This window comes from Opisthocomus hoazin, chromosome 5, assembly GCF_030867145.1.
Source record: "Opisthocomus hoazin isolate bOpiHoa1 chromosome 5, bOpiHoa1.hap1, whole genome shotgun sequence".
Classification (NCBI taxonomy): domain Eukaryota; kingdom Metazoa; phylum Chordata; class Aves; order Opisthocomiformes; family Opisthocomidae; genus Opisthocomus; species Opisthocomus hoazin.
In genome coordinates this window covers 84,355,178-84,425,819 of record NC_134418.1, presented here as the reverse complement: position 1 = coordinate 84,425,819, position 70,642 = coordinate 84,355,178, and the positions used below count along the sequence as shown (strand labels likewise).

The 70,642-nt window shown below is 48.0% G+C and overlaps 1 protein-coding gene across 5 annotated transcripts; it reads left to right on the top strand.

Annotated features, from left to right (window-relative positions):
- Positions 1–22,962: 22,962 nt before the first annotated feature.
- On the top strand, positions 22,963–62,348 carry PDGFRA (platelet derived growth factor receptor alpha). Of its 5 annotated transcripts, none has more exons than XM_075421989.1 (23): positions 22,963–23,029; positions 32,609–32,669; positions 34,324–34,638; positions 37,669–37,932; positions 38,668–38,798; positions 40,579–40,750; positions 40,854–41,043; positions 41,563–41,678; positions 42,161–42,287; positions 43,281–43,474; positions 43,934–44,028; positions 44,139–44,271; positions 48,640–48,744; positions 49,463–49,573; positions 49,856–50,009; positions 51,682–51,848; positions 52,984–53,102; positions 53,664–53,786; positions 54,395–54,506; positions 56,721–56,820; positions 56,944–57,049; positions 57,757–57,992; positions 59,031–62,348. In XM_075421989.1, exons 2-23 carry the CDS (start codon positions 32,621–32,623, stop codon positions 59,176–59,178), a joined length of 3,267 nt encoding a protein of 1,088 aa, XP_075278104.1. In that variant the 5' UTR covers positions 22,963–23,029; positions 32,609–32,620; the 3' UTR covers positions 59,179–62,348. The 5 variants fall into 5 exon arrangements, with proteins under 5 accessions (XP_075278104.1, XP_075278100.1, XP_075278103.1 ...); XM_075421985.1 differs by having other exon boundaries at positions 23,008–23,024; XM_075421988.1 differs by lacking the exon at positions 22,963–23,029 and adding an exon at positions 25,368–25,510 and having other exon boundaries at positions 52,987–53,102.
- The last annotated feature ends 8,294 nt before the right edge of the window (positions 62,349–70,642 follow it).

Sequence of the window (70,642 nt, the reverse complement as noted above, 5' to 3'; positions counted from 1 at the left end):
TTAGCTAACGGCACTGCAGGCATGTGCTCCGAAGAGAAATCTCGCAGATGGTTTGTAACGGGAGAGAACAGAAGGTTGGTGCTCCTGGTATTTCACGTCCGTTGAGTTGTCTCTCACCACTATGGCTAGACACTGGAAACCTACCCAGGCTTTTAATTACAGAATTCAATATCGGTTTAAGCACACTTCAAAGGTTAAGTATGTGATTAAGTGTTTTCCCGAATCGCTCTCCGGAGACACTGCTCTCTTCCCATTGAACACAGAGGCGGTCTGTTCAGCCTGGGTACCTGCGTGTAGCTGGCTGCAGCTGCCTGCTCCAAATTCCTTCTCGGTGGACGTAGCTCTAAAACAAGCTTGGGCAGTTTCCCACTTCCAGATCCCACACGTAAAGCTCCACCAGCCGGTGTCTTCCTCTCCAGGTCTGACTCGCAGCATAAAGAAACTCATTCAAACCGGCGTTAAGCTCCTTTGGGCAAGTTCTGCTGCTCTTCGTGTCACAGCTCTGAAGGCTGCAGCGGGCTTCTTCAGCAGGTCCCTTCTGCTCGTGAGTTTGTTTGGGCGCTGTCTGTTTTCTTGCTAGTAAACATTAAACCCTAATATCTGGGAGAAAAGGAATCATGGATGTATCCCCTGCCAGTTCAGAAAATTTCCTGTCTTTGACATGGACACGCAAAGGTGTAGATGAGATTTTCCGACATGGGTGCTCCTGCTTCGCTTGGGCAGGGGGTGGTGGTGCAGTGAGAGGTGGGAGGATTTTCAGGTGGGTTTTTTTGATGTGGGTGGGAGGTTCAATTTCCAGTCCTGCCCTCTTCTCACTCCGTAGCTTCATCTTCACCTCTGCTTGTGAATCTTTTATGGTTCTTCCCGGGGAAGACAATACCTCAACGTGCCTTTCAGAGAAGCTGTATTTTGAATCAGGGGATCTAACAGAGGAAATCTGAAATACCTTTGACTGAAGAATAGCAGTTATGGGCAGATGCATAGGCAGTCTGGGCTACTAACTTGACTTTAGCCCTTCAACAAGCGAGAAACGAAACCCACTGGTGAGCAAGTGTGGGAGAAAAAGGGTCAAGCCCCTTGCTCCTCCCAGCTCCTCCATCCCCATCCAACCCGTACTGTGGTTGTCAGAGCGTGGGACGAGCTTAGGAGCGAGCTCACAGAGCAGCTCACGCGTGGTTGCTGTACGGGAGATACGTGATGGAAGAGCAGCGGACGGGGGTTTCTGCTCTCCCCATCAAGGAGTCCAGAGCTGCTGAGGGAACGCTGCTCGTGCAGCCTTGGCAAAGAGGCAAAGGCTGGGCCAGAACCAAGGACATCTGATTTCTATTTACTGTATTATTATGGCTGCTTTGTAAGAAAAAAAGAGGGGGAAGAACTGGAATAATATAATATTGATAAATACACATTAACTTATTTGAATTTTTATCTAGAAACACCTTCGCCCATCATATAGAGCAGTTCTAGATGGAGGTAGCACACACAGCATAAAATGTTAAATATGCTTTTATTAACGACCTTATTTCTTTATATTCATCCTGACCTCAGTTTCGGGTCATCTTTATAAGTTTCCGTGTTGGACTCCAGACCTACTCTGCTGGTACATTTTCCAAACCGAGAGAATTTCTTGGCATTCTGTGCTTTGTCTTCCTAAATGTGGCTAGTTTACGGAGCACCTCTGCAGTTCCACGAGGTTGGGAAATCCGTGCTGTACGTCAGAAATCAAGGCTGGGATGATGAAAGAACCTTTCTTGTGATGGGTGAGCAAGGCTGCTGCCTTTTTAAATGTAAAAGAAACTGTCTTTTGTAATGCCAAACACATACGTATGTACACAGATTTTTTTTCAACTGTATAGAATAGAGCTGAATAAAATTAACGTGAAGAGATGTTTAGTTTGAGAAGTCCATCGGGTAAACTGAAATTTCCTGGAGCAGTTTATACGAAATGGGAGGTAGAATACACTTGCTTCTTTCTCTTACCTGATTCTCCTCTCGTATGTAGAGGTGTGCAGTGATGTGGTGTTAGCGCAATGGGCCTCCTCCTGATTTGGACCTACGTAGGCAAGAGTGGGACCTCTTTATGCTGAGCTGATGAATATTTTGTTAAATTGCTCAGGAAAATATTTTGACTGGTGAGAGAAAATGTCTACAATACCACACTCAATACATTCAGTTGGCGTTGCTGTCATTTAAAACAGTGGGGTGAAATCTGGCAACATAAATTCCTTGTATCTTTCCCCAGGAAAGCCAAAATCTTGCTTGATCTCAGGGGTGCAGAAGCTGACCTATCAAGAAAGTATTGTCGTTCTCGGAGGGCTTAGCCCATTTTCAGATTTATGGGGTTAACTCCCTTATGGTTTGATTTAAAATATTGTTATAATGGGCTGTGTGAAGGTTTAAAATGATTCATTATTAGGGTAACACTGCTTTTTGCAGTCAAATGACCAACTGTTTTTTCCATTTCTCCAGAGTTCTCAAGAGTTATAGCCTCTTCCTGGCATAATTTGGAAAGCAGCGCTGATTTGCTCCACTTTAAAAGCAGCTTTAAAGCATGATGGGAAAATGTTAAGTACCACATCCCCCTTCAGCAAAATTTCCACTGCTGCCTTAGAAATGTTAGAAAGCACAACACTAGCGAGAATCCTGCAATCATGGTCTTTCTTCTTGCATAGAAATATAATCAGTTGTCTCAAGAGGCAAGAAGACTCAGCAAAACCAAAATTGGGGAAAAATGTTATGCTACCATGTCGGTGTTTGTTTGTTAATCATGATAGGAAAGTTTTTCTGCTTTGAAACCAACAGCAGGTAGAACAATACCGTTCTCCTTCTACATTTGCTTCATCTCCTGGAAGAATTAAAGTGCGACAAAAGAAATAAGTAAAGGTTTTTTTCTGGTTTTCTTTGAATTTCTTCTACGTGCACTTTGTGCCTGTTTAACAATATTATGCAGAATCCCAGGCTCCTGACTGCGAGCAGAGCTGCAGCTCTGCTCAAGAGCAAGACAGTTGTGTCGCTGTCTACCGAAGGCTGTGAGCTTGGCTGGAATAAGACATTCAGGACTCGGTGACTGTTATTGAGAGAAAAAGGCACAGGCATTTTTAGATGACAGACCATGGTAACACTACTGCGGTAAATTCTTTGGTGGCAACTGGGTGGTGGAAGATGTAGTGGTGCTGCCGTTTTTCCTTACCCTCCCACCAGCTCCCTACCACTTGCATCTGCCCACGGCACTGCTCCCACAAAGCTTTTCCTTTTTTATAGTCAACTGTTATTTATTGTCCTGGTGGACGACAGGTTGACCATGAGCCAGCAGTGTGCCCTGGGTGCCAAGAAGGCCAATGGCATCCTGGGGTGCATCAAGAGGAGTGTGGCCAGCAGCTCGAGGGAGGTTCTCCTTCCCCTCTGCTCTGCCCTGGGGAGGCCCCATCTGGAGTACTGTGTTCAGTGCTGGGCTCCCCAGTTCAAGAAAGATGAAGAGCTACTGGAGAGAGTCCAGCGGAGGGCTGCGAGGATGATGAGGGGACTGGAGCATCTCTCCTGGGAGGAAAGGCTGAGGGAGCTGGGCTTGTTCAGCCTGGAGAAGAGAAGGCTGAGAGGGGACCTTATCAATGCTTATAAGTATCTCAAAGGTGGGTGTCAGGAGGATGGGCCCAGACTCTTTCCAGTGGTGCCCAGCGACAGGACAAGGGGCAACGGGCACAAACTGAAGCAGAGGAAGTTCCAGCTGAACAGGAGGAAGAACTTCTTCCCTCTGAGGGTGACGGAGCCCTGGCCCAGGCTGCCCAGAGAGGCTGTGGAGTCTCCTTCTCTGGAGATATTCAAGCCCCGCCTGGACGCGGTGCTGTGCAGCCTGCTGTGGGTGACCCTGCTTGGGCAGGAGGGTTGGGCTGGGTGATCCCCAGAGGTCACTTCCAACCCCGACCATTCTATGATTCTGTGAACAGAGACAGACCAGGTTAATTTAATTGGTTTAAAGAGGAGATTTTTTCTAACTGGACCCATTTAGTAAGAAACATCTGGGAGCAACCCTGTGAGCAGCTGGGCGGATAGGACAAGAAGCTGTTGGAGTCTCCACGCGGGGATGGGCGCAAGGAGCAGAGGGGATGAGAAGCTCTAAAAGCCGAGCTGCTGTGATGCTAACAAACTCTGTCGCTCAGCAGGTCTTATTAGCCTGGGCACGGTGCCACGCAGCTGAGGGGACAACGTGCAGCCAGCAGTGGCTCTGGGATCTCTGTAACATGCCCCGCTGTGTAGCGTAGACGTCTACTTTGTGTTTTCTTCAGACCATTCGTGCTACAACTGTTTTTAAGAGGCTAAAAAAGCCTCAGACTTGACAAGATGCGCAGAGCTGAAGTCCAAAATGAATTTATTAGCTCATCTGATGTGGGCTCCTGTATATCTCAGAGTATTAAATATCACCTATTTATTTTTTGCAGGCTGGAACTGATCCAAGTCCTACTGCAGCGTCTGGACTTCTTCCAGCAAATTCAATGGGTTCTGCTTCAGGCTTTGAATCAAGTCTTAACTTTACACATTTTTTGGTTATTGAAAGGGCTCTAATCCCCTCCTGCCTCCATGTGTGCTGATACAGAGACCTCGCTTTCCATTGGCTAATGCTGGAATTTGTCACTCTGCGGGAAACATGCAACATTTCAAATCGACGCAGTCAACCAGCCTTTCTCTAAAAGATTTCGTGGATATGTTGGTGGTGACATGCGGCACAGGATGCAGTTGACACAAATGATTTCTAAAACTCTGTGAGCGTAGAAAGAGAAGTAGCGTCCTTCAGCTTCCAAATACAGGTCTCCACCAGCTTAGTTGCAGGCGATGTCCCCAGAGGTGGAGGGTGTCACACACCCGCAGAGATGAACCAGCATCCCTGTCCAGGTGCCTTCTCCCAAAGCTTTGAGGGGAAAACAATATCTGGCTGATCGCTAGAGTAAAAAAAAGCAGGCGTTTCCCTTGCAGCAGTCACAAAAATAACAGTGAAAAGCAAAAAGTTTGGTCCAAGGCAAAAAGTTTTTATTTCTGGAAGCAGCGGAGGGGAACGGGGGAAGGAGAGGCGACGAGGTAAACTCGCAAAGCGAGGGTGGCATTTGCCCTGTGAGCCTGGGCAAGCGGAGGGAAATATTTCCCTCTGCCATCTCTGCTCTGTTTCTCTCAGCAATCAAGAGGTGACAAGAATACACAAGCGAGAGGATGCTGGCACGGTACCAGCCCCTATACACAATTCTTTGAAGAAACTTAGATGTGAGTGCTGAAGAGAGAGAACCCCCCTGAGAGCACACACTGATGGTGGCTATGTACAGAGTTACCTAAGAAACACCCTCAAACTCCGCTCCCTGTGTTGTTTCAAAAAGAAAACAGAACCGAGGTGTCGAAAGGAGAGTGCAAGGGTCAATCGTTTTACAGATAAAAATGACACGAGGTCCAGATCGCTCTGCAAATGCAGCTTCCAGCTATGCCTGACTCCGTCGCGCTCCTTCACTGGTGGTAGTGTCAGAAGATGATCCAGCCCATCGCCAAAGTATTTCGCCATGTGCTGTCACAGAATCACAGAATGGTAGGGGTTGGAAGGGACCTCTGTGGGTCATCTAGTCCAACCCCCCTGCCAAAGCAGGGTCACCTACAGTAGGCTGTAGAGGACCTTGTCCAGGCGGGTCTTGAATATCTCCAAAGAAGGAGACTCCACAACCTCTCTAGGCAGCCTGTTCCAGGGCTCCGTCACCCTCAGAGGGAAGAAGTTCTTCCTCATGTTCAGCTGGAACTTCCTCTGCTTCAGTTTGTGCCCATTGCCCCTTGTCCTGTCGCTGGGCACCACTGAAAAGAGTTTGGCCCCATCCTCCTGACACCCACCCTGCAGATATTTGTAAGTATATATTAGGTCCCCTCTCAGCCTTCTCTTCTCCAGGCTGAACAAGTCCAGCTCCCTCAGCCTCTCCTCGTAGGAGAGATGTTCCAGTCCCCTCACCATCCTCATAGCCCTCCGCTGGACTCTCTCCAGTAGCTCCTCATCTTTCTTGAACTGGGGAGCCCAGCACTGGACACAGGACTGCAGATGGGGCCTCACCAGGGCAGAGCAGAGGGGAAGGAGAACCTCCCTCGACCTGCTAGCCACACTCCTCTTGATGCACCCCAGGATCCCATTGGCCTTCTTGGCAGCCAGGGCACACTGCTGGCTCATGGTCAACCTGTCGTCCCCCAGGACACCCAGGTCTGTCTCCGCAGAGCTGCTCTCCAGCAGGTCATCTCCAGCCAACTTCTGCAGGGTTCTGTGGTGGGAAGGGAGGCTTCGTGAACTGACGCACCGACAGCGTGTGGAGCTGCGCTCGGGGGAGCGGGCCAGGTCTCGGTGAAGTTAACAGGTTGCAGTCTTCATTCCAGTCCCAGCCTTTTTTCTGTCTCCTCCCCCAGCATTTTAATTCAGTACTGGGGAGAAACCGGAGCTACCGGCTAATTACTGCACGCTTCAGCAAAGAGTAATCTTTCTGATGACCTGCCCAGTAACCTAGGAAATCCTGAGCAAACACTGGGCTTCCAACAAGCCAATTAATGAACTATCAGTGCAATTAATGATTTCCTTTTACATAGGATCTTTAAACATCGTAATAAAGAGATTTATTCCTCTCTGCACTGCAGTGGTTTGGGTATTGTCATAATTCAGCGCTAATTCTCAGCGTAGGCAAACCTCTGCCTCTTCTACATATCTCAAAGCTCTGGAAAACTGGATTGCAGCTACTGCAGCCAGCAGCAAGGGAAGGACCAGTGTGTGTATAGTGGAGGTTACTGGTGAGGGAGATGTCTCCTCCCTGTAAGAGGAGCCATTGCCTCACAGCCTGGTTCCCCAAGCTGGGGATGGGATACAACAGTTTCGATGCCCACTTGCCTTTGCTGTCCCATCCTTCTGGCAAAATAAATGCTCTTCAGGGTTATATGGAGCCCGGTCCTCTGAAACTAGGGCCAGAAGTCTTTCACCTCCCAGGTGAAGCTGAGCACAGCTCTGCCGTCACGGCTCTCAGGCTGCTGCAGGGCTCCTGGTGACCAGCCCACAGTTTCAGAAGGCCATCCCTAATCTCATCCCCCTGGTGCTTGGAAACCTTTTGATTACCAGCCTAAATATGTGCCTGATCAATATTGACTTTTTGCTGTTTTTTTATTTGCCAGTATCTGTTAACCCGTTTATTCCTTTGCTTTTTCTTAAACAAGCCTTCTCCCTGCTGGTGTTCACTCTGTTGCTACGTTTACAGGACAGTCACACCTCTTCAGTTTGCCAGGCAGACACAGCCAAGACCTTTAGTTGTCCTTTTATTGTCCCACTTTCGAGGTCACCCTGCTCCTGTACGTAGGATTTACCTTTTCTGGGTATGCTTGACTACAGCTGCACATGCTACTGCAGTTGAGATCTCACCCAGTGCCTTGTACAACGGCGTTTATTCTTCCATCTCTCTGCCGTAAATTCCTGTGCTGGTACATTCTATTACCTGTTTGCTTTTTTGTTTTGTTTTATTTTGGCAGTTATAGATCTCAGAGCTCAAAATCATCCCATCAGTCTACAGCCCTTCTTTGTCCACAGCAAAACCTGTCCATAGTGCACTGGTACATGGTCATGCGCTTTCTCACACTGGATTTCGTTTAAATTCACTTCATCCCTTAACTCCTGCTGTCCTGGTCCTCTTGGCTACCGGTGATTCTTCCCAACCTGATGTCAGTAGACTTTATTGGCAGACCCTTCCTCGCTGCGCTGCTCTGGAGAGGTTGTTGGAGAGTCCTTCAGCCTCCAGGGATAGCCTCTGTGAGACTGCGTGTCATCACTGACTGCTCTGCTCCTCCGACCTTGAGCTTGGGCACAGCCTGTAGACCCACAACATCTGAAACTGGCAGCTTACTGGAGGGTAAACTCTGGTCTCTTCTGACTTCTTCATCTGCAAGGTGGCCTCATGTTTCTTAAACGAAGTCACCAAGTTCAGGGCAGGTATCTTTCTGTATTCCTGATGACAAACACAGATGAAGGGAAATCACTTAGCTTCTTAGCGATGTGCTTATTTTGAGTTTTTCTTTTTGTCCTTAGTGACCCAGTGAGCCCCTAGGTTCTTTCCATGAGACCCTCTTTCTGATACAGCTAAAAAATCCCTTACCTTTTGTTTTAAACTTTTTGTACTTTTCTGTATGAAATCTGTGATGACCCTTTGTCCTGGTTTCCTCCCTATTCTTTGCCTGCTGTAATTTATATTTTTGTTTATTGGCATCCCCAGAATCTTATTTCCCCATTTTGACTATGTCTTGGAGTCTCTCTGACCTAGCCGGTGGCCGTACTGTTGTCAGTGGTACTCACCCCTGCCAAGGCTCTGCTGACGCTTCTTGCTGAGGAGATCCTTGATGCTGGATGAGCAGAGGTTAAAAATCTGCTGGGGCACAAAGTGCAACTGGAAAAATTGGTGGATATTAAACACGAAGAAACTACCTCTGAGATGCAAATGGTTGCGGGTTAGATTGATACACTGAGAAATCATCATTACGTATTTGCCTCTATGTGTTAGTGTTGGCCATGGTCAGGAACAAGACGGGACTATGGTCTGGCCTGGTACAGCTGTTCTGACAGTCTCATCTTGGCCACAAATCCTGGATTTTGGGTTTTGTGATATATTTTTTACCTTAACATTTTGAGTAGCTTCTCGTTTATCTGAGATCTCCCCTTGTGAAACCCGGCGTGAGTGCCTGGGGTGTTCCCTGGTGCAGAACCAGCATCACATTGTGCATGGAGTCCATCGGTGCTCACGGTCCAGAGGCACTCGCTGCTCAATGGCTCCTCCATCTCGGCTGGGGCCACAGCAGCATCACCTCCGCGCGGCAGCTGAGCCGGAGCTGAGCTCTGCTGCCTGCCCCTGTGACCGAGCTCGGGGACGGGAGCTGGGGACAAGGGCTTGGTGTTATCACACTTGTGTGACCACAGGCTCTGGGACAGGCCATATATGTATTTGTACACATCCATGTATATGTATTTATACACATCCATATATATCTACATGTATGTATACAAAGCATCCATCACGGCAGAGCTTTGATCCTGACTGGCACTTGCTGCGATGAAAAATAAACGACGAAATACAAAAGGGCAAACAGTTGTGGTACACAAAACCAAGTGTGAAGGGAAAACACAGAGAAGTTAAGAAAGCTGCTGGAAAAATGTATGCTTGCACACCTAACAACAATAAATTGCTAGGTCTGTAGCTTAATTATATGTTTCCCTGTGTTTTATTTTTCCATCATTTATTCTAGGCAGTAAATCAAGCTGCTTTTGATGCTTCCTGGATTAGCTAGAGGAGGAAATAATAGACTATGGTAACCTTTCTCTGGACAAGGTGTCTTGTAAAGTTATCTACGTCGCTCCAGAAAAGCTGCAACGCACTTCTCTTCCGAGAAGAAAAGAAATGTGCCAAGGGATGGAAACACGCGAGAAGCATTGCACAACTCTGCCGGTTTATGGGAATCTGTCGGGTCAGGTTAATGAAACGGTGTTCTTGAAATCGAAGTTAAAGGTGACACTGCCAACTTGAAATTACGCCCATGCCTGCAAAATAGGTAATTACCAAAGTGGCAACTAACATATGATATGCGAAACAAACTTGGCATATGTTTTCTCTCTTATGAGGGAGCTATTCAGATTTTTTTTCCTGCTAGAAAGACCCTTGTGAAAACACAAAACTGAAAGATTAAGACAAGAATCTAGTAAGAACAAATAATGTGACAAAAGTATTTCAAAGGCATTTCAAAAGAAACGCTAGAGATAACATTTCAAAACTGCTATCCGGACTTGATTTTTTCAAAGATTTTCTCCAACTGGAATCATAACAACCTGATAATGATCAAAGTTTGTAATGAAGCAAATTTAATGCTGTGATACAACTTTTTGATCTACGTCACCACACCCTTTAGAAAAATGAGTGACCTTTGCACCTCAAAACCCTTTTGATATGAGTATAGGGAATGGAAATAATTTTAAAATGCTATTTTCTGTTCATAGCAGTTGTCAGACAAAGTAAAAATCAGGCTGAACATTGTGGGTAGTCACATTCTCCGAAGTTTTTCTTTCATGAATGTTATCCACTTTACAGAAAATACCACATATTTCATTTTCTTGAGGCAGCATACCATAAACCTCTCAATATTTCCATAAAATTGTGCCTTCTTTTCAAACTCTCTCATCTTTTGATGCACCATAGGAAGATTTCAGATTACAGTCGCTCTGCCTGTTGAACCCACACCCAGCCCCAACCCATACATCAGCTCTGACCAGATGATACTGGTGGCAGAAGGAGAAGGCGCTGGAAAGGAGCCGTTTGCATTTCTTCAGTCTCATCCCTGTTTTTCACCACTCTCTGCTCTCAAAATTGTTTAGAGAAGTCTTGGATCCCTAGATTGACCAAACCCATCACAATCTCCTTCTCTCTCGGGGGACGTATCTCCTGCCCCACCCCAGAACTGCACCAAGCATTTGCTCTGCCAGTGCCACCAGCACAGCTCAAAGCCTCAGTGCTGGTTTTACCGCAAAGGAGCAAGCACTGACCTGTCTTTCTCCTGATCCGGTTTTTCCTCTGTCCTCGGTCCAATAAATGGGAACGTGCTTCAGTCTGAAGACAGACAGACGGCGGAAGAGTCTCAGGATGGGGCTGGCTGTTGCAATAGCTTGAAGGCGAGCCAGCACGGCTGCATCGTTGCACAAAGTAGTAAACAAGCCCGAGCGGAGTCCGGAGTTGAGATAACCCGGGTGTTCGGTGTCAGCTCTCAAGCTGTGGAGAGTCACCACCCAGCAGAGACGTTTGCCACTCTTCTCTCTTGTCTTTGTTTCTTTTTGTTTTCTTTTCTTTTTCCTATATGGTCTGGGGAAAAAAGGGAAAAAGTAAATCCATAAATCAATGAGGAAGACGAGAACCTGACACTGTTTTGAATGGATTTTTGTAGTTTACAATTTGGGTCTTCTAAATTTTGTCAAAAAAGAAGAGAGTTAGTGGAGAAAAATTGAAAAAGCTCCCACAATCATCTGTTGAAATTATCCAGCAAAAAGTAGTGACCTGTTCTGGCTAGTTGAAGCTCTTTTATTTGTGTTAGAAGCTGCTGGAAGCCTATTTGGAGCTGGGATTTTGCACTGCTAGCCACAGAGGGATTTTGGATGGAAGACGCTCTATTGAGCTGCATGCACTGGCCCAAGCTTTGTCCACAGTGATGCTGAAAGAGAACCTCCAACTTGAGGTGATGGACATATGGGTATAGTTGAAGTATAGAACAGAATCGTAGAATCATAGAATAATAGAATCATAGAATCATGGTCAGGCACTGGACCAGGCTGCCCAGGGCAGTGGTGGAGTCCCCACCCCTGGAGGGGTTCAAAAAACGTGTAGAGGTGGCACTTCAGGCCATGGTTTAGCAGGCATGGGGGTGTTGGGTTGACGGCTGAACTTGATGATCTTAGAGGTCTTTTCCAACCTTAATGATTCTGTGATTCTGTGATTCTATTCTGTATTTTAACCACTGTACAGTGAGGTTTGGGAACACTGGTCTTCACCCAGGCTCCAGGTAGCATGGCTAAACAGGAAGACTTTTTATATATGATATGCAGAGGTACAGATTTTGACCAAATGCTTGTGGAGTCTCTGAGTAATTAATTAATTATCTACACTACTACATTAATTAATTATTACATTAGTTAGTGTAGTTAGCACAATGATGAGGGTTTTTTTTACGTCTGGGAAAGAGCAATGCTTGCCCAAATATGGTATTATGTCTAATTACTTTTCTTTTTCAAGATTAAAAACTACTATGCCACCTCTGGGCAGTGTTGATCACTACTTCAATCCCTCAGAAACTTCAGAAAATATTTAGTAAAATATTTAATATGTTGCAGCTTTTTTGTGAGGGGCTTTTAAAATTTTTTTACACCAGGATAAACCAGGAGAAAACCAGTGTGCTTTTCTATTTGTTCTGCTGTACAAGTCCTGTGCTGCTGGGATGCCACCGTCAGCAGAATTTGGTGAGAGGAGGGGGGAAGCAGGCAGGGTGGTGGTTTACCAGCCTATAGCAAGCATAGGGATCCTGACAAGATTAAAGATTTCAATTCACTCGATTGTTCCCAGGATGAGAATGTCTAAACTCGAGCAGCTGCCTGGGGACTGCAGAAGCCTCTTTATCTGCATCCTTCCTCTACGCGATAGCAGCAAATCCAGCGTCTCCACCAGATGTGGGCTAGAACCTCTTTGAAGAGTGTCAGATGTTGCTGGCACGATGCACTTCGCACTCGGGGAGCATCAGCCCGGTGCTCTGCAGGGAGCGAGGGACCAGCTCCGTAATATCCGCCGGTTCAGCAGCCGGGGCCAGAGAATTTCTGCACATTTTTGGGGGCATGAGTGCTAGACGGGGTAGGATGCCCACTGCCTGTAGGATGCCCACCAGCCCTGTCCCACCAGCTCCATGGGCAGTGGAATCCCATCTATGTTTCTTCTGGAGGCGCCTCTAAACCCCCCGGGACAGGAGCCGGTTTTGGACGGCGTGCAAGAGTCCTTGAAACGCCTGCGTCCAGCCCGTTGCTCTGTTGTGAGAGGTTGAGGAATCCAAGCAAACGGTCAGTTTCTTGAGATTTAGGAAACAGTCTGGTATTTAGGCTAGAGTAAAAACAAATGTTCCCTGCAAGAGCAGATGAGGATGCTGTGTTTCACTTCCTGGAATTCCGAGCTGGCAAAAGACAGAATCCTTTTAGTACATGTCATATCAAGGTCTTCTGCACATTCCTTCTGAATGGGAGATGCTGGAAGTGGAAAGTTGGCTCTGGTTTTTCTGTGTTTCCAAAACAGAGTCCTTTCGGTGGTATTTTTAAGGTAGATTTAATGAGTGAAATAAAAACTCTAGAAACTTTTCTTGGAACCCCACCTGTAGGACTCTGAGACCTCTAACAGACCCCTGTAGATAAAGCTTGTTACATACGATGTTGTCCTCATAGATTTTCTGTTTTACCATTTCAGTTTTCCAAAAGTGAGGAACACTTTTGATCACTGTGATCACTGTGACCCCGAAGTAAAGAGGCCACTCCTCTTGGTTTGGTCCTGTTCTCACTAACACAATGCTGTAACACTGTGGATTTCAACAGTTCTCCCTCATTTGCACTCGTGAAGTCACTCCATCTGTGAAGAGGCTGGGTTTTTTTTTCCTATACAACCAACACCAAACACGAGCTGATCCATTTAATTTACTTGGTCAAACCCAGTCTCCAGGACTGTAACTCTGACCACTATTCCATGTGTGGTATACACAGCCCTAAAGGTTTCCAAGCTAACAGGAACAGGAATGATAGGCAGTCTCAACTTCCATCTCTGCAGCCTTGTAGCTGCTTTAGCAAATTGCTAAATTAATTAACTTGAATCCCAGCACGAGGACACAAGCCTCCACCTATGCTTTCTCCACAGGGTTAGCTGTTCCTTCTACCCAGAATTTTCCCTGCCCCAGACAGCCTCGTGCTCCTGAGGTGGACCTAATCACTGTGTCTGCTCTAATAATCAGCAAAACCACCCCTCATCTGAACGGAGAATTTAATGACTGGCACCAACGCATTTCAATCAGCCTGGAGACCTCTCACCACCACTGTAAAGACCGGGAGGATGCGAGCTCTGCCTCTGCCCTCTGTGTGTGGCATTTCTCTCCCTGTGGTCCACTTCAGGTTCCAGGTCTCAGCGTAATCTCTGGATTTGGGAGACCGCAGACCACGCTCCGATATTCCCTGACAGAGCTGGGCTTTGGAGATGCCTGTCAGGCCGCAGGACACCTCTGGTGTCAGGGGCACTCTACCAGGTTTTGGGAGCTGGTAAGGAACACAGGAGCAAGGGAGGGTGGTTTTTTACCTTTTTATCATTAGTGCTCCCATTTCACTTCACCACACTGAGGAAACTCAGTCCCTCTTCCTGCAAGAGAAGTGAAAGTGGCGTTGCAGCCTGCCGTGGGAGGGTCATACACGTGTAACACCACCCAGTCTTACCCCATCTCAGCTCTGCCTCTACCCGAAGAATGAAACAAAGCATAAATATAAAATTGCTTCTTGGCTATTTTAGAGCTTCTGTACAATCTGTCTTCCTTCCTCCCTCCTTCCTGTGGTCCCCAGAGCTGAACTCTCCTGATGCTCCTGGGCTGAAGCCACGGGGATACTCCTTTCCAGGCTCCAAAGCCACAAAGACATGACGAGGAAAGAGTGGCCTCACGAGAAACCCATGACCCGCCTGGTTGGTGGCTACACACTTGCTACCATCTGCCTTCTGCCTCAAGGACTGCTAGGTTGCTGCCAGGGCACCCCAGCAAGCGTGTCCTCAAGCGTGGTGCTGCCCTGACCCTCTGGCCACATCTGCAGGCTCGTGTGGTGGGACTGGCCCAACAAATGGCAGAGACCCAAGCCCATATGGGTTAGTCATTGTTTTGCCGTATCAGTTACGTTCAAGCTCTGATGTCAAGATGACATCAGATCTCTCAGCACTGACTCCACCATAGACGGTGCCAGGATATTTTGGATTCACCACCTGCTTTCAGAACCCAAACTGGGTCAAAACAGTCACTCCTGGCACGTCTTAACTTCTTTCCTCCCTGAAGGACACCTCACCTCAGCCTACTTTGGGTTTGACATCCGTGGTGTCTCCTTTGTGCTGCGGCTCCTGGAGATGCTGCAGGAGTTGCAGCGCTGGCGAAGCCCTGGAGCTGGGTGGAGGGAGCCCATCGCGCCTGTGCTCACAGCCATCGCGCGTTTTATTTTTGCTGCTGGGTGGGAAGCCAGCAGTTGGTTTTAATCCCAATTTGAATGGGTCTCTCTCAGAGTCTGGCTCTCTTCTTGTGTAACACTGCGGCGCTGAGGTATTCTGGGAGACTTTTACTCACCATGGCAGAGATGGAGACCAGAGCGAAGCGTGTTTACCAGTGCAGGGCCACGTGTCTGAGTGATTCCAGCTGGGAAACCCACCCTCTCTGGTGGTCCGATGGAGGCCAGGTTTACTGACCTTCATAAAACCTCGCCACCCACTGCAGTACGACCCCCCTCCATGCCACAAATGTCCCCCTTCGCACCGTGTACCCCAGTGACCTGGGACTTCACGCTTGCTTCTCCTGGGTTTGGCCAGGCAGAGCAGTTTAGAGCCAAGGGTGGCAGCGAGGAGAAGGGAGGAAATGAAGCTACCCATGAATGACAGCAGGCTCCAGTGGACCCTTTGAGAGTTCCAATGTGGGTTTTGGAAAGCAAATTTGTTACGTCCTTAATTCCAAATAATCCCTGCTGATGAAAAGGGCTACAAACACCCTCGGCTGTGTTCCTGCTTCTCTCCTACTCTTCAGAGCAATCGAGAGGTGATGCTTACACAAGGTGGCTGCCTACCCTAGCTCCTCTTGTCCCCCGCTTATCTCCATTCAGATGCTAATGATGGTTTAAACCCGTGTTAGTGATTCACAGGTCTAAAGCAAGATGGTACGGGAGATATAGCTATTTTTAACTCTCCTTCTCTCCTAAGTCAATACTGGGATAGGCAGCAATGAAAAAAGCCAACATACGGAGAAGGAATTTGAAGCCGGGAGAGCTTCAGAAGCCGTCAGAACAAGCAGCCCCACGGGCCAAAGGGCAGCGAAGGGGCACTGGCAGGTGCTAAGTGGGCTTGGGGACCATTTGTCTCCCAGAAGAAAAAAGCACTCGGCTCTTCAGTTATTTACAACTGCTTCTGTCTGCTCAAACTGCCTAACCACCTATATATTTTAACCTCCCGTAACCAGACCTGCGTGCCTCCAGCTTCCCTGTTAATGGCCAAGGCTACAGTTCTACTTCCGAGCGCAGTTTTGACCAGCCCCCAGCTGTACAGCTGCTGAAGTTTCTGGAGCAAAGCGTTTCCTCAAACCCTTCATCTTGTCAAGCTGACTAAATCTTACTAAGCTTTGGAAAAGGATAATCGGAGCGGGTTTCACGGATTCGTTCAGATCACCAGGGACTTTGCTTGCAGCTTTCTTAACGACAGGTTCCCAACAAAGATTCATAGAGGCATGGATTTAAAAAATACCTTTTTCTTACAGCAGTATAAAGCACTTTGGGAGAAATGTAACTGAGAAGAGAAAATATAAGTTTGGTGATGGATAGGAATTGCAAGAATTTATGCGGATTTACTTTGGCTCTACCGATGTTTTCTCCCATCACAAAGAGAGAGGGAAAGGAAATTCTGTATTCTCTCGACAGTGAGGAGAGCACGTTTCTATTCCCTTTGACTAGGAAAACAGAAAAAAGGGGTGAAGTGACCTGTCCCTACTCTATTCCTTCTTTGCAGTGTCCTCAACTGATGGACAAGAGAGCCAGCAAAGAGCACTGTCCTGGTTCGGGCATTTTTTGTATCCTTACTGCTATTCCTTCCGCACTTGACCTGCCAGCGTGGGACAAAGGAAGCAAAACGTGGATGGAAATAGGGGCCGGGAAGGTAAGAGATTATCCCACAATTCCAACTGATTCTTAATTTTCCCCTCTTTTCCTACAAACCCCGAAGGAAGTTCTGATTAACCTGTAGTGGAAATATGGGACCATTTAAGAGAACGACATTTTGTTGGGGTTGAACGTTAGACCTGGCAAAAACTGGCCAGCATCTTTTTACCTATTGCAATTAAATTACGATGAAGCAGCTACTGTTGGGAACACGGACCTAACAAATTATGTGCTATTGGGCACAGAAACTATTAAAGAACGTTGTGTTGTCTGATTCACAGGAGCTAGAAAAATGTCAGGTAATTACGGGTCTTCAGTTTTCCCGTGCTCCTTTAGGGACTCCTTCCAGCGTTTGCTCCCCAGGGATACTAAACCACCGCCTTCTGCAAGTCGCTCCTTCCCAGCCTGTGGAGTTTAGCAGTCAGACAACAAGGTTTTCACCACAAAGAAAACCGTTGACAAGTGAGGTATAAATTCAGATTCGCTGCAACGCCTGTGTGGTGGCTGGAACAGTGAAAATCACGGCTTCACCAGCAAGAGGAAGCTCGCTTCTGCCTCAGCAGCAGTTGTATCATTTTAAGGGATTTTTTTGGTTGCTTGTTCGCTATTTGGACAATATCCTGCAAAATGAGAAGGTTCTGTGCGTATTTTAAACACGGTTATCAAGGGTTAACTTGGTTAGTGGAACCAAAGTGAAAGTTTTAAAATACTGCTGCCACGGAGAACAAATGCCTTCAAAGCGCCTATAGCATATGTTATTCAAACGAGCACTGAAACCATGTTCTGGTTTGAATTATTTTTCTTCACAGCACTGCTCTAACTTTATTGCCAAAGAAAAGACTTCCAGAGCCAATTTTTAATCGTAATTATACCAGATTCAATCTGGAATATTTCCCTTGAAGTTAGAGTTACACCAGCTTTACACAAAGCAGGATCTGGCCCGGTTTCCACGTTAGACACTTTCTCAGAAGATAATTTTGGTTAAAAGCTGGGGGTATCTAACTAAAACAGCTAGCAGATCGACGATCAAAACCTATCTACATGCTGCTGTATGCCCTGTTCCCAAGCCACGGCAGAGCTTCCCTGCTTGAGCCAAGCCGGAGCTGCAGCTTCACATCCGTGGCTTTAGGGAACTGACCTATACCTGCATTTTCCTCTCACCTCACTTTCTCATTTTCACCCTCTGCAACCACCTTGCTCGAGCGAAGTCCGTATAACCCAGTGCTCCGAACAACTGTCAACAACGGACAGGCAAATGAGTGTGCAATCCCAAACACAAGGACAGGCTGGGCAGAGAGTGGCTCGAGAGCAGCCCTGAGGAGAAGGACTTGGGGGTGCTGGTGGATGAGAAGCTCAACATGAGCCAGCAATGTGCGCCTGCAGCCCAGAAAGCCAACCATGTCCTGAGCTGCATCCAGAGCAGCGTGGCCAGCAGGGCGAGGGAGGGGATTCTGCCCCTTTACTCTGCTCTCGTGAGACCCCACCTGGAGTCCTGCGTCCAGCTCTGGAGCCCCCAACATAAGAAGGACATGGATGTGTTGGAGCGGGGCCAGAGGAGGGCCATGGAGATGATCCGAGGGCTGGAGCACCTCTCCTACGAGGACAGGCTGAGGGAGTTGGGGCTGTTCAGCCTGGAGAAGAGAAGGTTCCGGGGGGACCTTAGAGCAGCTGCCAGTGCCTGAAGGGGCTACAGGAAGGACGAAGAGGGGCTTTTCACAAGGGTGTGCAGTGATAGGACAAGGGGGAACGGCTCTAAACTAAAAGAGGGCAGATTTAGATGAGATATTAGGAAGAAATTCTTCCCCATGAGGGCGGTGAGGCCCTGGCCCAGGTTGCCCAGAGAAGCTGTGGCTGCCCCCTCCCTGGCAGTGTTCAAGGCCAGGTTGGATGGAGCTCTGAGCACCCTGGTCTGGTGGAAGATGTCCCTGCTCATGGCAGGGGAGTTGGAACCAGATGATCTTTAAGGTCCCATCCAATCCAAACCATTCTATGATTCTATGATTCTATGTGTAACTGAAGCAGAAAATGCTCCCAGCAGAGTTGGGTGAGGTACAGACTGAAACCTGGTCACCTCGGACAAAAGGAAAAGCCTAAAAAGCCCTTCCTAGAAGTGACAGAAAAGAGAGGAGCAGTGTGCCTTGACTTTTCAGCATGTGAAGAAAAAGGAACATGCGGGTCTCGGTCACTGGTACCTCTTGGAATGGCTCTGGGTGCGATCGGTGCCTGCCGGGTTTCTTCCCTCACGGATTAGGGCTACAGGATTAACCTCAACGTTGCGTTTCAGTGTGGGAAACACACAGCGCTGCAAGGAGAATGACAAAGGGACCATCACCCCCTGCGAACGCACCTCCAGCACCTTCTTGTTGAATAAATGTGAAAGGAGTGACTGAAATCAGTGTCTATAAGGAACAACTACATTTATTTCCAGGTCTGGAGGTTTTTGCTGAGCGTGTCAGCACAGATGCTGATGCCTGCAATTCCTAATGGTGGAAAATACTTTTGGAAAATACTGAGTGAAGCTTGTAACCTCTGCTGTCTCCACACAAACCCCGGTTCTGCAGGCTCTAAGAAGGCATTCATGTCTTTCCTTCCTCTTCATCCTTGGGATGGGTGAGACCCATGCTCAGAATCTCTCCCTGGAGAGGATGGAATGGAAATAGAGGGGTAGTGTTTAGTTTGTGATGGTATTTTGGAGTGTCAAACGTCCGGGGAGGAGAGGGATCCTTTTGGAAAGCCAATTACAATTCAGAAACCTCGGCCATAGCTCCAGTTATTCTACAGCAGATGATCCCAAAGGGATGTATTGCCGACCACCAACCACCAGAAGAAAACTTGTTGTGGGATGAAGCAGAAAAATGCCGTTCCACGTCTGGAACACGGGCAATTCAGGGCAGTTGGTGAAGAGAAATGTCGGGTCTCTCCTGAGTTTGGCACCTTGCAATGCTCAGCCTACCTTGGCTCTTCCGCGCCCGTGGGAGCGATGCGTGGTGGACCTGGCCAGCCCAGGCACGTGTGGGGACTGATGCCAACAGAGACCAGGGATCATGCCCGTCGTGTCAAGGGTGACCGTGACCGCCGTGTCCAGGGTGGTCTCCGCACCAGCCAGCTCCCCCATGCAGATCTCGGGGCTGGGTCCCTGAGCAGAGCTCCCCAATGGGGTAAAGCCAATGCTCATGGTAAATAGATGCAGAACCGAAGCAGCCTGCGTTTCTGTCCCGCTGTGATCTATTAATCGCTGCAGCTTGGAAGAACGAAGGCGGAGATGATGGTCTGGGGAGTTGTGAACCAAACTCAGACCCGGGCTGAATCAGCAGAGATCCTTCCATTCCAGAGGGAAACCATCTCGGGATTGCTCTCCCTGCTTCGCTCGCAGCGTGCAGAGCTGCTGAGCCCGGGGCTGTGCGGAGCTGGACCCGCAGGAACGAAGCCCTCGGCTTCCCGGGGCTGGGAGGGCGGCCCCATCCCCTTCCCCATCCCCTTCCAAACGCGGCCGATCCGCTAATTAGCGCTAATAAGGCTGGCGGGGCCCGGCCGGGCTCGCTCCTCCCGCGGGCTCCGGTGCCCTCTAGTGTCACGGCCGGCGGCGGAGGGGACCCCCGGGGGCCACCCGCACCAGGGCCGGCTCGGCATCCCGCACCGGGACCGGCCCCGCATCCCGCACCAGGACGGGTTCTGCACCCCCCACCGGGACCGGCTCGGAATCTCGCACCGGGACCGGCCCCGCATCCCGCACCGGAACCGGCTCTTCATCCCGCACCGGGACCAGCCCCGCATCCCGCACTGGGACCGGCTCGGCATCCTGCACCAGGACCGGCTCTGCATCCTGCACCGGGACCGGCCCCGCATTCCTCACCGGGACCGGCTCGGCATCCCGCACCGGGACCGCCCCACTTCCCGCACCGGATTCGTCTCTGCATCCCGCACCGGGGCCGGCCCCGCTCCCGCCCCGTCGGTGCTCGCTCCCGCAGCGCGGAGCAAGGAGCCGGTGAAGGTCTAGCTGGAGGAACAGCCCCCCCCCTTCCCCCCCCCCCCCCCCCCCCCCCGCCTTCTGGGTTGCCTTGCCTCACCCCAGACTGGGTTCGGGCAGCTTTCGGGAGCAGAGCGGGGTGTTCTCCTGCCCCAGTCGACAAAAAAAATCCAGGGCGGGAGCGGGAGGGAAAACGCAGCTTGTTTTTCAAAGAATCTGTCTTCCACGGCTGTTTTGGTGTCTTTTAACGTCGAGAGTCAAACGCAACAGTGAAGAAGAAACAGCTGGATGTTCCTCCCTGGGTGGGAGAGCGACGGGCACGGGGAGCTACCTCAACCAGCCACGAAGGGAATCACAGCATCATCCAGGCTGGAAGAGATCTCTGAGATCATCAAGTCCAACCATCAACCCATCACTCCCGTGCCTGCTAAACCATGTCCTGAAGTGCCACATCCACACGGTTTTTGGACACCTCCAGGGATGGGGACTCCACCACCTCCCTGGGCAGCCTGGTCCAATGCCTGACCACTCTTCCAGTAAAGAAATTATTCCTAACATCCCATCGACACAAAGGTTGGGGAAGGCAGGCTGGGCTGGGTTGAATTTCTTTCGCCTGGCTCCCGGAGGAGGGGTCCTTGCCATTGGGAGCCAAATTTTGTTGAGCAAAAAAACCCGAAGGGATCTGGTTTTGCAGAAAAAGGGAGAGAAATTAAAACTTAAGCCTGAACAAGACAAGGCTGCGAGGGGACCTTATAAATGCTTACAAATATCTGCAGGGTGGGTGTCAAGAGGATGGGGCCAGACTCTTTCCAGTGGTGCCCAGCGACAGGACAAGGGGCAACGGGCACAAACTGAAGCAGAGGAAGTTCCAGCTGAACCCGAGGAAGAACTTCTTCCCTCTGAGGGTGACGGAGCCCTGGCCCAGGCTGCCCAGGGAGGCTGTGGAGTCTCCTTCTCTGGAGATATTCCAGACCCTCCTGGACGCGGTGCTGTGCAGCCTGCTCTGGGTGACCCTGCTTTGGCAGGGGGTTGGGCTGGGTGACCCACAGAGGTCCCTGCCAACCCTGAACGTTCTGTGATTCTGTGATTCTGTGATTCTGTGATTCTGTGAAAAACCCCAAACTGGTCGGACTGGTAAACACGCACCGGGCCCTCCTGCTGGCAGCAAACATCTCCTGGGGTGGGGGGTCTGGGGGGGTCTTGGCAGTCCCCTCACCGCTGCCTTCTCCTCCCTCCGCGACAGCAGCGAGCGCAGATTTATAGCAACAAGCGACGGGAGGCCTCTTCGCTGTCTCCCTCTCTCGGGGGTCTGAGGGGGGGGGTCTGCTCCAGCCTGGACCTTGCTCTTCACCACGCTCCTGCTCCCAAAGGTTAAAAAAGGGTGAGCAGGCCGCGGCTGACCCCCCGCCCCGCATCGCTGCGAGGTGGGTGAAGGATAACGGAACCCAGACCTGCCTTCCCACCGAGGCTGCGGCCCCCACGGCGGGGCTTCCTGCAGCCCCCGAGCCCTGGGACCCCCCCTCACCCCCCCACCCTCCGCTGCGGGAGACCCGTGGGACCCCACATGAGCCACCTAAATAGCCTCAGTTGGATAAACGCTGCCCTTGGGAGAGAGCAGGGGGAAAGGGCTCGTTACTCGTTATTGGGGGTCCTCCCAGGTAGGGGGGGATGCTGAGCCGCGGGGGGGGTCGCAGGGTCCCAGCCCCCGGGTGGGGGGGCATGCTGAGTCGGAGGGGGTGTCGCAGGGTCCCAGCTCCCTCCCATGGAAGGGTCTGAGAGCGGAGAGATCGTCCCTGCAAAAACCCGCCCCGTCGATGCCCGCTGCCCAGAGTCGGGGAGGGCACCGGGACCCCCCCCCGACCCAGCCAGGGGTGGGGGGGGGCAGTTTAGGAACACAAACAGGCGCTGGCGGCTCCAGCGCGGGCCCCCCAGTTCAGTTTTCAGACGTGCGGGTTCCTTCTGTCGCCCCTCGGGGGGGGGAGAGGAGAGGGGGCTGCGGTGGTGAAACCCGCCCCCCCCACCCCCAGCCCACTAACCCCAAGTCCCCCGCACCTCCCCGGACGGGACCCCCCCGCGCCAGAGCCCAGCAACCGTCCTGGGGGGTCGATTTTAACTTCGGGGGGGGGGGCCCTTCGCGTGGGGAAGGGGGAAGCCACGTCGGGGAAAGCATCACCGGTCCCCCTGGGCCCCCAGAGCTCCCCCCCTCCCCGCAGATTTGCCAGTCTCCCTCCCCCCATTCGCCGTTTTGATTTTTCTCCGGGTCTTGTGAGATCTCACGTGGAAGCCGTTCGCGACCGCCCGATAACGATCGCGACAAAGGCGTTATTCAAATGAGGCAGGTAATTGCGACCAGGAGGCGCCTCCTTCCCCCGCCTTTTGCTCCTCGCTTTTTGGGAGGGGAACCAGAGCCGACCTGGGGGGGGGGGGGGGGGAAGATGGGGGGGGATCCCCTCGGAGCCCGCAGGCAGCGGCACCGCACGTCTGCGCGGGGCTTCCACCCGCGACAGCCCGCAGCTCCCACCCGAGTCGCGACAAGAGCGGACCCGCCACAAGTTCAGGGGTTCAGGCCGCCGGGTAGAGAGATCCGGGGTGCGGTGAGGTTTTTGTCCTGAGTTTTTTTTGGATTTGGGGGGGGATTATTTTTTCTTTTTTTTTTGCTTTTGTTTTTTTATTTTTTCGGTTTTTGTTTGGGTTTTTTTTGCCTTTGTATTAGTTTTTTTTTGCTTTTTTGTGGTGGTTTTTTTTAATTTTTGGGTTTTTTTGGGGGGCGATTTTGCTATTTTTTGAGGGTTTTTTTGGGGGGGAGGGGCAGTTGGCTTTTTTTTTAAGTTTTTGGGTTTAGTTTGGGGTTTTTTGTTTTTTATTTGATTTTTTCGCCTTTTTTTGTTTTTTTTCTTTTTTTTTGCCTTTTTTTTGCTTTTTTGGTGTTGTTTTTTTTTTGTTTTTTTTGAGGGGGAGTTAGCTTTCTTTTTAATTTTTTGGGTTTTTGTTTGGTTTTTTTTCTTTTTTTCGTTTTTTTCGTGCTTTCTTTATTTTTGTTTGGTTTTTTGGAGGGGGAGTTGCGCTTTTTTGGTTTTTTTTTGCCTTTTTTTGCTTTTATTGGTATTGTTTTTTGGTTTTTTTTTTTTTTTTTTGAGTTTTTCGGTTGGGTTTTTTTATTGTTTGTTTGGGGTTTTTTTTTGCCATGCCTTGACTGGCCGGAGCCTGTTGTTTCTCCACCAGCATTCCGGTATCCTGTCAGCATTCCGAGCGGGGGGCTGCTCGCAGCTCCGACTCCAGGGTTTCCTGGAGGAACATGTGGAAGCAATCGCGGGGTTGCGCGCTCACAGGGATGCTCTGAGCCGCGGGTGCGCGCAGGGGCCGGCAGCCCCGTCGGGGACCCCCCACCCACACCCCTCCCCATCCCACCCCCGGGGCACCCCAGCCCGGGGCTCGCTCTTCACGGGAGCCCGTTCTCCTCTCTGCCCCCGGTCCCGTCGGGGCATCTTCGCTTCGGAGGCGCTTTTGGCTTAGGAAAGGGGAAAAAAACCCAAAAAACCCTCAAAAAACCAAAACACGCCGAATCCTGGCGCTGGAATTTGAGGACAAACTTTTCTTTTGTTTAATATTATAAGGGGAAAAAAGAGGTGCGAGGAGGGGGAGGGGGGACACAGATGGGGAGGGAAGAAGCACCGGAGCGCAGGTCTCGGGCCGGTGCCCCCCCGAGGGGGCGGGCAGGGAGGGAGGCAGGGATGCAGGGAAGCGGGCAGGGATGCAGGGAAGCAGGCAGGGAAGCAGGGAGGCAGAGGGCAGGGCTTCCAGCCCCGCTCCTTTCCTGGGGCTGCAGTGCCCCCTCTCCCGCAGCCTCCGCATCGCCCAACCGGCCCCGCTCGCCCCTTCCCGCACAGAGGGGGCTGCGACGGCAGCCCCCCCCCCCCCCCCCCTTCCAGCCACCCCTTATCTTCAGGAGATAGCGACGGCCAAGCGAAGCAGAGATACCCGCTGCCCGGCGGGGATCAAAGCTCCGTTTGGAGCGTCTTCCGACGGGACGGGCGCTGCCCTCCCCTCCGCAGGCACCCCCGGCCCCCCCCGACCCCCCCGGCTCGGTTATTACCGGGGTTTCTTCACGCTGGGCAAAGCAAAGGCGAGAGAGGGAGGGAAGAGAGTTGGCGGTGCCGTCGGAGCAGCGGGGTTCGCGGGGGCCGGCTTCTGCCGAAGGTTACTTTTCGTTGTGCCTTTCATTCAGAAAAGTTAGGGATCGGGAGCTCCCCCTTTTCCCCCCCGGGCTGGCTCCCGACCACCCGCCCACCTTCCCCAGCCCAAACCCCAGCCCTGCGCCGGGCGAAGGGACACCAGGAACCCCGAAAATTTGTTTCCAGCCCCATCACCCCGTCCAGCAAGTCCCACCGTGACGGCGGACACCCAGCCCGGCGCCCGTCCTGGAGGGGTCTGCGGAGGGAGGGAAGGCTCCTTCATCACGTCGGGAGGGCTCGGACTTCTCCCGAAAGTTGCTTTTTATATTTTTTTTTTTTTTGAGGGGGGGATTTTTTCTTGTAGTGTTTTTTTTTGTTTGGTTTTTGTTCTTGTTTTTGTTTTGCTTTTTTTTTTTTTCGTGAAATTTTCTCCCCCTGCAGCGCAAACCCCTCCGCTTCCCCCTTTCCTCCCCCTCGCCCCTGCCATATGGCTAACCTCCCCCCCCCCCCCCCGCGATGCTGGTGAAATCTGGAGGCAGAGACTGGCCCCCCTGCCTGCGTAAGAGCCTCCCGCCGGCCCGCCCGCCTCCGGCCCCGGGGCTGGGGGCCACGGGCGAGCCGGGGCGGCTCTTATTTTGAAGGGGCCGGAGTGGGGAGAAGGGGGGGGGGGCTTCATTTCCTGACAGCTATTTACTTAAAGCAAATGATTAGTTTTGGAAGGATGGACTATAACATTGAATCAATTACGGGACGCGGTTTGTGAGCCCGCTGCAGTCGGAGCGGGAGGGGAGGGCGAGCGGGAGAGAGAGAGCGCTGCTGAGCGGGGAAAGTCACAAAAGACGTGGACATATTTTGGATATTTTACAAACTGCGGGACTGGGGCTGCGGATTATAAAGGGGAAGGTAAGAGGTGAGGGGCAGTTTCCCCACCTTTTTCTTTTTTTTCACTTTTTCTCCTGTGGATTTTTATTTTTTTCTATTTTCTTTTTTTTTCCCCCCTTTATTTATTTGTTGTTGGGTTTGGTGGTTTTTCTTTTTTTTTTCTTTTCTTTTTTTCTTTTCTTTTTTCTTTCTTTTCTTTTTTTTTCTTTTCTTTTTTCTTTCTTTTCTTTTTTTTTTTTTTTTCTTTTCTTTTTTTTTTCCTGTTTTCCCTTCCCCCCCCGGGCGGGGGGCTCCTTCCCGCGGGGATCGGACGGTGGGGGGCGGCGGCCCCCTCGGAGCGGCTCCGGGACTCCGGGGCCGTCGGGGCTCGGCTGCCAGCAGCGCGGGCAGCGCTAATGACAAACACATTGGGACGGCGGTGGCCACTGAGCCGCATTCCTGCCCCGGGGTGGGCGGGGGGGGACGACACAGGACCCGTCGGGGCTCCGCGGGCAGCAGCGGTGCCCGCCCCGGGGAGGGGGGGACGGGGGGACGCGAACCGAACCGAGTCAGCGGCTCCCCCTCTTCTCGCATCCCTCGCTGCCCTCACCCCGCTGCTCTCCCTTCCCTTCCCCCTCCCTTTGTTTTTCACCACCTTCCCCTATTCAGAGCCCCCCTTCCCACCTCGCTCCCCCCGACCGAGCAGCCTAAAACTCGAGATCCTGCATCCTTCTCCCCCCCCCCCCCCCCCCCCAAGGCGACCCCATCTCCATCCCTGCGCGCCCCGTCTTTTCTTTCCACGTCTCAGCCGAAAGGGAAGATGCTGAATTTAGGCAGGACTGGTACCTGGAGCCATTCCAGCTCACAGCCCCCCCCTCGCAACGGGACCGCCGGACCCCCCCCCCCCACCTCCTACCCTTGGTCGGGGGTGAGGGCAAAGCCTTCTTGCCCACCCTTTGGATTTTATCAAGCCGCGGAGGTTGCGAACTTGCCAGGTTCTCGCCGGGCTGGAGTCCCCTGGAGAAGTCCTGGGAGCGAGTAGGAAATGGCTTTTTGGCCGTCCGAGGCGTTGCTCAACATTTTTGGACGCGGATCCCGCAGCCCAGGAGCCGTTCCAGAGAACAGGACTTGGACAAGCTATTTTGTATTAAATTATTATTATTATTATTATCATTATTTTTTCTGGAGCCCGCGGGGACAGATCCAGCGAGGCAGCGGCAGCCCCGGGGAGCAGCCGTCGGACCCCCGGGGTTTGCCCGCATCCCAGCCGGGGAAGTAGGGAGGGGTGGCTGCTATGGGGCAGAGGAGGGGGCGATGCCCTGACCCCCCCCCCCCCCCCGCACCTTTCCTGAACCCCTCGACGGCATTTTTGTCTCTTCTCTTGCAAATGCTCCAGCTCCTCCTTGCTCCTCTGAGTTCTGTCCCCCACGTCGAGACCCCCGCCACCCCTTCAGACCCCTCGCCCGATGGAGGGGGCTGGAGAAGCTTCGGGTCGCAGCGCCAGCAGAATTAACCATCCCTGGAGGAAAATATAGCTTTGCTCAGCCCCTTCTCCGTCCCTCTACCCTGCTTTTATTTTTCCTGGCTACCTTGCACTAAAAAACCCCCCCCAACCCCCCCCCAAAAAAGGTCGCTCCAGCTTGGCAAAGGCTTTCCTATTGTTTCCCAGACAAACAGCGCAGTGGCCGGGAGTTGCCATCTCTGCTAGGTTAGCTCGGCGTCTCGGGCGGCTTCTGATCCGCTCTGGCCATCGGGCTCGGCCGAGGGGCCGCTTCCCAATCCCGGGGGGGCTCTCACTGGGACTCCCCCAGGGCAGGCGGGGTCTGGTAAGCGCCTTGCAGCCTGATCGGGGCTGGAGAGCGTGGGCGTAACGCCCTCCCACCATCCCCATCCCCATCCCCATCCCCATCCCCATCCCCATCCCAGTTGGGTGTAGGCGGCCCGCTGTCCCCCCGACGGGGCGTACCGGGGCAAGGGGGGGCTTGTCATGCCCTCATCACCTCCCAGGGCCGACGCAGAGCCCAGCTGGGGTCCCAGCTCAGCTGCCTTAACTCCGTGTCCTTCGACGGGGCAAGAGAAGGGATCAAAGCAAGCAGATGGGCATCAAAGGTTCCTCTGTCTTCGGCTGATCAAAAATCCAGACTGTGGAGATCCGACTTTTAACTCTGGGTCTAGAAACGCTGGGGAAGGATCTCCCAGCAAGGGACTTCGTTTTTCCCTTCTAGTTAACAAAGAGCATTTTAGAAAGGCCCTCAGCTAAACGGTGGTTTAGCCAACCTCAAAGCTTGGGGTTGGGGGGGGGGGGGGAGAAAAAAAAGGTTTGAAGCAAAACGAGACAGCACAAAGCGCTGGGATTTAGGAGACCATGAGCAAACGAGCTCTCCCAGCCTGCAGGCGCTCTCCTGCTGCTTGAAAACGGGACCCCTAGTTCTGGTAGCCCTCTCCAGGCACCCAGGGCAGGAGGTGTGCCAGGCTGGCTGCCGTCGGGTGCTGGGGCCATCTTCGCTGCTGTTATTCGCTCGTTGATGTCTGGGAGACCTTCCTGCGGCCGTGAGAGTAATATATAGGTATTAGGTTTCAAGAAAGCAGGAAGTAATAAATATTTTAATAAAAATACCTCTCCGCAGTGCTACAGTATGGAGCTGGGATTCGAGTGCAATGTATACAGACTGAAAAAGCCTCGCGTCCCCCAGACCTTGCTGGTTGTTTCCACCTACACCTCTTGGTCTAAAAATGAGGGTGAAAAGTGTAACCTTACACAATCCTCGCCCTGCTTGCATCCCTAGATCGTGGTGGCCACAGTGGTACTCCTTCTGCATGTGAACTCTGAAAATGTTAATGGAAGATGCTTGCTTCGCTTGTTTTAAAGACCGGGGAACGACTTTTGAGATGATTTTTTTCCTGCTGGTGGCAAAAATTGTTGATAATTTAAAAGGAGTAAGCGAGTAAGCAGAGAATCCTTTCTCTTCCTCTTGCCTTGCTCTCCTGCTTGACTCATCTCTTTCCAGCCAACAAAGCTTTGCACGGGCACCCAAGGGAAAAGCCTGCAACAGCTAGGCTTCCTAGCTCTTGTGGTCGAAAGAAATGGTTGGGTTTTCCACGCAAGGCTTCTGAGCGCATGATTTGGGATCTGAGGTGGTCTTTGGTTTGATCCTAAGAACCTGAGTGAGATGTATTCCTTGGAAGTGCCAGTCCTTTTGTCTGTTTGCTGAGGTGGTCGGGAAAATCCTCTTTGGACCGAGTGGGGAAATTCAGACTTTGCAAATTCCCCCCCTACCTTCAGCTCCTAGACTGGTGGAGTCTGTCCCTGGAAGGTTAGGCTGGAGGACTGGGGCTGACTAGAAGGCTGTTCGGGTAGCAGCCATCGCCATGTGTCCTGCAGAGCGCTTTGGGCTCTGCAGGAGATCAGTGTTGGGCTACTCTTGGTGCGTAGATATTCCTGCACACAGACTATGCTGGATGCAAATACTTGTAAGGGGTGTGGAACAAGCCTAGTTTTAGGAGACTACTTATGCCAGTTTTTTTCATTGAAGAAATTTAGTTTTGCTGTTTGAGCCTTTCCCCAGGGAAACCTTCAGACCTACCCGTTAGCACTGCAGGCAGCTCTGCTCTGGCAGAGGATTGAGTTTGCAAATTGGGAACTGATAACCAAGAAATGTTTCAGGAGGTCCTGTCTGAACATTTACGTTCAGCTAGCGACATATACCACAAGGAGGAAAAGTTCCCTTCTTTTCTTGGGCTGGCCTTAGCTCTTCCTAGAAAAGATCGGTCTTCCCAGAAGGACAGACTGCCACTTTGACAAAATCACCCCTGAAATTATCCAGCCCTCTCACAACAAGCATAATCACATCACTACGTGCCAAGATTTGCAACCCAATCACTGTCCTGCCACTTAAGTAAATACGGAGCAATAGGGCCCAGTTGGGTTTAATTTATTTTTTTGTTTTTCAAATCGGTGAACTGGCATGAAATTAAGATATAAGAAATTTGAATTTGAAGTTGATCCGGGAGACCCTGTTCGGTTTCCATCTGCCGCGCTGGAGACCAGGGTCTCCTTCTGCTCGACGGGACCTTGGGCTCGTTAACGCGGCTCAACATTGCCATCCTGTGGCCAAGGGGATGAACGGTGGTCGCTGGGTTCGCTTCGGTCTCCAGTCTCCTGCTCCATGGGCTGGTTTTCTGTCTCGAAAGAGGACTTTGATTTACAGCGGTATGAAAAAATATATACCACTGGCTCTTCTTGGTCCACCACCTTGCTTATTCTCTAGATCATGTAGAGCAATCACCTAGGAAGATCATCGTTTTCTAAACATGTATTTCCATCGGCTTTCTGGATGTTGATTTTACTTTGTCTTCTACGGTGCAGTTAATGAAACCCTTCTTGGTAGGATGCCAGCGCTTGGCAGTGAGTGTTTAGAAGATTGGCTCCTTGCTGATAACGGTTCTTCAGATGTTCTTTTCTTGATTTTTTTAATCACTAAAGCACACAAGACAGACACCACAATTTCAGTCAGCTCCCAGTGGCTAAAGTAGACGCAATGACTGTTTTACCCTGGGCAATCAGCCTCTCCTGCAGAGAGTCTGGCGAATCCCTCATGGCACTGTCTAGCTTTCACTATACACAGTGAGGTTTCCATTCCAGCTAGCGATGTTCGAGCTGTGCAAGGAACTAAGCTTGGCTCAAAATTATGTTGTATGGGTGCTGTCAATACTGGGCTTCAGCTCGTATGAATCTGCTGGCTTCAGCGAGGTCACACCAATTTATGGTTTGATGGAGAGGTGATAGGAACCGAACCTGATGCATTGATTCAGGGGTGAGATATGGGTGATTTAGCACAAAGAGGGCTGCTCTGCCGTAAGGAAGGTAAAAAAGCTAAATAGGTGCATACAAAAAATCGTGTGTTTATAAATAAATAAAAACTTGGTAAGCGTAGCTGTTTGATGTTGTGGGAATGTGAAGTGTGAAGCTGTACCTGCATTAAACCTTGACTCCAGCACTGAGGTGTGAGGATATGCTCTAGATGGGACTCCAGCACGCCAAAGTCAGATGCACAATGTAATTAAATCCAGCTCAAACAAATTTTGAGGGCAGATGATGGTGAATCCTTAGTACATCGTTCTGTCTTTCACGGCGAGGAAGCGTTGCTCGGAGTCCTGATGAGATTAGCGGGTCGCTGAGGAAAGATCAAAGCCACGGGCTGTGAAAGAACAGCCAGCTGGAAAATGCAAATTTAGGAAGCCCTCGTGTTTTCAAACTCCAGCGGCAGATTGAGGCACTCGGCTTTCGCTGATTCCTATGGCAGCCCAACCAAGACAGCAAATTCGAAGTGGCACTGTGGAAACGCCGTCAGCTGTGCTGACACCGGTGTGAGCACGGGGCTTCGGTCCTCACGCACAGCTCCGCACCGGTGCGAGCCTGCTTCAGCAGAGCCGCCGCAAACCTCCTTCCGTGCTGCGTTGCACAGCCCGCAAAAACAGCACAAAAGTGGGGAGAGAGACGCCTTTGTGGAGAGCAAAGGGAGGAGGAAACTTGGCGGGTGGTGGGGTAACGTTGTCTCGTGGAGCCTGGGGGGTTAGGAGTCAGACCAATAAAGCAGACCGTGCTAAGCCTTTCAAGATTCACGGTGGTTTACTTTATCAGAAAAAAAATTACAGGATATAAATGTGATAAAAATGAGTGAGGAGGCTGAGATCGAGGGACTTCTTTGATGTCCCAGAGTCTGCTATCAATGGGAGACAGATACATAAACACATGGCTCCTCTTGCGAATGGAAGACTCAGGCAGAACACCTTGTCCCTGCTGGAATGCTGTCAGCTGAATTTCTGAAGCTGTTTGTACACGGTTTTGGGGGGGTTGGTAGTTTGTAAGTCCTCTAATTCTGCTTCTGAGGCTTTTATGTCTGATTCACGTGTCGGGATACTTTTCGCTTCGCAGAAGCGCGCTGCCTGCTCCACACACTGCGGGAGGGAAGAGGGGCTGGTTCAGACCCCCCCCCTTGGCGTGTTGTAAGTGTTTAGCTCCCATACGGCACTGGCATAGTAGTAACACCTAGGTGCACCTACGTCGTGCTTTCCTATCTCAGCATCAGGAGCTGAATACCAGAGGGTGAACAGAAACTCTCCGGAACCTTTGAAAAGTCGCCTCTTTCTTGGCACATCACCCTGTATTTCACTCATTGGTCTGTGTTTCAGATTTAGGGGCTCTTCCGTGCAGTCTTTTTTTTAATCCGTGTCGGCTGTGGGCCAAATCCAGTTCCTATGAAAGTCACCAACAAAACATCCATTGATTTCAGAGGGAGCTGGGGTTGTAGGAGCTTCTCCTTTGGAAATGATCTAGCAAGCTGCTTGAGGGTTTGAAGTAGAAATGTTATTCGGTGGCACCAAAACTACACAGGTGCTTATTGCCGCTTCAAGATTAATGCCTTAAGATTACTTGTTTGAAAGCTGAAATTACCCTGCGTGATCTACGACTCTCCAGCGCTGTTGGGGAGAAGAGATGCTCTGCGAACGGCAGCGCTGGCCTACAGGCTGTCATGGATTTATTCCGCTGGAGAATTGCAGCATGTGTTTTAAATAGCGTGTCTCTCGATCGAGGGAATTCTAGCTAAATAAGCAATAAACGCTATTGTATTGCATTGTATTCAGTAAGCTATATATATATACATATGTACAATGGAGAAACAAAAATATCACTCAGGATGGTACTATTTGTAATAAAAGTAGCTTTAGAGCATGCTTTTTCTCCCATAAAAGCTGCTTGAAGCCCAAAGGTCAGAACTTACTCCTGAAGCCATCACATCCCCGCTGATGGCCGCGGGGGTGATTCCGCGGGCTCAGTCCCGGGGCTGCCGCGGGCTGGTTGGAAGGGGGATGCTCCTCACACTGCCAGCCAAGAGAAGGGTTTGCGGTTCCTTAGCTGCAATCCCCGCACTGGTGACGTGTCTGTGACCCCACGTACCTCGTGGGAGGTGGTGACGGGTTGTGGGCGCGAGCTGGGGTCCCCGGGCTGTTTCTCTCCATGGCTCCGTGCAGAGCGCTGGGAAACTGCGCTAGGACACTGCAGGAGAGGGGTTCTGCAAGCCCTCATACCCTTCTCAGGCCGTTAACTGGCTCTCTTTTGCCTTCTCCTTTCTGTTTCAGTGGTTGGTAGCTATGGGTACTTCCCCACGGACGTTCCTGATCCTGGGATGTTTTCTCACAGGTAACATTGCTCAGTCCTCTACGCTTCTCCACCCTTCTTCCTTCATAAATTCATATTTAAGCTTGCTTTCATTGTGCCCACAGTAACAAACGTCAAATGGTTGCCAACTGGCTACTGACTTGATTTTTTTCTGCCCTTCCCTTCGGCGGGCTGAGACAAGACCTACCCCGAAGGCAGCAATTTTGCTAACCTGTGCTGACTGCCTTGGCACCTATACAGCTGCTGTACCCTCACAGAATCACTGAATCATTAAGGTTGGAAAAGACCTCTAAGGTCATGAAGTCCAACCGTCACCCCAACACCCCCACGCCTGCTAAAACATGTCCTGAAGTGCCACATCCACACGGTTTTTGAACCCCTCCAGGGATGGGGACTCCACCACCTCCCTGGGCAGCCTGTTCCAATGCCTGACCACGCTTTCAGTAAAGAAATTATTCCTAATATCCAATCTAACCTCCCCTGTGGTTTGCCTGTCTGCGCAGGGAAAATGACCCTGCCCACCCCCAGCCATCCCAACCCGGCCCCACCGGGGTTTCTCCAGCGGCGTGGGGCGGGCGATGCTGCCTGTGTGGGCTCCCCGCATCCTCTCACGCCGCGCCACCGAACCGCGCTCGCCGGGGATGCCTGCCGAGCCTCCCGATGTCTGCCGGGGTGAACGCTGCCGGGAGGGGAGGGCAGGCTTTGCCACCGGGGCCCAAATATAGAAAGGGCAGATGGAGGCGACGCGTGCGGGAGCGAGGAGCTGGTTTCAAAGGCGGTCTTGGGTTCCTGCTGCTGGTTTATTGCACAGAGCCAGTTTTCACGCCCCGGGACTAAGTGCTTGTTTCTCATCAACTGCCCTACCTGTTTTGGTCATTTGATAGCTTGAAACAGTGAATCTGTTTCCCTGGTGAACTCCCTATTTTTTTTTAAATTTCTGTGAGGCTTAGGGTGTGGATCCTCTAATTTTCCTTCTGGGAGTCGGACCTGCACCAGCCCACCTACAAATTACCTAGGCTTGCAGATCTGAGCCTGTAACTGGAGATTGCATCTGAAAAGCGGTGCCATCTACAACACCTAGTTCAGTGAATTATAGTTTTATTTGGCTATAAACCCTCTGCGCATTTTGGCTAGAGGCAGACCCGATGCACAGATTTTCGGAGTAAGCCCCTCGCTCCGGCCCTTTGCAGAAATAGAAGCCAGATGTGAAATCCAGGTGTTGGCCTTGGGAAGTGGTTCCTAACTCTCCGTTGTGAGCGGACACGGAGGCTGGCAGGACTGCTGCTTTCCTGACCGTTGTTGTCAGGAGCCGTGAGATGCCCCTGACCCAGCAGCCGGGGTGTGGGGTTCACTGGTCTGCAGCAGAGCCGTGTCCAGTTTGGGGCTGGGAAGCTGAGGTGTGGATTGGGAGCCATCTCTAACCTCACCTCTGTCTTTCACCTCTTGATTTGGCAAACAGAAGTCAGCAAGCAAACACTTAGCATTTCAAAGGGAAGCCGTTTGCCATCCGTGGGGCAAAGCTCTGGCTTTTAACACGGGCGGATTTCCGGGGATATCAGCAAAGCCCAAAATGGTCGGAAAAACAGCTGCTCTGGGTCCATCCCTCTTCCCCTCGCACCCCCATGCTGAGCCTGTCCTGCGTCTTCATACGCTGTTTATTCTCGTCTCTTTGCAGGACCGATCCTAACGTTTTGCCAGCTCCCTCTGCCGACTATTGTTCCCAGCAGGAATGAAATGGTGGTACAGCTGAATTCCAACTTCACGCTCAAGTGCTCCGGAGACAGCGAAGTGAGCTGGCAGTACCCAGCGACCGAGGGAAGCCACCGGGTAGACATCAGACACGAAGAAAACAACAGCGGTCTCTTCGTGACGGTGCTGGAAGTGGGCAACGCCTCAGCCGCTCACACGGGCTTGTACGTTTGCTATTACAACCACACTCAGGTGGAGGATGGGGAAGTGGAAGGCAAGGACATCTACATCTACGTGCCTGGTAAGTGGGGGATGCCACAGCCCCGGAGGTCTCGATGGGAGAGCTGAACCGTGGACTCTCAGAAGAGGCGCATTGCTGGTGGCACCTTGCTGTCAGAGGAAGATAAATGACCTCAGGGCCGCTTCCTAATGTGTAAATCAATACCAGCCCCTCCGAGTCTATGGATACGTTCCTCTTCCTTTCTATTGGTTTTCACTTTTTTGGTAAAAGTTCTTGTTCCCAAGAAGAGGGATGAATTTGTAGCTTCAGAGCTTTTGAGGTCTTCTGACCATCAGGATCCAGGCAGTCGACCTTGGTGGCCAGGTCAGCTCAGCTGTGGAAGCGTGTCCAGGTTTTCCTGGCCCCCAGGCGAGGATTAGAGTCAAAGCCAGTCCTTTCAGGGGTGGCTTGGGTGGATGCTTTGGGACGTATATTGACTAAACCAGTGCCATGCCTGACACTAAAGCAGTCACCAGATGAGAAAGGCCACATCTTGTTCTTAGCCTGAATTCAGCTTGAACTGAGAACTGGGAAAAGCTCACACGTGCACAGGGCCTGGGAAGCATAAAGCAACGGAGATGTCTTGGGGGTGGCTGTCACAAGGGAGGGTGAAACAAGACGTGCTATTGCTGGCCAATCTGACGCAAGATTAAAAATATGGTGCTACCACGCAGTGCCCTGTAATTTTCAAAGCAAACACAGCCTTCCCAGGCCCTGCGCCGCCTTTCTCTTTCGTGGTGGGAGACCTCGGACCCAGAAGAAATGCCATCCCTTCTTTTCAGAAGCACCTATCTCCAGCTTTGCCCTCCCATCCCCTTGTTCCATCTGGAAATCTGTTTAAAGGCTTTCCACGCTCTCCATGGGTTGAAGACCTTTAATGTCGTGGCTGATAGGCACCGGAGGCTGAGCCACAAGCGACTGCCGTTGTTAAGCCCTATCTGGATGTTTCCTCGGCGTTGGCTGGGGTTCAGGGGCTGAGGGCCACAACTGCATGGCCAGGAAAGATCAAGCCAGTGGGTTTGGAGTAAATATTTTGAACAGGAAAGGAAAAAAAGAGAGAAGAGATTGCACATCATCCTGCAAAACTGCAGTATGTTGTGAAGGAGATGATGTCTGCAACTGCACGGAAGACCTTGGAAGGGGAAGAAGTCAGGAAGCAAGAACAGGAGTTGTTTTAAAGGCGATTTTCCAGTGTCATTAAGTTTTCGCAGTTCACAACGTGTGATTCGAGGACAGTGATTCTTCCAAGATTTTCTCTCCATTTCCCACATCAAATGTAAAATATTTCCATTCGTTCTTGAAGCAAGATGTTTTGGCAGAGGCCGCAGGCCTTGGCACATGTAGGTCGCTTTCCGGGCAGCTCTAACCAAATCACCAGAAGTCGTCGTCGGTGTTAAGCAGCCTTGTAACTCACCCAGTGAAGGAATACGAAGGCAAGAGGTCGGAGATTTCTTCAAGAGGGCTTTTTGGTTTGTTTTTTTGAAAGCCTCTAGACATCAGCCTACCAGATTTGCAGGGCAGAGACGCCCTGTAATTTTTTCCACTCGCTAACCATCAAGATGTCATAAATGCAGAAACATATCCTTTTCTACAAATTATAGAGAATGTTTCTGTTTCCACTATAAACTTTGTCTTCACGATTGTTTTTCCTGCAACGAATTAGGAGGGCAATGGGTGGCAGCGACCCACTTTAGCCAAGGAGGATTACGTTGAGACTTCACACAATATCCTATTTTCACTAGCAGTGCACAGAAAACCAAACTAGGTGAATCCCGTTTCTGTTTTGAATTACAGTGGGAAGATGAACACACGGGGTTGGCAGCGCCTTTGGGACAGAGCGTTGTGTTTGGAATATTGCTGCGAAGAGCCTGCCAGTGCAGCAGAAAGTCTATTGTTGGAGGGATTTGGATTGCTGTTTGTTAAATTTTATTATAAAGCTCGCACAGAAGCTTCAGGCTAGGAGGGATTATTTATTTATTCCGACTGGCCAACTGGAGATAATTTGAGGGCTATGCTTTGTAAGTTGGCTGTGTTATGCAATTATGTTTTAAACTCAGACTTTGGATTGGCTGGGTAGGAAATTTGGCATGTATTTTTTTGACTTTAAAGAAATAGAACTACCAGGTGTTTGTTTGCTTTTTTCTGGTGGAATACCATATTTTGAAAACCACATGCTGTGACCATAATTGACTATGTCTCATAACTGTAATGTTGGACATGTTAGAAACACACGAAGATAAGTACCTCCAACTATTTTTGATGAAACGTGACTCTGATGGTGTTCAACATAAACGACATGAAACTGATTTCTGCTTTTTGATATGGAAAGTATTTGGGTTTTTTCTTTATTTTTTCCCTGTTTATCTATCAGTTAGGAGACAGCTACTACTGCCAAAGGGGAAAAAAAAAATCTAACCGAAGAAGTTGAGTGATTTGTGCCAATAAAAGGCAGGATCTTTACTATTTTTTTTGTGCAGAGAATGTTGCACTTCAGTGCAAAACCTTGCGTCATAAAAATAGGAGGTTTAAGTCCAAATTCTTCCCTGAGATCTTTGCTGTGTATATATCTTCATAGAGTTGGCTATGATAAAGTGAATTCATCTTCACTTTAGTCCTCAGAAACTGCATGAATGTGTTCACACCCATAAGAGATTTTCTTACTTTTTTCACTTGACAGCCTTTTGCCCTCACTGTAGGACTATGTCGGAACCAGGTCTAAGGGGATTAATGATATTTAGCATTTTTTTGATAGGGGAATTTTTTGTAATTTTCATTCTGCATCCAGAATTGTCGTAAAGGAGGCCAAGACCTTTCTCGTTCTGTGTTTTCATGGTGTTGTGCTTAGGTCCAGTATCTCACTACGTGTCACATCAAACAGAAATAATGAGATACCGCATGCAATTACCATGCCCTGCCTGCAATCTCTGAAAAGATGGGGTAATGAACTGTATCAGTTTCAGTTACTATCTATAAGTGGTCATTGATATCCAGTTCTCGCACACGGACTTCCTACCAGCAACACAGTGTAAAATTATCTCTCGTTTTTTACAGACCCAGACATGCCTTTTGTTCCTTCTATACCAGAAGACCAGTTCATCCTGGTAGAAGAAGGTGATCCCACCGTTATCCCTTGTCGGACAAGTGACCCAAGCGCTGAAGTGACTTTAATTAACAGTTTAGACAAGGCTGTCTACGCTTTCTATGACAGCAAACAAGGCTTCATAGGGAATTTCCCTGCAGGCTCATATACATGCAAAACAACAGTTAAAGGCGTGGAGTTCAAGTCCGAGGAGTTCCTCATCTATATTTTAAGAGGTATTTATTTCTGTCATTTAAAAAAAAAAAAAAAAAAGAAGCATTAATGTTCAGCCCAGCTCTTTCCTCACACTGTAAGAGTCACATTAGCACCAGCATCACTGGGTTATGTTAGATATTTCCCCAACGACGAGCTCCTTCCTCCTCTGGCAGTATTGCCAGTTACTTCGTTGCTAGTTTGCTTAGCAGCTACATACAATTTTGATGAGAATAAAATGTTCTTAACTTTTATCTCCTCTCCCAAATGGTTGCAAGAGAAGTCTTCCCATAATCCGTGTATTTTTGTCCTGTTTGCTGAAATGTAACATAAAAGACTGGTGTTTCCCAGTGGCTCCAAATCGTTGGACTTTGAGGAGTCTGAAAACCACCATGATTCGAATATTTTGAAAACAAGGTGTTTATTGGCCAGCAAGGGATTCTCAGAGACAGTTGCCGATTAGCAAAATGGGAAATTGCTTTTGTACTGAGTGCCTTCTCAGAGGGGCATTTGAGATAGGAACTTCTAATTGAAATTTTACGCATAGATCATTTCCTTGTGGGATTGAACTCAATGCCCGAACGCTCCGTGCTTTAAATACACATCGTTTATACCTGTATAAATCAGCACCACTTTCACTGAGTTTTCCGGGTGACTCCTCAGTAGAGGAGGTGAAATCGAAATCTCCCTCTGAAATTGTACCATGTGAAAATCGCATACTCATTAAAACTGAATCTGCTCTCTCTCTCTTCTCTTAGCTACTTCACAGCTGCCGGTTGAAATTGAAGCTCTTAAAACTGTCTACAAAACAGGCGAGACCATCGTAGTAACTTGTGTGGTCTTTGACAATGAGGTGGTTAATTTACAGTGGAATTATCCTGGGAAAGTGGTAAATATCTCTCTCTCTTTTTTCTTCTTTTTTTTTTTTTTATTTTGTTTGTTTGAATGGTTGTAGTTACTTATTGGGGAAGAAGGTGGGGTTGAAAAATATTCTGCTCTTCTCTGAATAAGGACAGCTGAGGATCAAAAACATAGTAATTTATTTTATTTTTAGGTTAAGACAAAAGAAAGTCAGTCCCAAAAGTTAATGCTTGCTGTTAGCAAGCATGCTAAGCATGAGAGGAAGGTGAGGTGTGACTGGAAGCCCATCCTCCGAGGGAGGAATGCTGTCTCTCAGGTCTCGTGCTGGTTCAAAAAAAGAAATGTTGTGGCAATAGAAAGATCTAAGAAGGTGTTGGACATCTGTGTGGAACTCTGCTGCTGAAGGTCTGAACCTCTAAAATGAGAACTACAAGTTCTTGGGCATGACAAAGGACAATGAAGAATCAAGTCCATAGTCTTAATTGTTCCTCATTATGCATGTGTAAATTAAAATGACTCTTACAGTCAATGTAATTACTCACTACTGAGAACTGCAGGCTGAGAGAGTTGGAGCTGTTCAGCCTGAAGAAGAGAAGGCTCTGGGGTGACCTTAGAGCAGCTGCCAGTGCCTGATGGGGTTGACAGGAAGGATGGAGAGGGGCTTTTCACAAGGGGGTGCAGTGATAGGACAAGGGGGAACGGCTCTAAACTAAAAGAGGGCAGATTTAGATTAGATATGAGGAAGAAATTCTTCCCCATGAGGGTGGTGAAACACTGGCCCAGGTTGCCCAGAGAAGCTGTGGCTGCCCCCTCCCTGGCAGTGTTCAAGGTCAGGTTGGATGGAGCTCTGAGCACCCTGGTCTGGTGCAAGATGTCCCTGCTCATGGCGGGGGGGCTGGAACCAGATGATCTTTAAGGTCCCTTCCAACCCCAACAATTCTATGATTCTATGATTCCATGAAAACAAAACTTCTGGAGAACCTCGGAAGTTTTAAAACTGGTGTAACATCCTCTTGCTGTAAAAACTTTTATTCAGTGAAACTTGGTTAGAGACAGTCCTGATCAACAGAGAATTTCAGAGTATCCCATGTGAAAAGTCTGGTCGCTGAAGGAATGGAGTAGTTGAAGTGTACCTAGTTGTGACCCTGAACCCCACCTTTTATTTAAGTCAGTTAAGAACCCAAGAGGAAAAATTATTAGAGAAGGTTTTGTTCTATTTCAGATATTACATGTCATAATCTCCGCTATATGCCATCTTTCAAAACTAGCCCCAGCATATTTTTTGTTTCAGCCTCTTGTGATTATGCTTTCCAAAATTTTCACCATCCTTTTGCTCGCAAAATTCTTCTCCTCGCCAATAAATTCTTCTTGTTTTCAGAGCAGGCAGAATATAACATCTAGCAACTGGTTACTTTTTGCCCAGTGAAGGGGATGAAAATTCACCCTACTTAATGGGAATGGAACAAATAAAGTCAAGTGGCTTTTATGTCTGAGGAGAAGGCAGTGCATAAGCAGTAAAATGCTCTTTCAGGCTGCTCACACGGATTTTGAATGGTATTTGTTTCGAGTGAGCAAAATAAGAGCTCTCAATCTCCTCACCCTTCTGTGCCTGCCCCCGAAAGGGTGCATTTTCATAGACGCACCTTTCGTACCTGTGGCTGAAAAATACATCCCTGGCTGAGCAAACAAGTCTTCTGCCAGACAGGGTTTCGATGGTTGCTCTCAATCCAGTGGCATTGTAAATCCTCAAAGGTGTGCTTTCAGCTCAGTTACTGAAGTAAGGTTTTTTTCCCTTCTCCAAACTGCAGAAAGAAAAAGGTCTGATAAAACTCGATGATATCAAAGTCCCATCGCAGAAGCTGGTTTACACCTTGACCATTCCCGAGGCATCAGTGAAAGACACTGGGGATTATGAATGCACTGCTCGGCATGCAACCAAGGAGGTTAAGGAAAATAAGAAAGTAGTCATTACAGTTCATGGTATAGTCTGATTTTAGTGCCCCAAAATTATTAACCCTTTGGAAAACGCCATTCCTGAAGAATGCTGCACTCTGTTGTTTACGCAAGGCTTTTTCATTTCCAGACAAAGGCTTTGTTCACCTGGAGCCTCAGTTTAGCCCTCTGGAAGCCGTCAATCTACACGAAGTCAAAAACTTTGTTGTTGATGTGCTGGCATACCCTGCACCAAAAATGTACTGGCTGAAAGACAACGTGACTCTGATTGAAAACCTTACTGAGATTGTCACGAGTTCCAACAGAGTCCAGGAAACAAGGTAGGAATATTCTTCTGACCCTTACTTTGCCATGTTGACTTGAGTTTCTCCCCCAGAAACCCGGGCTCTGCTCCTGCTCTCGCTTTCAACCTTTGTTGCTTCTTGCTCAGCGGTGTTTAAAAATAATTTCTTTGTTTTCTTCTCTAAAGCATGATGCCTGATTTGCCTCTTCTTATTCCCTTTGTAACATCAGCCTCTCCAAACCATAGAAAGCTTGGTTTCTGAGCACTAAACCTCTTCAGTCCCTCCAACATGTCTACACAAATAATTTCTAGCTATTCCCAGTAATATCAGGAGCTTTGCCAACTCCCTGCAGCGTATAACCATGCCCACTTGTTTCTCAGTTGTATGTTGGTAGTTATTTACCGCCTGAGTAACGACTTTAATTAAAGGCACACTAGAAATGCTAAGGTCACTACATTATAATCTCTGCATACCCAGATTACATGTTGCACCAAAGAGATTTTGGTTTTTTTGTGCCTGCTTTAAAAACACAAACAAAACCTCTCCTTTCTACAGGTTTCAGAGTATACTAAAATTGATCCGGGCCAAGGAAGAAGACAGCGGATACTACACTTTGGTTGCTGAAAATGAAGATGAGATTAAAAGATACACCTTCTCTTTGCTAATACAAGGTGAGGAGCCCCAAAGCCTTGCCCACCAGAACTGGTGGCACACAGCAAAGACTTGACCCACTTCCACATTGGATTGTCTGGAGCATGGAGAGAAGAAAGGCGTGAACCAGGTTGTCCGGAGGAGTGCGTGCGTGCCGAGTCCTCAGAGCTCTCCCACCCTGATCCTGGCTTTCACTTCTGCGCTGGCCTTAAGCCAAGATGAAACTTTATCCTCCCGCCTAAGTTATTCCAGCTGACAGCAGAGACGATAGCTCATTTAGTATGACATGAGGACGTGGCATAACCGCAGCACTTCCTTTTCATGACTCTAGTCTAGGATTTGCCCTGCCTTACAGGAGACAAGGACCTCCTGGATGAGTCTAGGTCTCTAGCTGTTGCTAAGCTGTTGGCCAAACCACACCTGTCGTACTTTGTTTGAAATTTCAGACTGTTCTTTTGCAGATCCTGAGAAAGATTTTAATAAACTCATGACTCCTTCCCAGTTCCAGCCCTGATCTTAGACCTTGTGGATGACCACCACGGCTCTGCGGGTGGGCAGACGGTGAGGTGCTTGGCAGAGGGGACCCCGCTTCCTGATGTGGAATGGCTGGTTTGCAAGGACATCAAAAAGTAAGAGGAGAGAGTGCTTTCTTACCTAAAATCTGACTTTCTTTCGTCCTTGATTAGCTGAACATTATCAGTTGCTGTACTATGTTTCTCTCATCAAGGGCCAGTAAGCTCTAGATCATTATTTTCTTCTTAGAGGCACGGTGCTTATGTTTCAAGAGAGGTCACCAGTGCCCTTCCTATTGCATCCTACAGGACAGAATGTAATGCATCAACTCAGGAGGTTTCTCTCATAAAATCTTTATGTACAATAAGCGAACTCAGCAGATTTCACAGTCCTGGTCTGTGTAAGGATCTTGAGAAGTTGCTGTCTCTCCATTCAGGGAGTTCTTACCACTTCACACATAGCTCAGTCTGCCTCATCAACACTCTTGTGTGCTTCTAAATTTTCACTTGTAATTATCTCCTCCCTAATTATAATTTTCACCTTTAAAGTATTTCAGACACTTGGAGAAATTCCTCCCATTTTTGCTATTTCTAGACTGGCTCTTTCTGTGGCTGCTGGGAGGCTGTCTTTTCCCTATGAGGTTATCCTCCAGGGAGAGGGAGACCATGCACGGAAGAAGGCTAAGAGCCCTAAGCACCTTCCAACTGTGTTCTGCTGTCATTGTGCTAAAACTTCCTACTGCCTGGTGGGACGATTGTCCTGCTAGCCCTGCCCCAAGGAGCCTTGTACAGCACAAAGGATTCAGGGAGATCTAGAGATCCACCCAGTACCTCAACTCTGTGGGATACATAGTGATGCCAGTCTATATCAGACCTGCTGGGCTGCATTGGCAGGCCCTTGAAGTCGCAGCAGTAAGGAGGATCAGAAGGCAAATTATTCAGAGGGAAGAAAGATGTAGTCTTTCCACAGAGGCGGTCTTAAGCATTTCTGGTCTTTAAAAGAATCATTGTTAGAATAAATATATAGGGAAAGGTGACTCTTGTTCTGTTCACTCTTCTTCATCCTTGCCTATGCCCAACACCCATTTCCCCTGTTATTCTTCTCTGCAGGTGCAGCAACGACACCTCATGGACTCTTTTGACTAACAATGTCTCTGATATACACATGGAAGCACACCTGGATGAGAACAACATGGTGGAAAGCCAGGTGACCTTCCAGAAGGTAGAGGAAACCCTGGCCGTGCGATGTGTGGCAAGGAACGACCTTGGTGCTGTTACTCGGGAACTGAAGCTTGTGGCTCCCAGTGAGTTTGCTTTGTCCTTCTCTGAAATTACAGAAGCCAGCTTGATCCCTCTCTAACACACCCCAGTTCAGTCTTAATAGATAAAAATATGAATTGTTGCAGATAAAAATAAATGAAAATGGATTTTTTTCCACCCTGGGACATCTGAGGATGAGGCATTCTGCAGGTCTTTATGGTGCATCTGTTTCTCACTTATTGTGTGGTTCCATGATTCATTTTATGATTTTATGGCTACTGGCTGCAGCATGTTCTTCTAGACGATCTCTGCATTTGGTTTTGAAACAGGAAGGCAGAGCAGCTCTGGGCTTGGAAAGACTTTCGAGTCACCAGCTCCAGGGCTGCTCCTGCCACATCTGTAGGACAGGGGAACTGTGATGGCAGGGGAGGTGGGTGTCTTATGTATGTGTCGTGTTCCTCGTGGCTCAGGAGGAAAACATGGTTTGTCTATGTACTCCACAGCCTTGCGATCAGAACTAACGGTGGCTGCTGCAGTCTTAGTGCTGTTAGTGATTGTGATAATTTCACTGATTGTCCTGGTCATCATATGGAAACAGGTAATGTAGAAAAGTATTTCAGTTTGGATGCTGAGCCCTGCTGGGTTTTGATCTGCTGTGAAGCCAGGCACAGGACTAACGGTGGGTTATGCATTCAATGTTCTTTGCAGAAGCCGAGGTATGAGATAAGATGGAGAGTCATTGAGTCTATCAGCCCCGATGGCCATGAATACATCTATGTGGACCCGATGCAACTGCCTTATGACTCCAGATGGGAGTTTCCTCGAGACGGGTTAGTGCTTGGTAAGTTTCCTTGAAGGGACTGATCTCGCCCTTCCCTGGGGAGAAGGACAAATAAGGGCAACTCTGAGGTCTCTGCTACTGGGGTCTGTGACATAAGTTGTGGCCGTGGAGTCCAGAGCCTCCCTGTAGCTGTCCCTTCTCCTCAGTTCTCCTTCCGCATCCTCTTCTTCTCCCACAGTGGTGTCAGCCTTGAGCTCCTTGTCTTGGTGTCTCCCGTGCCTTCGTTCCTGCCCTCCTCTATGTGCCCCGCATGCAGTGCCCACCTCCACATCGCTTAAATGGCCTCTTCAACACTCACTTCTGCTGAGGCTCCCACAAGAAGTGCATCAGCATTTTTTATTTGAAAGACATTTATACACTTCTGTGCAGAGGCCAAGGGAAATCTGCTAATAGTTAAGTAGTTTTATTAAAAATATTTTTTAAATTATTGATCCATGCTGTGCACATATCAGTGCTGAGTAACCGCATAACTTATTTTTATGGCTACTGCACTTCCTTCCCCTTCTGCTTTCTTGCTTTGCTATTCCTCCATTGCAGTTCATACAGAATTGAATTTTAATTACTTCTTCAAGGTTGGCCCCATCTGCCATTTGTATCAATTGGATGTGTAATGATTATAGACAATTGTAATGTTCTATTCAGATAGTGCTTTAAATACGCAAGGCTTCCCTCTCTAAGAGGTATCTGTGCACCAAGTTGTATCACAAAATACGGGAGAAGATGAAATAAGTTTTTTGTTTGATACATTTTAAGAAACATACTCCTCTGCTGTAGTTCTTCTTCCCCACCACAGAGAAAGAATTGTTAATTCTTGAAAGAAGCAGAGCAAAACTTTCTGGTTCGGGAACAATGTCCTTTAATTAAATTCATGTTTCTAATTGAAAACTAGAGGAGGGTGGATATTTAATGGAATTATTTTATTACAGCCCAGACTTTAATTATATGCCTTAATAGGATTTGTCAGATCTGAGCTGTTAACAGACCACCACTGTGACTTTGTCTCCCTCTGACTCATGAGCCTGCTTCGATGCCTTCCTGTTTACGAGTATATTCAGGATAGTCACTCCTTTAAAATTAACTCTGCATGTCCTTTTATTGATCTTGGTTGCACAAGTGTTCTTCTTGACACAGTTCACGTTTAGCCGCCGGCAGTTTCTCCATGTGAAACGCTTGCTGGCGGGGACCTCTTTTGTTTCTGGGGCTGATAATTCTGGTTTGTGCGGGTTTTCTCTTATCGAAGTGGGAGATGACAGCAAAGCAATTACACCTTTAGCTCAGGGAGGCTCTGAAGCGGGATGCAAACCCATTTTGGCTCAGCCAGATGAGCATTTCCCATCCTAGCTGCGTAAGCCAGCTGGCATTTATTTGTTTTTCTAGCTAGCAGTGCCTGGAGTGCAGTGCTGTGTTAGATGCCAACTCTGAACGTTGGCTGGCTGGAGCTTCCATTGATAAATTTGGGTTAGACTGCAAATTCCCCTTTGCTGTCACCCCTCCGCAATGTACGTGGTGCTCTGCTGCTTAAAGCGCTCAGCAGCCAGCACAAGACTAGGAGATGTGTAGCAGAATGAGAAATGAGATAACGCAGTGAGCTGTTTGAACACCACTGCCTTCTTTTGCCTCTGCTGAGAAGTGGCGAGGTCTCAGCAGGACCTGGACCTCATCCTTCAGCTGAGATGGCGGAAGGCAGGACCTGCAGAGGAGTGGGGTCCCAGTGCTGCTGCTTCTCAGGGTCTTGGGGTGGCTGTAGATAGGCGGTGGAATTGCTCCCACCGCTTCCCAGCAAGCCACCCGATTGTCCTGGTGGCCCTAATAAAATGAAATGCTGGTCTGATGCAGAATCAGACCCATCCTCATCTACAAAAGGCAAGTTAAGATTCCAGTCACAAAACATTTACGGATGTGGTACCTAATTTCTCCTGGGCCTAGAAATTGGGTGCAGATTATAAAGCTTGTCACATGTTTGGTGTTTGATATAGGCCAAGAGACTTCTAGTTGAATTTGGGGTGGGCTGATCATCCCAGTTCAATTTTAGCCAGAGAATTATCCAGTTGAGAAGGCTGTGTCTGCAACAAATCCACAGACAAATTCACCTTCGCGTTTGTGTTTCCCTGAGCAGTAAAACAGCACCCCTGTGCCAGGCTCAGCAGATAAACTCCATGAATGGGTATGGAGGCTGGAACTGCTCTGACCTTCTGGTGCTGTTCCTCTAGTAGTGTGAGGAGCCTTGAGCTGCTGCTGGGTCTGCACGGTCCCTCTGTGGCGGGCGCACCACAGCCATGCCTTTATACTAGGAAAAGCAAACACACGTGATAATTTTAGCCTGTACTGAAGGCGTTGACATCAAGAATGTGATGGCATTAGATGCCTCCAGCCCTTGAGCAGCTAGCTCCCACCTGGCTCCAAATTTCAAGTGTAAAACACATGGGGCTTGGTCTCCGTCTGCGGACAGGGGTGAAAAGGGGAAATAGGAGTGATGACACCCCGGAAGCACTCTCACCGTCTCCATGTGCACCCCGGCTCAGCAGAGGTGATGGAGACGGAGATGCACGCCTCATGCTCAGCCGGCAATATGGTTTGGGGAGGAATTGGCTTGAGAAGACAAGAAGATCAAGGAGCATCAGCAAATGCCGTCGCTTTCTGACGGGCTGCATCCTGCCATGTGGCTCCCAGACCTTTAGTCTGAAAAGTTTCAGGGACCAAATTTCGGACTGAGGTTGTTTGAATTAGTCTGAAATTTAATGGGAAGCTTTCTCACATCCTGATTGGGAAGAGTAACCTTTGGAGCACAGGAATCTTGAAATCGCGTAGTTGTTGTGTGCATGACAAACCACACTGTCATAGTCTTGGAGAGGTTCTTCAGTGGTAACTCAGCTAAGGGCTCTTTAACCGTTTCTTGTGCTTGTTAATGATGTAGACATCATCTGGCTGGAAATTTTCTTTTAGAAGTGTGTCTAGAACGAAAGTGGGGTCTGTAGCTAGAGGATAACAGAAACATATGGCATTGCATGCCAGATAACACCTTCAGAAGTGTAAAAGGTGTCAAGTTCAAACTGCAGGCAAGTGCCAAAGACAAAATGCCGTATATCTCCATAGTAAAAGTCACTGCTTATTCTTTCTGTGCTGGAAGTTAAAAAGTAACGTAAAATAAAATAGAGAGCTTGTCAGGAATATGAAAGTATCCCGGCATCTGGAGCTCATATACGGGTTTGTTCACTGAGTAAATGTTGCCTGATGAACTTGCTCTTCAATATGGAAACTATGAAATACGGTATTTTGGAGTATGTTTCTGCAGTTCATATTTCTCTAAAATCTCACTCAATCTGTACACAATTCTTCTGCACGCTGTATCCATGTCAGAAGACAGGATATGATAATCTAAAATTTTTGTCTAAATTGATTAGTGGGAAGAGTGAAGTGTGCATGAACTCTAGCTATTTCATAACAGCACTTGGAAATTTGCAATAAATTTTATTCAGGCATATGAAACACGCTTGTACATTAAACTTCAGAGAAGATTCCCCTCATATGTGATCAACATGTATTCCAGCTTCTCGCAGATCACTGATGGTCCCGCCTGTCTAGTTCTAAATGTGCCGTTGACGTGCTTCAGTCTATCTTGCTGCTAGATGTACCCAGCATTGATAAAACAGACCAAAACTACAGCTAAGGAGTCCAATTCAGATTTTTAAGTGAAGGACACAACTGTACTGTAGTCAGATGCTGACCGAGGCAGAGAGGTCAACTTAAATGTAGAGAATCACTAATTAGAAAGGATAAAGTGAGGGTGGCGGGGCATAGTAGGAGACGAATTTGAAGGAGTTGAGCTCCCACAGAATCACAGAATCACAGAATAGTAGGGGTTGGAAGGGACCACTGTGGGTCATCTAGTCCAACCCTCCTGCTGAAACAGGGTCACCTACAGCAGGCTGCACAGGACCTTGTCCAGGCAGGTCTGGAATATCTCCAGAGAAGGAGACTCCACAGCCTCCCTGGGCAGCCTGGGCCAGGGCTCCGTCACCCTCAGAGGGAAGAAGTTCTTCCTCATGTTCAGCTGGAACTTCCTCTGCTCCAGTTTGTGCCCATTGCCCCTTGTCCTGTCACTGGGCACCACTGAAAAGAGCGGATCCACGTGCAGATGTGCTCCTGATGTTTATGTGCTTGTTTTTGTTGAAGATTTGTACTTAATGACAGCATTTCATAGTTGCCTTTTCTGCTTAATAACAACAGTGATAACAATAATATCAGTGGTCTGGCTAAGTAAGTATGCTCTTTCGACACAGGAATCACAACCTGTAGAGGAAAGGCAGCGGGAAACGAGGCGAATTGCTGTTACTTTCTGAAACAAATAACGCTCTCCCTTGTGTTCAGGTCGAATCCTTGGTTCTGGTGCATTTGGAAAAGTAGTTGAAGGGACTGCGTATGGACTGAGTCGCTCTCAACCGGTGATGAAAGTAGCTGTGAAAATGCTGAAACGTAAGTTGTCGTAGTTCCACTTCCAAGCTACACAGGGCATGTTCCCAGAGGGTTATTTAAGCATTGCTTGTGTATAAATAGGTTCTCCATATCTGAAGCTGAGACTGAACTGTAGAATGACTGAAATTTCAAATTATACTTCAGATTGCTTCATGGTGTTTCAAGACTGAAAGCATCCAGGCTTCTGAAAACATTAAAAGTGTGGTTTTAGCTGCATGGACCGTAGCAGCCACCATAACACAGCAAGTTCAGAAAAAGATAAAATAACCGTGAATGTTCATGAACAAATGAAAGCTACACAACAAAGGAGAAATACGCAGGTCTCACGTGAGAATCACTGAAGGTTTCCCAGTTCGTGAGAGCTGAAAATCTAACACAGTGATTCTGGAAGACCTATGAGGAACTTGCTTGTGTTGAAATGAGCAGCTTGTAAAGTGCCTCTGTGCCATATGGGCAACCCGCTGCACCCCTGGAGAGGGACAAATGGACGGAGTCAGCTATTGAGCTGCATCGAGTCCTATATTAGCGGTTTGTGACTCCTCTCCAAGCCCCTTGTCTTAAGAAAAGTCTTAAGCAAGCCCCTTGTCAAGTAAAGGACAGAGTCTTCTTTGAGAAACCATGGTAGCGATGCTCTAACGAGGCAAGCAAGGAGAAATTGCTTGTTACCGTGAAAAAGCCGATTGCTCTCACTCAGGGGCTGGTGTGTTTTTTTCAACAGCTACTGCTAGATCCAGTGAAAAACAGGCGCTCATGTCTGAACTGAAGATCATGACACATCTTGGCCCCCACCTGAATATTGTGAATCTGCTTGGAGCTTGCACAAAGTCAGGTGGGTTTGGCTGACAAAATGGAGGTTTGCTGTGGAGCCATCACTCACTGTTTAACAAGAACATACATTTCCAGTAAACGATTTGACAATAAATATAAACAAATAAAAGGTTTCACAAACCTGCTTGTTATTTGGTAGGAGTTGCAGTCATAACTTAGTATAAAAAAGTATTAACCCACAATACTTTTTACCTTTTATATTCTATTTTTTATTATTTTTGGAGGTTATTTTTTTTTTTAAATACCCCACTGATCAATGCATTATTTTGTTTTATTTTATCAGGTCCTATTTACATCATCACTGAATACTGCTTTTATGGTGATTTGGTGAACTATCTGCACAAGAACAGGGACAACTTCCTGAACCGACACCCAGAGAAACCAAAGAAAGATTTGGATATCTTTGGAATGAACCCAGCTGACGAAAGCACAAGAAGGTGGGAAAAAAAGGATAAAAAAATGTATAACCTGCAACTTAAGGAAATGTCATTACTAACTCTCACTCATTCCTCTCATTCATTGGTTTAGAGCCCTCCCTAATTCTTCTCATTAGACTTTTACTTATCAGGTTTCACAGATCTGGGAAGGTTTCAGTACTTCTTGTTCAGTCTCCCTGACATGTGTCCTAGAGCCATGTTTCCCCTGACTAGAGATGCCTGCAGTCGCAGGACCACTCCACAGACAACCTGAGGTCCCATATAACATTTCTATTAATAAAGCATGGCCCAGTGTTCCTCTTTTCTGTAAAAAAATCATTTTGCCTCTACCCACCGAAGTTTTAAACATAAAGTGCTACTACCTGGTTTCCTTGTTTCCCTGCTTGGGGAACTTCCACTGTCTAAAACTCCCTCCCTTCAAACAACCTCACAGAATTTCTGCTGCAAACTCAAGTGCTCTACTTTATCTACCAATGGCTTAGCCAGCCTCCATAGTTTCCTTATGGTTAATGTTCATCCCACAGCATTTTCCAGATGACAGCGGAGGAAGCTTGTCATCATATGTTAAGCAATAAAGCAATGTCATAAAATTAGTCAGGATGTAGAAGGTGGACAGGGATTGTGGCTGCCCCATCCCTCGAATTGTTTAAGGCCAGGTTGGATGGAGCTCTGAGCAACCTGGGCTGGGGGAAGATGTCCCTGCTCATGGCAGGGCTGTTGAAACTAGGTGATCTTCAAGGTCCCTTCCAACCCTTACCATTCTATGATTCTATGATTCTATGATTTCTTCAAGAAATCGCTCAGGCAAATAGATCAACTGACTCGGTCGCTGAGTACAGCCAGGACTGTTCATCTGAGCATGGGTTTGTTCAGCAGGACTGGATTTGAGGCAATCTGTTGGGTGAATAAATTACATCTATCATTTGGAATACCTTGAGCTAAAAGCCCTAGGGAGTACTACTTTAATTTAGTAGGATTTTGGGAAGTTATACAATATATGTTTACATCCCTGACTATTGTCAGAAGGATGAGTTTGAAGCATTTGAGTTTAACTACAGTGTTAGAAGGTAACATACTAAAATGTAATAATACATGGTCTTGTTAGAATACATGAACTTTATGTACTCCCTATCAAGCAGCCAGCTCTTACATTTCACAGCAATACAATTGTATACCATAAGAGAACCGTTAGATCTCCAGGATGCTGTGGCAGGGATGTCACTTGGGCACTACTAACTTATCATAGAATCATACAATCACTAAGGTTGGAAAAGACCTCGAGGATCATCAGGTCCAACCGTCAGCCCATCACCCCCATGCCTGCTAAACCATGTCCCGAAGTGCCACATCTACGTGGTTTTTGAATCCCTCCAGGGATGGGGACTCCACCACTGCCCTGGGCAGCCTGGTCCAATGCCTGACCACTCTCTCAGGAAAGAAATTATTCCTAATATCCAACCTAAACCTCCCCTGATGCAGCTTGAGGCCATTGCTTCTCGTCCTATCGCTAGTTACTTGGGAGAAGAGACCCAACACCCGCCTCACCACAACCTCCTTTCAGGCAGTTGTACAGAGATAAGGTCCCCCCTCAGCCTCCTCTTCTCCAGACTGAACAACCTCGATTCCCTCAGCAGCTCCTCATAAGACACCTGTATTTTTTTCCCAATTTCAGTTATGTGATATTATCATTTGAAAACACTGGAGAATACATGGACATGAAACAAGCTGATACCACTCAGTATGTGCCAATGCTGGAAAGGAAGGAGGGATCTAAGTACTCTGATATTCAGAGATCTGTGTATGATCGGCCTGCTTCATATAAGAAGAAATCTATCTCAGGTAACGTAGAACTGTCTCTTCTGCACACATCATTAATACAAATAATGCTGTGTATCTTATTTTTGCCCCCTATACAGATGTAAACTACTCCGCTGTGCTCTGCAAGCGCATGAGCACAAGCTGTAAGATGAAAGCTGATGTCTGTGCTCTCCGTTGTGCTCTGGGGCTGGGCGTGCGTGCTGCTGGAGCAGAAGGGTCCGGCCACGTGTTTGTTTCTGTGCTGAGTGGCTGCGCTCCACAGCAGGGCTATAGGCACTCCTCGGAGGCAGCGACTTCACCAGCCTTGCAGTCTGCGAGGTTCTGAGCAAGAGCAATGAACAATAACATCAGTAATTTGTATTGCTCTATTTCCACTTACACCGCACATTAACGGACACTTACCAAATGCAGACCACTCCCAAATACTTTCCTGGGTTATGTAATGAAGATAATGAATGCATCCCATTCCCCGGCCCTGTTCTCAGAAACCAAATATGCTTTGCTTTAAAAATAGGCACCGTCACTTCTGCCTCTGGGCCTCAGAAACTGAACCGTATCCAGTCCCAGATTTACACGGCAGACTAATGTACTCGGACTGTGCTCGAGGACAGTCGGGGTAAATGAATCACTGAATTTTGACTGCTTTTTTGCTGACATCTTTCATAAAAAAATAAGAACTGTTGCCATAGAATTCCTGACCCTTTTTGCTGGTATTGGATTAGTCCCAGTGAATACTTGCTGGGAAACATAACAGCGTTCAGCAAAAGCAAACGGATAAGAATGTGTGTGCATGCACAAAAACTTGATGGAGGCACCACCTCTAAATAAATGTTATTGTACGACACGCTGAGTATTGTAAACAACCCGTACCAGACTTCAGTGGGCCTTTCTAACTTCACCTTTTCCTGCAGTTCTCCAGGGGAAAAAAATACAGGCAGGGGAAAAACCAAAACCTATATTTAATACTGGATGTTTTTAAGAATGCAATACGTGTTAGTGACTGACAGAGACATTAAAAGCGGTTAGTTATAACGAAAAGACTGGTTTGGTCATGGTAATCTGTGAAAGTCATCAGCTCAGAATCATGATAGGTAGGGGGAAGTGGATGTTGCTTTCACACTCCACAGCACAAATACATTTTTTGTCTCTTTTTCAGTAGAATCAGAAGTCAAAAACCTTCTTTCAGATGACAGCTCAGAGGGCCTCAGCCTACTGGATTTGCTGAGCTTCACCTACCAGGTTGCGCGTGGAATGGAATTCTTGGCTTCTAAAAATGTAAGTAAATTAAAAATTAAGTAAAATGGAAGGAAGTGTAAAAACTTCTCCAACTACGGGTTTTAATTTAGATTCTGAAAACACGACACAATATAATATTATTCTTGGGATTGTAGACAGCTTTCTCGCTTACCTGGCAGCTGAGATCACCATAGCTGGACAAATCGAAGCAGCAGGCAGTCCTCTTCTCCTGTTGCCACCCACCACGTTCGTGGAGGCAGCGTGCCAGAGATGGTGACGGATCTCTGCAGGGTCTGGGTGGAGGGTCCACACAGCCACAGGCCAGCACGGTCAGAAGCGTAGACATACCTCAGTACATGATGGGCAGAAAGGGAAAGGGTGGCATCATTTTTGTCTTCTCCTCACTGCAGCACATCGCTGACTCCAAGGACTGGTGCCTCCCTGCCCCTGCTACTGGGGCAGTACAGGTGCCTGTTCAGTAGAAGGTCTTGTTAAGACTGTGCCCAGAAAGTCAACAGATCTTTTTCAGGGATCTTTGCGACGGAAACAGCCCTTGTGGAATTAGCACGTCCTTGAACAACTTAATTTCTCTCCATCCAGTGTGTGCACCGTGACTTGGCAGCTCGTAATGTCCTCCTGGCTCAAGGAAAAATCGTGAAGATCTGTGACTTTGGGCTGGCTAGAGACATCATGCATGATTCCAACTATGTCTCCAAGGGCAGCGTATGTACTTCTCAATCTCCTGAGTTCTGCTTTAAGTGAAATGAGAAGTGTCAGTTTTAAATGCTCTTTAAATGCTGTTCTTGCCATTCAGTGTTGGTTACACTAATTGATCATTGGGATGAATGCTCCCGAGAACAATTTTTCTTCAGTTAATTATCTCCTGTAGCTTTCCTCATTCTGTTTTAAAGCCAAAAAGTACTTGGCCACACTTCGTACTTCACAGGCTTACATTTTAACTGGCAAGGTTTGTGACTCGATAAATTATTACGGAACTGTCACTGGGGTATGGAGAGCAGTGATGCATCAATCAATGACATATCAGATCTAGAGCAGCTTTTGTATCATACCTCCAGTCAGTCTTGTCCTTGGCTAGTGCTAAAATGAATGCAGTTGTGGCTTAATTAGTTTTTGTGGGGAGCAAATAGTAGCATTTCTTATAATCCTGGTACCTCTGTGTTCTATGGAATTAAAAATAAACACTAGCCAGTTTAACACAGCTTTTCTTATTAGAGGGAAGTTAATTCTGGCTATCTAATATCAGTTGTCACAGGAAGCATTTCTTTCATGACTAATTTGTGTGGTTTGGGGTTTCTTTCTTTTTGCTACAGACTTTCCTACCAGTAAAATGGATGGCACCTGAAAGCATTTTTGACAATCTGTACACAACATTAAGTGACGTCTGGTCTTATGGCATTCTGCTGTGGGAAATATTTTCTCTTGGTATGTACTGTGAACATTTTTATTTTTTTGTGTAGTGAGTGAGCTTTTTCAGTTCAAGCTGTTCTACGTGAAGTATTTCAAATTCTACAGTAAAAATACACATGTGAAACCAACTGTAAGTTATTCTTCTATAGGGGGTTTTGGATCCCAGCATTAGGTGTGAAGCAAAACACCTCTGCTCTCCCACAATTCTCCTGAGGTTGTTTTCTTTTCCCCAAGATACTTCTTTTTTTTGCTAGAAAACTGAAAGCACTGAGTGAAAAACTTTTGGCAAAGCTTTTGTGGACAAGTGTTGGTGTGCCGGCCTAGGATGGATTTTCTGGCTCATACGAGAAGGAACACGTCTTCCCCTTGCACGGGGTGCCTGGGGCTGCAGCCCAGCCCAGCGCCTGGTTTGAAACAGTCTCTTCACACACGTTACAAAAGATCCCATCTCAGTCCCATGAGAGAATGAAAACAAATGTCAATCCTCTGGGACGCTGATTTCCCATTTCCAGGTCAGCACTGTTCACGCAGTTGGTTTATGGCAGCGTAAAGTGGTTTTGACAATGTATAGCAGTTACAGACAATGTACAGTTCCCAGCTGGGACCAGCCTGGCTCGTTCCTCAGCCTCATTAATTAGCCCCCCAGGCGGGTGGCTGGCCTGCTTCAGTAAGTGTGCATTGCCCAGATTTACTCTGAGCAGAATTAATCACTCCCGTATGGTATCAACTCCTGCCCCACGGCAACCCCGAGCCTAATGGTATTTTCTAGAGTAAGTTCTCATATAGCTACTTCTCAGAAAACAGCAGTTGGGCCACTATTTACGGTGTTGATTACTGTAATCTCTGGGCATCATAGAAGAGTGTAAATATCCATTCACCCGCATCCCTAGGAGGCATGGGAGTGCCGTTGGATAGCTCGGGAATCGAGGCATGGCTAAGTCTGTGCTTCACTGCCCTACCTGTAAGGAAGGTTCTGAAGTCCAGTTCTAGGTGAAAATCCTGCTTTTGAAAGGGCTGAGGTTTCTGGTGTAAATGTGATGGTATACCTCCTCTACCCGAGAAAGACAGTGTTTCTCAGAAAGCAAAACATCCTCAGCAGTGTTTATTAAGCAAGTCAACTTTGACATCTTGCTGCAGCACTGACTTCAGCTTGAATGATCCTTTTATGCATCAGTGATGTCTGTCGTGTTAGCTGCTGTCTAAACCCAGCTGCCCGGGTGGGAAGGCTTAGGTATGGAGGAGACCAGCTCATGCTGAGGCTTTGCCCTTGCAGCTGGGATGAGGTGAGTGGCTCGGGCCACATCACTCTCAGCTGTCGTGCAGGTGCCAAAGGCAATAAAACCAGACAGAGCAAGTGACTTGCCAAAGTTCACATGCAAAGTCAGTTGCAGAGCAGAGACATGACCTCAGATCTGTCAAATGCAGGCTGAAGACGCATCTGGAGTGCTGTGTCCAGTGCTGGACTCCCCAGTTCAAGAAAGAGGAGGAGCTACTGGAGAGAGTCCAGCGGAGGGCTGCGAGGATGAGGAGGGGACTGGAGCATCTCTCCTATGAGGAGAGGCTGAGGGAGCTGGGCTTGTTTAGCCTGGAGAAGAGAAGGCTGAGAGGGGACCTTAGAAATGCTTACAAGTATCTCAAGAGTGGGTGTCAGGAGGACGGGGCCAGACTCTTCTCAGTGGTGCCCAGAGACAGGACAAGGGGCAACGGGCACAAACTGAGGCAGACGAAGTTCCAGCTGAACATGAGGAAGAACTTCTTCCCTCTGAGGATGACGGAGCCCTGGCCCAGGCTGCCCAGGGAGTTTGTGGAGTCTCCTTCTCTGGAGATATTCAAGACCCGCCTGGAAAAGATCCTGTGCAGCCTGCTGTGGGTGACCCTGCTTTGGCAGGGGGTTGGACTGGGTGACCCACAGAGGTTCCTTCCAACCTCTGCCATGCTGTGATTCTGTGATTCTGTGACCTGGTCCAGGTATCACCCAACCTCTATGCCCAGTCAATACATTCTATAAACACTGTAAAGGGATTTTTTTCTATATGGTACGTACTTCAGTTTCACATTAGAGCTGTTGTCTTGACCACATTAAGCCCATATGTGAAACACTGGCTAAGAAAGATTAATTTTGATGGCAAGTCAAATTATAGCATTAACACTTTTTAACACAAACAGCAAGGGAGCTTTGTATGGGTAGTCAAGAACAGAGTGGTATCTTTTCTTCTCTTTTATCTGCAGGTGGCACACCATATCCTGGCATGATGGTCGATTCTACTTTCTACAATAAGATCAAGAGTGGATACCGAATGGCCAAGCCCGATCATGCTACCAATGAAGTGTACGTGTGCATTTGGCTTTTCCACATCTGGCCAGTCTCCAGACAATTTTGGTTTTGATTTCTGTTTGGTTAATCTTTTTCCTTGATCAGTTGACTTTCATTGTGGTTTCCGTTTATCTGCAGGTATGAGATCATGGTGAAGTGCTGGAACAGTGAACCAGAGAAAAGACCTTCTTTTTACCATTTGAGTGAAATTGTGGAGAGCTTGTTGCCTGGAGAGTACAAAAAGGTTGGCTCTTTGGAATTCTCTCTGTGTTTTCCAGACACTGCTTTAGAGGGAATTAGAAGTGTTGTTCCAGCCATCAGAGCCGTGAGCACTGAAATGGCACATCCTAACCTATGCAAATTACGTGATTCAGAAGGGGACATTGAATGTTCGGTTTCTGCGCGCAAACTTAATGAGAAGCAGTTCTGCAGTATTAGCTGGGGAAGCAGAACTCTCCTTTTCTAGTGACATTTACCAACTCAATTTTGCGACTGGAGAATGGGCTTTATATATTTTCATGGGATTTTCTAAGCAGTGAAAGAATTCTAGAAAAGGGAGTACTTGGCCTATGTGTATAGTCTCCCATTTCCCTCTTTGGATCCTGACACCAGCGCATTTTCTCCTCATATTTCTGATACCTCTGACAAGCTCTGCCTGCCCCATAACTCAGTGTTTCATCTTCCCCCCTACCTTTGGTCTCTTCCCTCTCTCCCTACGCATCTTTCACATCTATTTGTCTGCTTTGTGCTGCCACACTCACTCCTGCATTGTCTAAATCTCATGTGTCACTTGTCCCTTCAAATCATTTGAAGATGCTGGGCTTCTCTATCCAGTGTTGCCGGCTCATAGGGCAGAATATTTGCTGCGTTGATGGATCACAGGTACCCCTCTGAAGAAAGGCAACCTTAGTGAACAGAATCTAATGAGGGGTTTGAAATTAATATTTTCAGAGCTACGAGAAGATTCACCTGGACTTCCTGAAAAGTGATCACCCAGCCGTCACGCGCATGAGAGGGGACAGCGACAATGCTTACATTGGTGTCACCTACAAGAATGAAGACAAGTTAAAGGACAGGGAGAGCGGATTTGATGAGCAGAGGCTAAGTGCTGACAGCGGGTACATCATTCCCCTGCCTGACATTGACCCTGTTTCTGAAGATGAGCTTGGCAAAAGGAACAGGCACAGGTAGGTTCAGTTTATTGGTTAGAGTCACCACTTGGGGTGGTGCTTGGCAACGTACATTAACACTTCTTAGCGTCCTACTCCACAAATGGTTTCCTCAGCTCTCTTGAAACTACTTCTTGGGAAGGTCCCATGTAAATATGGTAGGATGACTGGCCACAGTGTTTTCAGCAGGAAAAACCTAATTTTGCCTCTTTTGTGACTGCCAGGGGAAGGAGCCTGCTCATAGGGTGCTGCTGTGTGACACTGGGACTCCCTTGCTCGCTTGGACAAGTCCCAGCAGCTGTCTGGTGGCTCTCTAGGCACGTTTTTCAACATGTCTTGCCCCTATAGCTCAATGCCTTGGAGCCGCATATGAGATCTCAAGTGATTGATTCGTTCCCTGTGAGACTAGCTCCAAAATCTGGGACAAGTTGTGCTATGTTCCATAATATTCTTTTCATTGACAGCAGGGTATTATCCAGGACTTCTTACTGCTCCCTTGTCAGTTTGTGCGACCGATTACTCTACTGCACAACAGTATAACCCTTACTGTGAATGGCAGGTGTTTAATTCAGCACTTACAGTATATAGAATTAGTAACCTAGAAACTTCTTTTTTTGATATTTTTGGTGCTATTTTCAAGAGGGGGATGAATGGACTCTCCTAGAAGAACTATCCATATTAAGATTTATTACCTTTCTCTGTTATTATTATCTTATTGTCTGTTATTATTATCTTACTTTCACCTGACCTCCCTAGATTCATGTAGGTGACCTATTGTCACAGCAATATCATAAAGCCATTTCTCTAAGGAGTGTCTGGCAGAAGGCGTTTGGAGGAACAAACGAACAACCCCCTCCTTTGAATTCCAAGGTGGTCCATTACTCTTGAGATATAAGATGTGTCACGACCTAAGAAACGAGTGGTCAGAGTCACCTAAGATAGTGCTGTGGGTCAGAAAGCACGCAGGGAGGTGGTGTTCGGTTCTGCGAGGGAGTGGAGTACTTACCCAGCCACACTTGCCCCATATTTTATCTCTGAGATGTTTGTCTCTTCCAGTTCCCAGACATCCGAAGAAAGTGCCATTGAAACTGGTTCCAGTAGCTCTACTTTTATCAAGAGAGAGGACGAGACCATTGAGGACATTGACATGATGGACGACATTGGGATCGACTCCTCAGACCTGGTGGAGGACAGCTTCCTGTAACCCCACGGCCACCTTCCAGCTCTGCACAGGGGCAAGCTCGCCGTGTCGTCTACAGACTTCTGCTCCACAGAGAAAACCACTTTATTGCAATGTCAAGGATGTGAAATGGAGATGGATTTGTACAGAGCGACTCCCAGTGATGGGCAGAAGAATCAGCCTGAGTACGAATGAAAGGGACATGTCGAAGATGGATTATTTTTAGTGTTGCTTCTTGCAGTACTTCAGTAGCATCTCAGTGTTGTTTGCCATTTGAACTGGTAGGAGGATGAAGGAAAAGACCACAAACAGACCAGTTCTGTGTTTCAAGGGCATTCATATGACTTTGATAGATTGAATTTCCATTGCAGCAATACTTCTCCTTTGTAATTATGTAAATAACTGTCTACTCAAGGATCTTTTGAGGTGCACATTGAACATATGCCATGGATTTTAGAAGAGATTTTTCACGAATTTTGTGTACTTCCTCCCTCAATCTCAATGTCAGCTGCTGTTGAACTATCGTGTGAATTGAAGAACATGCAAAAACCACTTTTGGATCAAAAAGGTCTAAAACCACAAGGGACTGACCGGTACTACAAAACATGCTACTTTTTACCATTAATGCAAGTAAAGGGGAATAATAATAATAACAATAATTAAAAACCAGTCTATAATAGGTGTTAGAAACCTAATAAGTCTTTATTAACTATAGAAGATAGCTGTTTTCAAGATAACACTACTACTGTTTTCAGTAACATTAAATGTATATTTTATAATTCGTTGTCCTTCAGTAAAAGCAGTCTCATGAAATTTTTCTAAGTACAAGGAAAAAGTTTATGATCTGAAATTTTTTATGACACAATTCTTTTATTTGGCTGTACACAGTATGGTAACTGCTCTGGTTAGCTAAAACTACTTTAACATGGAGAGAAAATCAAGATTTAGTTTTCTATCATGAGCTGAGTAGTTTTTCTAATCAGATATACTAGAAGTAATTATTGTCCTCTGATTGAGGTTCTAAAAATTTAATTAAAAAAAAAAATGATGCCAGATTCCCAAGATGCTTGAAAATGGAAGATCATGATAAACCACCAGCAACATCCCATTATCAGTGTTTCATGGGTACTCAAAAGAAATCTTATCCTGGGGTTAGCTGTGAAGAATCGGTTTGATATTTGAACTGCTCGAGGAACAAAGACATCTCTCCCAGCCTGGAACTCCAGACTAAATAAGCAGAAAATATTTCTGCAGTAAATATTCTTGCCTTAGTTTTCAGTTTTAAAGGGAAACAGAAAACTCTGTTATCTTTGCAGACTGTAATGACAAACAGTAATTGCTTCCGAACGTGTTTTCCAGAAGAAGGTGCATGAAAACGAACCTGCTCTCAGCCTGCAATAGCTTTTTTTTTTTGACACCACTTCTATGAACAAACTATTACAATTACTGCTATCACTGTACAATGTGTTACTGAGATGTGACGCTTTGGAAGACTTACATGTGAAAAAAGGTACATCACTGCGAAGGGCCCCATCCTTTCCGGGGCTCAGCTTTCAAACTCAACCTGAATTCAATGCGATGAGCGCCTTGTGGGACGTGCTCAGCCTCCGGCACAACACAACCAATGCAAATGCAGTGCTAACTCATCCCTGTGGTGCAGTATTTTTCCTAGGAAGCCTGAAAGATGGACCAGCAGTGACCAACAGAACATGCTGCCATGGTAAACTGCAGTTTAACTTGAAATGGACCTGAGAAAAGCTGCACAAGTCCCCTTGACTTCACTTGTGGACAGTTGTGGATCAAATGAAAGCAAATATAGTGTTGTCAGTGTTACAGACAAGTAATTCTGGGTCTGGGTTTCAAACCATCGCCTGGCTGAGGCCACGTAGAAGCATACTGCAGGTGTGGAAACAGGACCTGAAGCAGGCACCCACGATGTCAGTCCTGATGGAGGCGGACAACCAGCAGGCACCACGAGCGACGGCGCATCCTCCATTTCTTGTAGTCAAGAGTTCAAGACCGAGTGTCTTGTCGGGAGCAGCACTTCAGCCAAACACACGTCACTGAGCTCTGCACGGGGACAACTGTGAAACATAAAGACTCTTGATATAGCCAGGACAGATGAGACGACGTCAAGTCTCCCTCCAGCTATGAACTATGAATTGAGGAAACACAAATTGTCTATTGGATATCCCAGATATCTGAATGGCCCCTTGAGACCACACGTGCCTTCATTTGCATGCGTAGTCATTGCAACTACACATTCAAATTAGGCAAGCAATTTCACCTGCATTTTTGCACATGGCCTAGTGTTCATCAGGGTTTGAAAATCAGCCCCAGCACGGTTTTATTATACCAGTTACTGGAATCTAAGGACATTTTCATGTGGTCTCCCCTTTCCCTCACTGGTTTCATTCTGTATTTCGCAGCGCATCTCGGGGCTAGACCCACATGGTGGACGTGAACCAGAGCTGGCTCACTTTTGGATGCATGGTCATGTTGATTCTCCATCCTGTCACGAGCATCGTGTGGATGAACTGCGTCCATGGCATGGGTCTAGCCAAACCCAGGTCACTGAAGGCTTGGAATCACATAAGCTGGCCTGGAAACTGGAATGAAAAGCAAAGGAAGAGAGAGAGAAGTGTGAGAGGATGATTCGTTTAGTTTTATGATATTATCAGTGCTACAGACTTTTTCTTTTATGGCTTAATTTTTGAGAAGCCACTGGAAGAGATATTCCCAAACCTTTTTCTACAGTAATTGTACAACGACAATCAGCGTCAGCCTACGAAACACAGCGTTTGATTCGGAATGGCCAACCAATTCCTTACGGCGTGGTCTGCAACTTGTACAAAATGGTCCTATTACATAATGAAGGACGTGAGATATGATGATGTTATACATCAATATGTATATATGTATTTTTATATAGACTTCTAGAATACTGCCAAAACATTTATGACAGCTATATCACTGCCTTTGTTTATATTTTTTTTTACTGTGATATATTCCACAGGCACGTTAACTGTTGCACTTTGAATGTCCAAAATTTATATTTTAGAATAATAAAAAAAGAAGTGTTTCCAAAATGGTGGCTGTTGTGAAATGTTTGAAGAAGGGCAAACTGGCCTGAGTGACGGTAGGCACAAAATGTATTTCAAAAATGCCCCTGTTGATATTTTGTCTTTGGAAAAAAAAATCCTGTAAATTAAAATCTCTATATTTCAATAAATGATATATAATTTAAGGATATGTGAGGGGTCTACACTCACTTATTGAAAGATGGTTGTAAAGTATCAGTCTTCCTTGGGGGTTTTTCCCCCCAAAATGATTTTTGTTAATTGAGTGCTCTGCAAAGCCATTGGGCAGCAATGACAAGCAGGGTCTCTGAGCCCTTCCAGTAGGCATAGTGGGGAAGTGCCCACGGCAAATGACCTGGATAGCAAGTGATATCTGTGGGGAGCCATGTGGTCCCCCCAAAACACAGCAGACGTGGTGCTCCAGCAACTGCTGCCTGGAGCAGAGCAAGTGCCCCGAGGTGGGCACCGGGTTCCCCGTGTGAGATTGACCTTGGCACTGTGTGTGATGAGGGGGTTCAGTGCCTGCTGCTCTGCACACACAGAGGAACGGGGGGACACAACATGCACATGAACTTGCTGCGCTGCGTGCCTGCAATGCAAGCTCTCTGCTGCTTCGAGCACCAGTGTACAATAAAATACAACTAAAAAATTTTATGCAAAGGGTGCTTTTAACAAGGGACTAAAAGTGGCTTGCGTCAGTCTTTAGCCTAAAGCTTTGGCCTCAACTTGCGTCAGAAGAGGTTTAGATTGGATATTAGGAAAAATTTCTTTACTGAAAGAGTGGTCAGGCATTGGAACAGGCTGCCCAGGGAGGTGGTGGAGACCCCATCCCTGGAGAGGTTCAAAAAGTGTGGATGTGGCACTTCAGGCCATGGTTTAGCAGACATGGTGGTGTTGGGTTGACAGTTGGGCTTGATGATCCTAGAGGTCTTTTCGAACCCTAATGATGCTATGATTCTGCTAGGATTCTATGATTCTATGATTACAGGGGATTAGGTGTCTCCACCTTGAAATGGCCACGCTTTCTCTGCCACTGGCTGCAGGGTTTTACTAAACCTATGTTGAGCTCACCTTCTGTATGAATCAAACCAGATTTTGTCCTACAGATCTGTGCTCCCGCAGTAATGAATTTTACATAGTGGATGAAACAGAAGGTGAATTTGAGAAGAATTGCAAGATTTCGATCTGCAAATAGAATCAAACTTCTCAGCTGCACTACCTGCACTGGATTCCCTCCTGATTTGCCAGCGGGAGCCAGGCAAAGCTGGCCTTGGGAAAGCCCTGTGAACAGGCAGGTTAGCAACCTCCTCTCTGTGGACTGGTCACTGTTATTAAAACCTTCTTGGAGAAGAAATCTCTGTCTAACATCTCCCTCTCCTTGACCACTTCGTCGCAAAGAAACCCCCCCCCTCGCTTCACATGGGGTGCAGCAGCCTGGGCCCTTGCCTTGGATAAGAGTTAGAAAAGGTTCCCTCTCCTTTGCATCCTTGAGGAAGCGGAGTCTTTATCCCACAAACACTGCACTGACATGTAACAATTCCTGCTGCCCCAGGGGTTCGGGAAAGAGTTGTATGTCCTGATGTCTGTCCTGCTCAGCTGTGCACTGGCTCTCCTGGAAGTTCAGCAGCTGTGTGAGACATCAGAACTGACGGACACATTGATCCTGCTGTGCATGGTAAAGGGTGGTGGTACCAAAATGCCTCTCTACGCAAGAGCCTGCAGCTGGGCGTGGAACTCTATTTCAGTTCTCCATCCTCTTCATCCTCTCTCCATCCTTTGCAGAGCAGGAATGTAGTTTCTTGTGTGTGGGGCATGGCTGTGTGTACCTGTGAGCTTGTGTGTCCATGTTGGGCAGTGTCTCAACCCTCTTGCTGAAGTAAACCCATTTTGGGTGACAGCCTGACCCTTCACTGCACTGACAGCCACAGTTCTGGGTGTTTGGTGGGAGTCCTGCTCATCGTCTTGCTCCATGTCTCGAGGCCTCTGAAAGTATTTGTTTAGAAATGTAGATGGCACAGGCAGTCTGTTCAGGTGAGAGGAGCTGGGGGGACAGCAGCACTGTGCCCGGAGCAGCAGAGGTGGCTGGGCTCCTGGCCGGGACAGGGAGAGAAAGGTAGGGAATGGCTCTCCACGTGGGGCCTGTGCAAGAGACTTCAGTTTGTGCAGGTAAACAGACCTTTGGCTAAGCTTGTGGATTGCTATGAGTGGTGCAAAAGGGGAGCAGGGTGTTCGTCAGCCAGAAGCAAGTCATCCAGATACCCTGAGATCCTCCTCATGGCTCTGGGAACCCGAAGCACTGTGGTCCTGAAGCTGACTCAGCAAGATGGCCCTGTCCCACCACTTTATCCTTGCCTTTAGAGGGTGTGTGGTATGGGAGCTGCGTGCTGGCATAATCCCCAATCAAGATCAGACGAAAGAAGAGGAAAGCCTTTTGTACGCTCAAAAACAAAGAAGAAGGAGAGGCACCTCATGGACCTGGGCTGGCCCATGAAGGTGGCAGCAAAAACACAGTTTGTACGCCGTGGGAGTCCTGCCACCAATGCTCACAGCAAGGCAAAGTGTTGGAAGGACTGAACTCAGCACTCTTGGGCTTGTCCACCTGGCCCCATCTCTGTCCTGTACCCTCAGCGCAGCCAGCTCGTGTGAGACCAGGGAACAGCGAGCGGTGAAGGAGCCACCAGCCTCCTCCTCTGTCGTCATTGATGGCCAATGCCTTCCAAAGGGAAAACTCATCGAATTTCCAACCCCGATTCACCCCCGTCCATAAAACTGGAGGTAAGGCTTTAGGACACCTTTAAAAATTCCAGTGTTTCCTTACATATGTTAATATCTTTACTGAGATAAAGAGACAAACTTTTCTTTTCCCAGTTGGCCACAAGATGGAAGCATCAGACAAAAGTCTGTTAAATAGTTATTCTTTTCCTCATGCCTTTTCTGCTTTTGTTTCCACAGAGGTACAGATGTACCACCACTGCAGAGGCAGGGCAGCTGGAGCCTTTGCTGCAATAGGAGGTAAAAGAATACATAGGGTGTCCATCAGCTCCAAATGTTTTGTTTGGAAGAACTTTGAACCTGTTGTGATAATCATAGTTTTCCATAGGATGAGACGTGGTAGACAGTCTTTCTTAAGAATGAAATGCGTACTCAATTCTACTCTTACCAAAGAGAAAACTGATACAGCATCATGGAAATCAGGGAAGTTGCTTGGGATTTTTCTGGGCTGCAGTTAGCCATTTTGTGTCACAGCGTACAGCCCAATTTCTGCAAAGCTGGAACCTTCACTGGCAACTGCCGTGTTATCCCTGATGGAGCTGAAGGACATCCTGCCTTTTGCCTCAAAAAACTTACCTCTAGTGGAGAAGGTGAGGGATTTAGAGTAGAATGTGATTTGAAACACAGTGAGGAGTGAGACCTTATATATCCCAAACTCAGCTGAGTCTGTGTTTGTGTCTTCCACGTTCAGTCTTTTATTGCTTTAGCGTTGTGCTGGTGTTAGATGAAGACCCAGAAGCACTCCTGAGCTGAGGGCCAGATTCACGCACCTTCATGGTATTGAAAAAAAGAGTTGGGACCAGTCTAACATATGTAGCCAGACCTCCAAACTCTAACCCCTAGAAGGCACACAAGTTTAAGGGTTAGTTCGAGTGTGGAAGCTATTCCAAATCCTGGGGCACTCTGACGTACCAGACCTTTCCCTATCCACCCTGCCACTGGCATTGCTGTCCTCTGCCTGTAGGAGCTTCACCTGCTTCACCCTTTCTCCACAAAAGTGACGCAAACTTTGTAAGAAGGCGAGTGTGATTTATTAGACCAGCTGATACAGCTGAAAAAAAAGAAGTAGTTCATGTCGGGACTTGAGGTAGGGCTTGGGTATCTGAAAACCGGGCTGCGTTTTCCAGCTCTACTAATTGGCCTCAGAAAAGACATCTGCATGTAGCTTCTAGATGGGTGAGACAACAGCCATTGCGTTGCCAGCAGCAGCATGTGCCAGCTGATTCCCGAGTCTTAGAAATGCCCATTGAAAGGCAGCTCTAAGCTCTGAAATCAGAGCCACCTTGCCCAAGGTAAGCCAAGCATTCGTGTGCTGCCAGCGACAGCTCTGCAGAAAAGTGGCTTCCACCGGCAAGTGTATTTGGGTGCATTAGTATTTATACAAAGTGCATTTGTGAGCTCATTGATTGATAGCTTTCAAAGGTAGAGATTTGTTTTGCTTACGAGCTATTTGACATGCAAAATGATAGGTGCTTTGGTAGGTAAAAACGTTGCTATACTGATGGGGGAATGATGTCCATGCTTTAAAGCCAATCTTCAATTCTATAAAAAAACAAAAGTCTACTGTCGTCATGTAACCTGGCATGCTGTGTGACACAGACCAGAGGGTTTTCCCAAATTAATTCCCATTTTAACCAGAGCCTGTCATCTAGTAAAAAAAAAAAAGCAGTCTTTTCTCATCTCTGTGAATCCTTGTGTAAATATCAGGTTTTGCAGCTGCTTACATGCGAGACAAGTGTTATTAGTTCAGCACTCTGGGCATGCACCACACCAAGACTTTCTATTTCCACTCTGCTGGCTCAGAGGAGCTCACAAACCCGTTAGCCATCATCTCCAGTCTGATCAGCTGGGCGAGCAGGTGAGTGGAATTTCATCAACATCTTTCAGTCACTTTCAGTATGGTTTTTGGTGGCTGCCAATGGCAGTTTCAGTTAAGTGTGTACAGTACTCCGATGCTCTGTCTATGAAATGGGAGTTCCTCTGGCTGGAAGTTAGTGGAGGTGGACTGGCTTTAAGGAGAAAGGCTGCCTGTAGCCAGAAAAAAATGGTATAACCTTTCCACCCAGTAAGAAAATGTGGGTGAATTCAGTCAAACTTGCTTGCCCTCTCTGTCCCAAGACCTTCTCATGCTTTTCTGAGCTGTGCCTGCTGGCTGGATGGCCCAGGGAGATTGCTCTGAGCATGGCAGGAGGGATGCTACTGCTGACCCCCCCAGGGCTTCGGTCAGAGCTGCCTGCACATGGCTTTTACGTATGCAAAGGCAGGAGTGGGCAGAAGACCCTCCACACCAATCCCAGCTGTAAGATCATGTAGCAGCACGGAGGTTTGGGCCGCTGCCTTTGGCTGCAAGCACAGGGACTTGGGAATCTGAAAACTGGGCTGTGTTTTCCTGCTCTACTAATTTGCCTCAGAAAAGACATCTTCTGCATGTAACTTCTGGATGGCTGAGACAACAGCCGTTGTGTTGCCAGCAGCAGCATGTGCCAGCTGATGCCCGAGTCTTGGAAACGCCCTTTGAAAGGCAGCTCTAAGCTTTGAAATTGGAGGCACCTTGCCGAAGGTAAGCCAAGCATGCGTGATGCATGACTGTCCATGCTCTGTTTCGGCTGTGGGCTGCCCGGGAGATGCTCTCCCTCGCTGCAAGGCTGCTGGTTAAAGCATTGGCATGACTGACGAGCTGACGCCGGGCCATGGCATATTCTGCTTTTTCTGCTTTTTTCTGCTGCCGTGCTAAGGCTGCATGGCCTGTTGAAAGGTGCATTTGACCCGGCTCTTTTTCCTCCCACCCACCCTTTCCATCTTCCTCCCCGGAGAAGTGGGCTGGCAGCTCAGCCACATCCCTGTCCCGCTTCAGACTCGGACCACACCATCCGCTGCCAAAGGCCAGGGTCAAAGGGGTCCAGCGCCGTTCCAAGCTGCTCCCGACAGTCTGCATAGCTACCGCGTTTCCACAGCTCCTCCCCGGATCCTCGGCTGCTCCCCTGGCAGTGAGAAACCCTCGGAATTAAACACCGTGAAAAAACGTTGTTGAAAATGTTCAGGAGAAACTGCATTTCGAGTGAAAATGCATTTGAAAATGTCAGCATTCTGTAAAAGAAGAAGAAAAAAAAAATGGTGCGAATATATGTTGCTTTACTGTCAAAAACTGAGCAGCCCAAACCTGTCCTGAGCTGCCAAAAATTAAAAACTTTATTTTTTGGCTCGAATATTTTGGTATTCAAATTTTCTCCTGAAAATGCTATGTGCGCTATGGAGAATCTAGAAAGCAAGCTCTTCTTTTTTTTGTCCCCTGTTGAAAAAATCCACTTTTACCTCCTCCCTCCCATAAAAAACCCCCCTTTCCCATCCCCATGTTATGACACCTTGTGCTGAGACCTAGACTGCGCCGCTACGAGGACCTTTCATAGGAACAGCTGCTAGAAGCTGTCTTGCAGCTCCAGGGAAGTATTTATCTGGCTTTCTCCTCCTGACAGCTTCCAAAAAAATGACAGCAGAGGATCGGGGTACCGTGGTTCCGCTCAGGCTGCGGGTAGGGGACCGGCAGCGCTTGCTCGGCGTGAAGGATGCATTTTGTTCCTCTGCTCTGCCCTGTGGCAGTCGGATGTGGGATCCTGTGGGAGCTTCCTTTCCCGGGAGCATTGCTGACGCAAGGGCTCACACGCGTGAGCGAGAACACAGCAGCGCTTGTTCAGTGTGCACTCACCTCCGTGTCCCGGGAGGGGTCTGAAGCCCATCGTGGCCTTGCAACGTCACGCTGGTCAGAGTTTTGCCAGCCATTTGGGCAGGGCCCGTAGAAGACATCCCCTCTGCCTGTGAACCTGCCGTGTGTTAATCTCGAGACCATCTCAGCCATCGCTGAGTTTTGTCACAGCTCTGCTGGGATCATCTTCTTCTCCCGCGCTGAAGAGCGAGCAGGGCGCTTGTGAGCCTGCGAAGTCAGCAGAAGGGAAGAGTTTCTTAAGTATCTACCAACTGGTGGAGATGCAGCTCATGGAAAACTGCTCTTCCTGTCTTCTTCTCCCTCCAACACTGTGTGTCTCGCCCCAGCAGCTTGTCCCCAGGCTTCTGCTGAGGTCCCCCAGCCACATGTCTGCTGCTGGCCCTACTGCTGAGACCTGTCTGGTTCGTGCCCTGGGACAACAGTAGCTCTGGCCCAGGACACCCCTCCAACATCAGCAGGTGGCACTGGGTTGGCTGTTGGTGAGGGAGGTGGAAGGACTCCTATACGGTTGTGTGTGGTGGGAGAGGGAATGGGACCATGTAAGCACTAGGACAGGGTAAATGTCAGCATATAACACACCCTACAGTTCTAGCAAGGACCAAACCCTGTCACCTTTGTCCAGGACAAAGCGCCTCTGTTCATACTGGAGCACTGAGCAAGGATCTGGCCAAGACCAGTCAGTCCAAAAGTGTGACACTCTTGGACCACCTAGAGGGACAATTAAGGATTTGGCCTTGAGGAAATCACCAGGAGCACTTCCGAAGACCATAAAAGGAGCTACTTTGTCTCAGCCCTGCACTGAAGGAGGCTCTGCTAAGGGTCAGAGGATTCTGTGGTTCTGGCTTGAAGTTTCTCACTTCTAGGTGTGCTCGCCATCACTCAAGACACCCTCACTGAGATTTGTGCGTTGACGCCTCTCTTCTGTGGAGTGGTCTGAGAGCTTTTATGGCACTGCCTAGAAACCGGAGGGATGGGTGACATGAAAATATCGGACTAGTCCACTGCTTCATTCTAATTAAGCCAAACAGCTGCCAGAAGGTAACAGCAGTGGTAGTTCCGTTACTGTCACTATTGCTGTTGGCACCCTGGGCTGGATTTGAACAGCCGACAACCGACCCTCCCGTCAACTCCCCAGACCACCCACTCTTCTTTTTAGCTAGAGTTTTATGTCAAGTAGGCATGCAGCAGCTAAAATACTGACAAGTTATAACTTTATGATGTTGTTATATTTTTGGACCTGATGTGATGTCACGAAATTGGATTGATTATATTTATATATACATAACCCTGCCTTCTTCTCTTTTTGAACAGTCGAGCACTCCAAATATTGGTCGCCTGATGCATTGAAATACATCCCCTGCATCTTTCATGAAATGAAAATAAACTTTTTGCTTATTTATCTGTTTCATTAAAATACCCACCAGAAAGTTTTGGGAATTTTCGGAAGTTATTTATATTTTTTCTGAGTCTGGAAAAAATAAGATAAGAAAAGATTTAATTTAGTCAAAAAAACCCATCCACATAAAACATGTTAACAACAGCAATGGAAAATCGATTATTATCTATCTTACGTGACCCACAGCCTAGGCTGAGATCGAATCTTTTCAGCAGAGCAGGCACATTTTGAAGATACACCATTTTTGCTAACCTTCTGAATTCTGGTTTTAGTAGTTGTCAAACTGGAATTGCTCAAAGGCTGGACACAAACACTAACACTTCAAAGCAAAAGAGAATATGAGTTTATTGCAGAAGATACACATCTTTCAAACTTTTCATTGTGTTAACATGTCTACATCAAAAGGGTTTGTTGAAATTTTATCTAAAATCTAGTCATGGAGTTTCAGCATATAAACCTTTGCATGCGACCTCAGTTGTCAGTAGAAAAATTTCTGGTAAATATGTAGATGTACAGCTA

Bases quoted from the DNA above. Each gene is read 5' to 3' on its own strand.
- PDGFRA (XM_075421989.1), top strand. From the start codon at position 32,621: ATGGGTACTTCCCCACGGACGTTCCTGATCCTGGGATGTTTTCTCACA. The intron at 34,639-37,668 runs GTAAGTGGGGGA...CGTTTTTTACAG, and splicing joins CATCTACATCTACGTGCCTG to ACCCAGACATGCCTTTTGTT. The intron at 53,787-54,394 runs GTATGTACTTCT...TTTTTGCTACAG, and splicing joins ACTATGTCTCCAAGGGCAGC to ACTTTCCTACCAGTAAAATG.